Source organism: Octodon degus, unplaced genomic scaffold, assembly GCF_000260255.1.
Source record: "Octodon degus isolate 3935 unplaced genomic scaffold, OctDeg1.0 scaffold00026, whole genome shotgun sequence".
Classification (NCBI taxonomy): domain Eukaryota; kingdom Metazoa; phylum Chordata; class Mammalia; order Rodentia; family Octodontidae; genus Octodon; species Octodon degus.
Window position 1 is genome coordinate 6,915,221 of NW_004524602.1, and position 69,423 is coordinate 6,984,643.

At 54.4% G+C, this 69,423-nt stretch overlaps 1 protein-coding gene across 13 annotated transcripts; it reads left to right on the forward strand.

Annotated features, from left to right (window-relative positions):
* The first annotated feature begins 3,711 nt into the window (after positions 1-3,711).
* Positions 3,712-43,186, forward strand: Tle3 (transducin like enhancer of split 3). 13 transcript variants are annotated; one of them, XM_004628772.2, is made up of 20 exons: positions 3,712-4,765; positions 5,236-5,336; positions 5,844-5,907; positions 6,840-6,884; positions 21,356-21,418; positions 22,936-23,040; positions 29,381-29,585; positions 31,082-31,098; positions 34,264-34,383; positions 35,125-35,175; positions 35,616-35,768; positions 36,081-36,222; positions 36,454-36,653; positions 37,189-37,265; positions 38,006-38,255; positions 38,525-38,772; positions 39,441-39,588; positions 40,268-40,418; positions 40,699-40,775; positions 41,398-43,186. In XM_004628772.2, the coding sequence occupies exons 1-20, from the start codon at positions 4,742-4,744 to the stop codon at positions 41,503-41,505; spliced, it is 2,349 nt and encodes a 782-aa protein (XP_004628829.1). In that variant the 5' UTR covers positions 3,712-4,741; the 3' UTR covers positions 41,506-43,186. The 13 variants fall into 13 exon arrangements, with proteins under 13 accessions (XP_004628829.1, XP_012369610.1, XP_023568185.1 ...); XM_012514156.2 differs by having other exon boundaries at positions 36,454-36,638; XM_023712417.1 differs by having other exon boundaries at positions 36,081-36,213.
* The last annotated feature ends 26,237 nt before the right edge of the window (positions 43,187-69,423 follow it).

The following is a 69,423-nucleotide window of genomic DNA, read 5'->3' on the forward strand; positions in this document are numbered from 1 at the left end:
AGGCAATGCCCAAGAATTAGAGAAACCTTGTAGAATCAACCAAGAGAGAGTGGTGGTTAGGGAGGCTGCTCTCTTCCCTGGGCAGTTCCAAAGAGGGTGAATGAATGAATGAATGAATGAATGATGAAGGCCAGAGGAGACTCTAGGGGAAGGAATGGCAGGAGGTCACAGTCTGGTGGCCTCTAATTCCCAAGAAAAGGATGGGAATATATTTATCTAAAATCCTTGGCATTTATTTTTAAAGAACCAGAGGCATGGCTTTTGGGGTTGGCAGAAAATACCCATCAATAATCCTGAACCCCCAAATGAGGGTCTGGGGGAGCCTACACTCTTAATCCAGGCCGGGCTTTCAATCTCACCGGGTGACTTGTGTGTGTGTGTGTGTGTGTGTGTGTGTGTGTGTGTGTGTGCCAGGAATTCCTGTCCCACGTGGGGCGGACTCCGAGGTACTCAATTAAGCAGCCAATGAAAAGTCAGCTCTCCGGTAGCAAACGTCCCTGACACTTCTTGTAACATAAACAGTTGAAACGTTTCCAATTAGAACTGGAGACGTTTGAACTCTCTCTCTCCACCACTCCCCTCCTTCTTTAAAATAATTGTCAGGCGTTTTGGACAGGGTGTTGTATATATACTTTTTGAGTTTTTAATTTTCTTTCTCGAGCAAAAAAGATAATACTTTTTCCTCCTCGTTTATTCCTAATGTTGTGGGGGTGGCTGGGAAGTGGGGGGTGGAGCGGCGGCAAGGTTAAAGGGGTGCTGCGGGGTTCATTGCTTCCCTGCACTCTTCCTGCTCGGATTTGGTGGCCTGGGGAGCCAAACCCCCAGGAAGGGTTAGGGGTGAATGAATGAACATACAGGAATAAACGTTTTTTCTCAATCAAATATTCACACAGACCCTGTCTGCTACAGGCAAAAGAGAGTCCAGAGGTTGGCTGTGGAGGCAGATGCCCAAGATTCCAATTCTGCCCCTCTGCCCTGCTTGGGGCAAATTAGTAAGCTTCCTCGGCCGCTCTTTTCTTCTCTGAAAAATGGGCCACCAGCCAGGCAGCCCCCTGTGGGAGTGAGGGGAGAATGGCTTGCGTAGTGCCTTGGCACCGGTGACCTCCCTCGGGATTGCCCTCGCTGGAGTGCTCTGGTTCCTAGGGTCTCCCGAAGCGCTGCAAGCTCGAGACAGAGCACAGCCCGCTTGGACCCGACCTGGGGGCGCCTTGGGAGTCGGCGGAGAGAGACCAAGAGCGCGGCGCGCATCCTGGGCATCTTGAGGCATTGCATTTAATAAATCTGGGCGGCACGCACACCGCTCTTTCCCCCCATGGCTCTCAAATCGAGACCTGCTGCAGGACCCCCAGTTTACGGGGTCTTAAAACCCCCTGCACTTTGATTAACAGCTTCAAAGAGCTCCCTTCAAAGTTCGCCCCGCTCCGTCCCCCTCTCCAGAGGCCTCCCCTCCCCCACCGCTCCCGGCCTGCTGGCGCACCACCTTAGCAAAACACTAAATGCAAGTTGAAGGGGTGGGGGTGGGGAATTTCAGGCTTCCTCCCGAAAGTGGGCCGCAGAAATTACCTATTGGAGACGTGCATAGGAGTTGGAATACCTTGGCGTTAGGGTTTTTTCTTTTCTTTTCCTTTCTTTCCTTTCTTTCTTTTTTTTTGTGTGGGGGTTTGTGTGTGTGTGTTTTTACCTTTTATTATTTAAATTGATACGTTTCATTACTAGGGAGAAAAATAAAATATTCCTTTGATACACAAAATCAAATTGATATTTAGCCTCTGCTTACTTTTTTATGCATGGCTCCTTTATACCACATGGTAGTGACAGATTGTTTGAGCTGGAAGGAAAAGCCATTCAAAGCTAATTAAGCAGCCATTCCAAGCACTATTTGCAAGCGGGAGGCTCAGAAGCCTCGGCATTTGTCAGCGCTCCCCCACCCCGCGTGGTTTTGACTGACAGCTCTGGCCTCCGACTGACAGCGCCGGGCAGCTTCACCAATCAAAAGTGGAAAATCCTTCTGGCTGTCTGTGATTGGTGCTTCTGGGGTTGCTCAGGGGCGTGGTCGACGTCCCCCACGTGGGGACCGGAGAGAAAGGGGCGGGGTGGGTAGGATGCGGGTGCGCCCACCCATGACGTCAGGGGGAGGGCAGAGAAGGAGGTGGGGAAAAGGAAGCTCTAAAGAGGAGCCATTTTGTGTCTAATGAATGCTGCGGCCAGATGCTCGCATCTGTCGACCCGGGCTTCTCCCTGCCCCCCTTCCGTGCGCAGCGCACACGATTTATGTTTTTATTTAGGAGAATAAATAAATGAAGAGAGGAGTGTGGTTCGGGACCGGCGGCCGGAGCGGGCGCTCACGTGTAGAACCCTACATTGGCCTCCGAGCGCCTCTTGCGCTCAGCTCCTCATTAAGATGCAAAAGCGAACCTGGAGCTCCTAATGAGGGGAAAATATAGATCCGGGGACGCGCACTCGCGGAGCGGCCGGGGGAGGGGGAGCCCGGGGGCCGCCCGGCGGTGCCCTCGCCGAGGCCTGCTGGCCCCGATCGCGTCCTCTAATGTGACTCCGAGCGCTGGGCGGCCAGACAATCGGGGTGCGGAGAAAGTGGCCCCGGAGTGGAGTGGTCTGCTTGGCCGCGCAAGGTCCATGACGCCCGCGGGAGGCCGCCCGGGGAGCGTCTGCCCGCTGGGGCGTCAAGGCTGGCGACTGAGACGCCAAAGGCTACTGTCGCGAGTAGGCTGAGTAGAACGGGTAGGAGCTCAGAGCTCAGAACGACCTGAAGGGCCCTGATAGCATTCCCTACTCCATCCGTTCCGTAGGACTCCGGCCCTGCAAGACTGTGGCCCGGACGTAGCTGTCCCTACGGGTAAGGAGCCTCCTGGGGGACCAGCTGCGAGGTGAGCCCACTGCCCGCGGAGCCAGAGTGGCCCAGGTTTCTCGCAGGCAGCCGCCGCACATCAGAGGCGCTGTTTATTTGGCTTTCTGAAAAGAAGGGCGAATGAACAATGCAGCAAAGCTGGGGGCTTATGGGGAGGAGGCAGGAAAAGGGACAAAAAAGGAAAGAAAAAATTTAAAAAGGGACATCTTCACTTGGGAGCAAAAATTTTAAAGGTTAGAGGCAACTTTAGGAGCCACCATTTTATGGGTCCTAAATCTTGTGAAGTGAAAACATTAAAGTGACAAAGTGATTCTGTTTGTTTTATAGTATCTAATTGGGCTGCTTTGCAGGCCTAATGAGATTAGAGGGAGGAATCGTTTGCTGCCACTGCAGAATAAACTGATACATTACTATAAGCCACAGGTTTGGAGGATTGTATAGCTTGTCTTTTTTTCTTTTGTTGTTATTCCTCTGTCTTCTCACTTTCCCCTCCCCGCCAAACAATTATTTGCAAGTAGATCTTGGGGAAAAAAAGAGAGGAGGGGAAAAAATCCTAGCAGCCCAGGACTATAATATATATCTATTTATTATATGTCTTTCGGTTAATTCTTGATCTGAGGAGCGCTGTTTTTCACTCCCATGCGAAAGTCACCAGCGGGTAGGGCCTGATTGCTACTTTTCATGCATAGTTTTAGACACAAGAGGGCATTGTGACGTCGCGCCGGGCGGCGCCCAATCACAGTCCGAGTTCCATTGCCCCACGTGGGGGTCTTGTTCTCCCATTGGCCAGCTCTGGGCGAAGCTGCCACATTATTTTGTTACTTTTCAGTCCCTATTTGGAACTGCTCTCGCGGCAGTTCAGACCTCGTGCTCGTACCCCTCGCCTGTCTGTGTGTGGTATCCGCAGGTCCGAGGCACTTTTTGGGGTGTATTTGCCTCTGTGTGTGTGTGTGTGTGTGTGTGTGTGTGTGTGTGTGTGTGTGTGTGTGTTGGGGCACGGAGTGGAGAGCTGGGCCGAGGGAAGGAAGGAAGCTGCAGAGCTCTCCGGACTTGGGCTACGTCTCCTCACCAGTAGTCTTCTGCCTGTGAGCTCGGATCACTCTTGCTGGGAACGCAGCGCTGGAGCTAGGAGCAACGAGGACCCTTGGCTGAAGCTTCCCGTGCCCGCTGGAGTTAGGATGCTGCTTTGCACCTACTGAACCTGGAGTTCCTCCCGGCCCCGGGAAGGGCTTGTAGCGGCGGCAATAGCAGACGGAACAGCAGGCTCCTCTCCGAGGGGGGGCGTCGAAGCGCCCGCGCCGGGCTCCAACCCGCACCCGCCGGCGCTCCTGCGGCCCAGAGCCGTCACCTCCTGCCAGCCTCCTTTTTCTCCTCGTGAGCCGCTGGCCCCGCTGCCTCTGGAATCTGACCTTCCAGCCCCGGATGCTTGGGGCTGCCCCGGCGCGCCCCCCACCAAGCTCGACGCACTGAGCGATCCACTGGGGCTCGGCGCACGCCCCTGGAGGGGCCCCCGGCCTTGGGACCCCGCGCCGGACACGACGATGTCCTCGAAGCCCCCGGCTCTGACGCTCTGCACACAGCCGGGGGAAGGCGGCCGGCCGCAGCCCGCCGAGCCCTAGGAACACAAAGCCCGCGCCCGCTGCCCGGCCTCGGTACCGGCCGACTACTTTGCCGCCTGCTCCGCGGCTCTTTGTCTCCGCTTGGGGCGGGCGCCCGACTCTGGGATTCCGCTGCGAAAGCGGAGTGGGGGGGCCGGGGGCGAGCTCTCGGTTCCCCGGCCGCCCCCCGCTCGGGCTCGGCTCCCCCCTCCCCCGCACCTCCCCGGCTCGGGCTCTCGGTGCTTCCACGCTCCCCGAATCACGACCCCTCCCTGCCATGTATCCGCAAGGCAGACATCCGGTGAGTAATTGCAACTCGGTTTATTTAAGCATCTATCATGGCAGGGTAAACGAGGCAGTTTATCTGGCACCACCATTTTGCTTGTTGCTACCTTTCTGGTGTGTGTGCGTGTGTGTGCGCGTGTGCATACAAAGGGGCCGGGACTGGGGGGTGTCGTGGAGAGGTGAGAGTGATTAGCCTAGCGGCGTGGGGGGTTGCGTGCGGCCTAGGGGGAGCTATTCTCGCTCCCCGCCCCCTCTCCCAAGTCCCCCCAACTCGTCGGGCGGGTCTCCCCCGCCCCTGCTTACTTGGGAACGGGGCCCTTCAGTGGAAGTGATGAGACCCCCCCACCAGCCCCTAGTCTAGGAGCTGGGAAACTTGGGATGGCCTGGGCGGGGAGGGTGGCTGCCTACCGTGGGGAGGGGCCTGGGGTCGCCGGAATCCCCGTCTGATGCCTCCACCCCCTCCCATCTTGTCCTCGCCGGCTCCAGGCTCCCCACCAGCCCGGGCAGCCGGGATTTAAATTCACGGTGGCTGAGTCTTGTGACCGGATCAAAGACGAATTCCAGTTCCTGCAAGCTCAGTATCACAGGTAAGGCCGGTGGGGGCGGCCGTGGGGGCTAGCGGGAGGGCCAGCGGGAGGGCCAGCCGGGAGCAGCTTTCGCCACCACCCCCCCCGCAGGGACAGAGGGCTGTCGACCCCGGGGCGGCGGGGCCTCCGCCTTTTGTTTCCCCTTCCGAGCGAGCGCGTCTCCTTAACCCCTGCCTGCCCACAGCCTGTAGCTCCCAGCGCTGCCTCCGGGTGGGGTCAGGTCTCCTGTGGGTTTGTTGTGGCTTCCGGGGGTCGGGATCCATCGACGGGAGCCTCCGTCTCCCCCCAACACCCCGCGGCCGGAACAAACTGTCCTTCCGGGCCTTGGAAAGTTTCGAGTTGTTCGAGTAACCCCCTCCCCAAGGCGGGGACCCAAAACGCCCAGTGCCCTGGAGGTAATGGGGTGCCCCCGGGATGTCCGGGAAGTGGTTCCCCGAGACCCATCGGTGAGGCCCCGGGAGGAGGCTCCGCAGGCGCTGGCCTGAGCAGCTCCTTCTGCCTTTGCAGCCTCAAAGTGGAGTACGACAAGCTGGCGAACGAGAAGACGGAGATGCAGCGCCATTACGTGATGGTGAGCGGCGCGGGAGGGGAGCGCAGGCAGGGCGCATAGGGCTCGCTGGAATCCGCCGAGGCGGGCGCTGGGGACCCCGCCGGGCCAGCAGCAGAAAGCAGGGACCAGTATCGTCCGAGTGTGCTATCCGCCCCACCAGCTTCCCCTGGTGCGGGCCTCTGGAGTAGGGGAGTTGAGAGGAGGGACAGAAAGAGAAACCCAGATTTCCAGCCGGGGCCCTCTTTACAGGCTTGGTGTGTTCTGAGGGCCTCCTAGAGTGCTGCTTGCCCTATCATGGTTAGAAAGATAGGATAGGACGAGCCCGTGGCAGGGCTGAATAAAGATCTCTCTCTCTCTCTCTCTCTCTCTCTCTCTCTCTCTCTCTCTCTTTCATTCTTTCCCCCCCCCCCCCTCTCTTTTCCTCTCTCCCTCTCCCTCTCCCCCCTCTCTCGGAGACCTCCCGGGAGCCTTTGGAAACTTTCTGCCTGGCAGCCCTGGGATCTAGCCAGAGTAGGACAGAAAAGCCCTCTGGGTTTTCGGAGGAGTGGGGCAACCTCTGAAAATTCTCTGCCTCCGCTTCCCTCCTGGGCGGGGGTCCCCAGCTGAGTCTTTTCTGCCCTTGTGCCCTAAGTTAGACCATCCTGGCTTTAGCCAGGGTCTGTTCCAGCCGGTTTACATTTTCTGTTTCCCAGAGGGCAAAGGCAGCTAAGCACACCTCTTTCCACATAAGAGGGCTTCCACACCCTGCTAAGTAACTCTCCAGGACAAGAGGGACCCAGAGTGAACACCATTCCCTGTGGAGCTGCACCTTGTCTAAACAGGAAAAATGACAGCGACTGTGCCAGTGGGAGGACATGGCTGGTGCTTGTCACTACTGTGTCTGTGACTTAGGTTGAAGTTGAAAAATGAGGCTTTCTAGGTTGTCTGTTAATGGAAATTCTTTTTACCTTTAGTACTATGAGATGTCCTATGGCTTGAACATTGAGATGCACAAGCAGGTAAGAGCTTCTCTTGTTATGAAAGCCACTTAATTCAGTATCTTTGCAAACTTAAAACACATACACCTCTCTGTCTCTTCTGGTTTGCAAATTAGTTTGGTTCCTCAGTTGCTCCCATTTCTCCTAGAGTGGGGGTGGATGGAGTTAGCCCTTGGCTCACCGGCAAGGTGCTAAGGCTTTGCTGGCTTCTTGGACACCTTCAGCTCTTAGTATTTGAGCTTATGAAATTAGTGCTGGGCTTGGATCTTGGTAGAGAATAAAAGACCAAAGGAAAAGTTGTACCTCCAGGAGCTGCTTTACAAACTCGTGAGAACCTGGAGAAGGCTGACTGCTTTTATCTGTTTCAGTGTAAGATTCTCAAGAGGAAATGTCAGAGGGTTTTTCTACCCCCTTTTTTCTTTTTTTCTTCTTGCAAAAATGTGATGTTCTGCCTTGATAAGATTAAACCTTAAGAGCCTTAAAAGCCAGGCTTAGCTATTGAAACTTAAGGAAACGAAGCCACTGGTGGTTTAGGAATGAAACACGACTTTCATGCCTTCACATTTAGGAGGCAGTTTCTCATCTGTAACTTCATTTGAAGGTGGCCAAGTTCCCATTTTACAGAGAAGGAAGCTGGGCTTGTGATGGACAGAGTCAACCTCCCAGAGGCAGCCAGGCCTGGCCTTTGTGATGGCTGGGAGTTGAGTTCAGCTTTGAAATCCTGAAGTCAAACCAGTTTAACTAGTGTGCTTTGATGGATATGTAAACTACTTGGTATTGTCAATTTTCTAATAACAGTATACCTCAAACCAAGCAAATACAAACACTTTATCTCACGGCATATCAGTAACTAGCCCCAGTGTGAGGCTGGGCTGTGGGAGAGGCCTGTTTGTGTAGGTTTGTACCCAGGAAAGACTGCCTATAATTTGGCTTGGCCCTCGATTGGCCTTGACTTGGCGTGTATAAATGGCGCAGGCCATTCTTTGTAACAATTGGTTGTGTTCTTGAAATCTCAGAAGGCTGTTGACTCATTCTAGCCTTTGGTGTCCGTGACTTGAATGGATTCTGCGCTCTAAATTAACAGTCGTTTACAAGGTTTTAAGTTCTGCACTTTAAAGGGGCAGGACCCAGGGCAGGTGAGGAGGACAAGTGACCCCGGAAAGCAGGCTGATTCCTGCCCGCTTGAGTGGCTTCGTATAGAGGCTTTTACATGCAGTTCTTCCCCCTCCTGGAGGGAGCTCCAGCGTTGGGTGAAGGACAGCCAGGAAAAGGCCTGGGTTTACTGAGCACTGTGGGAAATCCAGCCTGTGGCTTCCTAAGGGATTAGTTCCCCAGGATGACACATGAGGACTACCACATTGAAACTCCTCAGACTGCAGAAATAATAAACAGACGCTGCTCTGTGTGTAAGAAAGGTTTTTCTGCAGAGGACAGAGCACAGGTAGGTTCTATCTCACTCCAGGCAGAACTGACCTGGTCTCACTGGCCCAGAAAGGAGACAAAATAAACTGAGCCAGGGGTCTAGAGTGTTTCAGGACCTTTGCATATTATGCAAGGTGTCACTTCCTCTCTTTTTCCACCCCCTTTTTTTTCTCTCTCTCTCCTAGGTGCTTAGTATCTTGGGTGTGTTTAAAGAGGGTAATTGTGCCCAGGTTTAAAATTTATAGCAGCAGTTATCCAAAGAGCTTTGTAATTAAGGTGTAATATGTCGCTGCATGTTGAGGTCTGCATGGGTGGTGTCCCCCCTTGGAATGTGTGGATTCCTGTGGCAGAACGAAGCCACCTTGGCAAGAGCAGCCGGCGATGCTCTGAGCCCACAAGAGTTAAAACATCGTAACGCATTTGGTAGAAGAGCAGCTGTGTGCATCTGGGATTTCTGGCCATTCCCCAAGCAGGATTCTTGGGAGGGGTGTCTGAGGTTTGTGGCTTCGTGGTCTCTACTAATCCCTTCAGCTGCCAGTGGCGTGATAGTGCGGATTCTTTGCCCTTTTTTTTTTTTGGTGGGGAAACTGAGGCTTTGGGGAGCCCCAAAAGGCAAGCCTTGGGCTCAAATTAGAATCTCTGTTGCATTTGCCTTGAAGTGTGTTTGCCCTGGATGCTGGGCCACCCGGCTCTGGCAGTCTGAGCTGGGTGAAATCACCCTGTGGTTGTGTAGGAACAAAGGGGCACAGAGAGGGTGAAGAAACCTTGCTGAGAAACGCAACTCTGACCTAATGGCGCCGGCCACTCCCTCCCTTCGTTTGGTTTGTGAGGGTTCTGCAGAAGAAAGCCCTGCCACTAATTGCAGCGTGGGTCTTGGGTGTATTTGGCGGATGGTGGTTAGGCCTGAGCAAACAAGTTTATCAGCTGACCTGTTTAGCGGTTGACTGGTGTTTTATCTGCACACACAATCAAGTGAGTGGAGTACTTGAATTATTCATGCAGTGTCCTGCCCTCTAGACTTGACTGTTCGTGTGATTACATCGGGCCTGGAACAAACAGGCTGGATTCTTCATCTTCGAGCTGGGGTGGGGGTGGGGACTGTCTGTACTTTTATATAATAGATGATATACACAGCTAGCACCTTGGGAAGTGTGGCGGGGCTGGGCCTGGACACAAACACACACACACACACACACACACACACACACACGTTTCTCCACTACCACCAAATTATTATTATTTTTTTTTTAACACGTTGCTTTGCTGACTTTCTGGGAAATGGCAGTTAGTTGGGAACCTCAAGTTCTGCCAGATGGGCCCAGGAATTGACAGAGGGCAGCCGATAAGGTGCATGCAGGCCTTTTGATTTTCCTGAGAGGTTAAACTCACTGTGGCGGGCTCCTTCCCCTGCGGTTTTTCCTCCCCCCACCCTCCAACTCTCTTTGCAAGCTGTCAGATCCCAGAGAAGTAATAAATGGTTTCTCCTCCTACTCCTCTGCCTCCCTCCCTAATTATGGTAAAGCAAAGATTACAGAATCACAGGCCTGGCCCAGGACTTCAAGGGGTCGCCCACCTCCTCCAAGCTCCTGCTTCCAGGCAGAATGGAAGGGGTGATTCAGAGAGGCCAGGGAGGGGACAGTGTCTGACTAGCTCTTCAGAGTAGCTTTGAGTGCCCCCTCCCTCAACAGCAAAACCAGCTTACAGGATGGGCACCTGAGCGCTTACCTGTCTTGGTTTGAGGCACCGATGCTATAAGAGGTTGGGTCACACCGGTTCTTCACCCTCTGTTGGTAAGGGTGGATGTTTGGCAACTGGACTTGAGGCATGTTGATTTGGAAATAGCCTCATGCCCACACTAAACAGTCACCTTTTTCTGTGAACTAAACAACCCTGCCTTTGGGAGTCCTGGAACTGCAAGAGCCCTTTGGCTTCTCATCCAGATGGGTCAAGTTCCTGAAAGGGAAACCGAGGCCCGGAATGAGGAGCTGGCTTTCCCTCTCCCAACCAGCCTCAAACAGGCTTCTATCCCAATTCCAGATCTTTTTAGCAAGATACAAGAAATGAGGAGGGTTCCTTTACTAACTGCTAGCACCTCGTGTCTTTAATGACCATTGCTCCTCTGTGCTATTATCTGAAGGGCTTAGGCTACAAATTCACCTCCACCAAAGTCCAAAGTACCCCATGTGGGTTGTATAACCGTATCAGCTGAACCCTCTGTCCACAGTCCTCTTCTGAATTGCCAGCTATTTACACAACTAATGATTTTTGATGTGTGTAGTAATAACATAGAATGCCTGCCTAGCAATCCCAGAGGGAACTTTCACAGCCCAGGGATAGGTGGTAAAACCTGTGAACTTTTTATCCTCGCCACGTGGTGGCCATAAACCCAAGGCTGAAGTAGGACATGGGACATCTCCATTTGTCACTCCCTTTGCCTCTCAGAGGCTGGTCACTTGGGTTAAATAATATGGGGCGCAGCCTGGAAGGCCTCCAAACAGCTTAAAGATCTGTCATCACAGTGAGGCCAGCAGGCAGCAGGGCTAAAAGGATTGTAGTTGGTGGTGAGCAGGTGCCACCGCCCCTCCTAGGAGGAAAGGGACACAGGGGTCTTAGACTGGGGTGGAGCCTGTTGATGGGCACTTGGGCTGAGCTGTGAAATTTTTGTTTTGCAAGAGTACAAGAACCCAACTGCCCCCTGGTTGCCAACTGCCTCTTTGGGGTCTAGCTGTCTCACCTCCTGAGCCTTGCTCACTTTGGGGATCCACTGAGCCCAAAGCCTGTCTTATCCTGGCTGCCTTGGGTCTTTTTCTTCTCGGACACTTGATAGAGATGATTGTGGGAGCTGGGTCCATGGTTCCCATCCTCACCAAGACCCGGCCCTGAACTCTTCACTGGTGAGCAAACTCACTCTCCTCCTCTCTTGGACTCCACCCACCAGGCTCCCAAAGTTTACTCAGGCCCTTCATTTCCATTTTGTTGCAGCCCCCAGTAAATAAGGGATAAATTCCCTTTTCCTTTTTTTGCATAGGACTGTTTTTTCTGTCTCATTGTTTGTACAAAACACTGGGACACAAGGGCCAAAGGGCAGCAGAGGCCGGTCTCAGCCGGCCTTCCCACTTGCCTTCTTCAGGCCTCACCATCTCCTGGCCCCTGCTGGTCCCCCTGTCCCCTTCTGTGCAGCACCTGGTATGTAGTAGGTGTGCTGGAAAAGCGCTGGGCTCTCTCCTCTCAGTATCTGCTGGCTGAGGGAGTTGTGTCTCCGCTCGGTTTGCCCTAGGAATCGCAAGGCGGGGGTTTTAATTATGAGCTGGCTGCATCCACTTTCTTCATCAGTAAAATGAGGGAGTTGGATTCATTCCCAAAAGGGTTATTAGGGGCCAGGGATGTGCCGGGTGCGGGCTGGGGTTGGTTACATAGAGGAATAAGACACCACTCCACTCCCCCCCGCCCCAGGAGCCAGGCAGCTAAATAAGTAATCGGAGCACAGTGAGGTAAGTGCTAATGTGGCAGCGGCGGCACGGCCTGTGCGCTCTTCCCGGGAAAGTGGACCCCGCCAGGAGCCCAGCTGGTGCGGGAGGCTCCTTAGGGTGGCAACAACTCCCAGAAAAGCCCTAACCAGAGACCCGTTCTGCTTCCGGAAGCTCAGGCTTCCTCGGATTGCTGTGGGGCGGAGACCGTACTTGGGAATCGGGAAGTGAGAGGAGGTGGTGACATCTCGCAGCCCAGCGGCCTCCCAGCCCTGGCAGTCACCACCCATGAGGCTCGGCCCCATATGGCTCCCCCGGGGCTGGCCCGGGGCCATCTGGTGCAGCGGCTGGGGGCGGGACCGCGGTGGCCTCCCCGGCCTGCTCCCCGCCCATCCTGTGCTCCCCGAAGTGGCAGTCTCCTTCCTCCCATTGGTAATTCCGTAATGACTGGTTGTGACCCGCCCCCTCCCCCATATTTAATTCTCATCAGCCTGACTCTCCACTTTGCTATTAGTGATAGCAGCCAACAAAATAGCTTTCAACACGCCATTGACAGTCTGGTTTAAGAGCGCACTTGAAGCGGTGCTAGACAGCTGAAAGCACCCGTAATTGTGTGCCCGAGTGAGGGCTGCGTGCTCAAGGGCCTTGTTTTTATATGCTTAAAGGGACAATATCTTGTTTTCCACCAATGCTCCGGAGACACATCGGAGCTCGGCCTTTTCTCCTCTTTTTCTCTCCGGTCCCTTTTGTTCTCGGGTCTTTCAGGATAAACACTCCCCTCCTGGGGGTGGGGGAACGCAGTAAGAGAACCCTGGGGGAGGGAGGATGCCCTGCCTCTAAAGACCTGAGGAGTGATGGTGGAATTGTTGCTTTGAAACCTTGCCGTCCTCGACCGGCTGTCCTCGACCGGCTCCGCTGAGGAGGCTTTTGAATTCTTTTGTTTGCTAAAGGCTCTTGCTGGAATAGGAAGGATCCGGGCCCACCCATTTCTCACTGTGAATGCTGAGGCAGAGGCTGCCTTTACAGGGATTCGGGAGACAAGTTCTCCCTGTTGGAGAGACCCAAGGCCAGGCGTGGTGGCCCACACTTGTGATCTCCACCCTCAGGAAGCTGAGGCAGGAGGATTGCTGTGAGTTCAAGGGCAGCCAGGGTTACATAGTGAATTTGATGCCAGCATGAATTACATAGTAGGACTGACTGTCTCAAAAAAAAAAAAAAAATCAAAGCGAGAGACAGGTGGACAGTCCCTGGACATCAACTTCTTCCTGATGAGGTGCCAAGAGGTTCTGATGCTCTTTCCTTTGGGCCTGTGTGGAAACAAGGGTAAGGCAGGGCGGTCCCCCAGCACAGGTTCCTGAAGGGTGACACAAGACCTGGGGCCAGGGATATCTGGGCTTCTGCAGTTTGTGGTTGTGGCTGGTGCCTGAACCTCCAGGCTGGCTTGGGTGGACTGTAAGGTCAGTGAGTGTCACAGACACAGTCCAGTCTCCTGGGGAGGCGGCCAGATAATCCCAGGGAAGGCCTTGATTGAAGATCAAGTGGTTGGAAATGTCATTCTCCAAGTAGAGAGCTGATAGCCAAAAGAGCGCCTTCATGTTCTGTGGCGCTTGGTTGCAAAGCCCAGCAGCAGGCCTTGTCATCCAGAATGGAGGGCGTTTGGGTCCACGCTGAACAGCCACGGGGACAGAAGGCCATAGAACACAATGGGCTAGGGAGGAGGAGATGACCCCGGTACATCCCGGCCCTGGAGGTCTTTGGTCTCAGTTGGGACCAGAAGGAGTGTGGAATGAGGAGACTTTTTGTCTTGGGGGACAGGACCATTTAATATTGAGGGGCCCTGAGCCTGATGTGACACTAGGCTCAAATGGGGTGACAGGTTTTTTTTTGGGGGGGGTACTTGGGACCTTGCACTTGCCAGGCCGGTGCTTATGCCGCTGAACTATCTCCCTGGCCCCTTTGGCTGGGGCCTCAAGGATGGGGATGATGTTCGCATAGGGTTCTCTCCCTGACCCTGTGTGCACCACGGACTTTCTAGAAAGGACAGCGGCTTCCTGGCTCTCTGAGAGGCCCACAGGCTACAGAGGCTGTGACTGCAGAAAGCGTTGTTGAGTCGCACTCTGTAAAGGGTCTTTAGTGTATCTTGAAATGTTTTCCTTTTTGTCTCAACATTGGACAGTTTTATTTGGCAGGGACACGGTTGGGAGGGAGCAATGATTCAAAGCCAGGGACCACACCGCAGATGCACACGAGGGATGAGGTAGGTGAGTGGCATTAGAGATCTGGCAGTGGGTTGAGTGAACCGAGCTTTGGCCTGCTTTGGCCATCTGACCTCTATCTCCTCCACCTTTGAAATCCTTGATGACGTGTTTTCAGCTTTTCCACTGTTTGGGGATTGTTGTTATTTTTTGATTCATAGCAAAAACTACACTAGCTGGCTTGGAGGGGATCCTTTTTCATTTGCACCCAGGACCTCAAAGGTTGAGAGAATTCTTCCCACTGGTCCTGTGGAGTGGGGAGTCCAGTATGGTTGGGCAGAACCCCAAAAGCTTTGGGTGTTTTTTATTTGTTTCTTTTTGGTGTGGAAAATCAAACTCAGGACCTTGCACTTGCCAGGCAGGCGGTGTACCACTGAGCTATATCCCCAGCGCAGGGGCCAGGCCGGCCTCTGTGTTTGAATGCTGCTCTGCCAGCTATTGATTGAAGGGCTGGAGGAGGTGGCCCTCCACACATCCGGAAGGGCTTCCCCAGGAAGAGCCTTCTGAGCTTCTCCACACCTGGTCTGAAACTTAAAGAGTGGCAGGGGCCCCACTGGGGAAGGGGTAGCTCAGCAGATGAGGGGGTAGGGTCAGCCTTCTCTCTCTGCTGAGTGTGGTGCCGGAATTTTCTACCACACGGGCTCTGTGAGGAGCTCCAGGGGTACAGCAGGTGACCCAGTGGCCTTGAGTGAGTTAGAGGACAAGGTGAGGGTTCTGATGGTGGAGGCAGGAGATAACGTGGCAGAACAGTGGTGGGTAGGTGTGCCACCCCTCCTGAAGCCCTCACTCCTTTCCTAGAGGCCCCACCCCTCCTTCTGACCCCTCTCCAGGCAGAGACCCAGTTGCCTGAGCAGACCATCCTGTGGATGGGCTAGGAATTGAGGCACCCACTCCTCTATCTTCAGGATGTCTTATTTTCCATCGAGGAGGAGAGAGAAGCTCTAGGAACCTGGGTTCCATCCGGGCTCCTCACTTTGTAGCATGGGTCTCTGCCCCCCCCCCCAGCCTCTTTGGTGGCAGTTGGTGACGGTGATGCTGGTGACGCCGGCCCATAGCTTTCTGTACTGACAGGAGTGTCCCTGCGCTGTCTCTGGCTCACATTGTTTTGGGGCTTTTTGAGATAGTTTTGCTATGTATTTCAGGCTGGTTTCTGAACTCACTATGTAGTTGAGACTGCTAGGCCGGTCTTGAATTTGAGGTGATCCCTGCCTCAGCCTCCCAAGTGCTGGGATTCCAGGTCCCTTACACTGGCACTTTCAGCAGGCCCCTTTGAGGGTGGGACAGAATCTCCAAATCGCTAAGAGAGAGGACAGGTTCTTTGACGTTCACTCATACGTTAGACTGCCCAGAGCCAGGTCTCCTGTGCTACCTGCCCTTCAGGCAGGAGGGCCACAGACCTCACAGAGGAGCAGGACTTGCCCTTAGTCCCCTTGGGGATGCAGCTGTGGAGTCAGAACTGGTTCCCTGGGAGACCAGTGCAGAAACACCACTGCTGAAGGAGGATCTTGGACGGAGAGGGAAGAGGCCTGCTTCCGGATGACCTGGAAGACAGGTCACTGCCCTTTTGCTGTGTGTTTTGGGGCCACTGCCTTCTTCTCTGGGCCATGTCCACTCCCTCTGTAAAGTGAGGGGTTGAATGTGGCAGTGGTGTTTGGCAGGAGGCTGACTTGAAGGAGAGCAGATGGTTTGATACAAATTTCTAAAGAACTATCAGAAGCTGTAAAATACCACCACTCCTGGTAATCCTTGTTTGGGGAAATTCGCACTTCCGGACCCTTGTGATTGATAAGGAAGGGCTAGGAACTTGGAGTGGGTCTGGGCTTAGGCTCTTCCCGCAGTCTGCCCTCCCCCCAATCTCACTTTCCCTTTGTGCCCCCTAGGTTTCCCAAGTGTCCTCAAATGTCCCTAGCCTACATTTCATTTGTAGCCCTGACCCAGTGGGGGGAGACCCCCAAGATTTAATGAGCTGCCCCTGCAAGGGTAATGTGACTTTTAACAGCCTGTTGAGAGCCGAGGAGAGATTTGCATAATGTTCTGAGGGGGGATTAGGTGGCCAGGGGTTGTCATGGCAACCCCACTGGGTTGAATTGAGAGTTTGGCCTCCTCTCCGGAGGCCCTGGCCGCCTTGGAGTCTGGGAAGGTGGGGGAGGGGAGGGGGTTATCCGAGGGGAGGGAGGGGGAGGGGTGGCACGCGGGATGAATGGGCAGTGTTGGGGGAAGGTGTAATCTGCGGAGGCTCTTCCTGTTTTGTCTCTGCCAGCGAGTGAGGGTGGGAGGCCTACAGAGTGTAATGTGTTTGGGAACCAAGAAATTAAAGTGAACAAATATTTAAAGATTATTGGATCTTGTTAACAGGAAGCCTGATGGGTGGAAGCTGAGAGTTGGAGAAATGAAAGTCCTAAGAGTCTTAGGAACCGGGAGGGACTTAGGCTGTCATCTAGATCCACTGCCCTCCCACGCAGTGCTGTCTGCCTTTTTTTCTTGAGCTGGGATCTCACAGTGGAAGCTGGTTTTGAACTTACTCTGTTCCTCAGGCTGGCCTTGAAGGACAGTCCTCCTGCCTCAGCCTCCCATGTGCTGAGATTATAGACATGTGCCACCACAACCCGGTATATTTCACTTGAGTGCCTTCAGCATTATATGGCATCCTGGTCCCATCCTACATAGCCTCATAGTTGAGGGCAGTCCAGAGACAGGCAGTGCATGTCCTAGATCACGTGGCCTGTGGCCACCTTCTCTTAGTGGCCCAGATATGTCCTTTCTTTGCACCCCCATTCACAGTTCCCTTAAACCATGGACTGACTTCTTGAAAGAAAAGGGAAGGTGAATTCTTCCAGGAAGTGTACAGAAAGGTCGCAGTGTCCCCAGAAACCCCAGCTGTCTTCTGGACCTAGCTGTGGAGGGGTGTGTGTTTTTCTCTGCCCACTGCCTCCCTATTCCCTCTCTCCCAGGAAAAGGCCTTGGGAACTGTCTAGGGTGTCTTGGGTCATGGCTGGAGGAGACAGATCTGCAGGGTCAATCCGGGGACTGGATCTTTCTAGTACCAATCCTCCCGGCATCGGGAATTCTCCTGGCGTCCTCACCAGCATAAATACTTAATGGGGCTGTAGGTATATATAATTTGATCAATATGTCAGTGTTAAGAGGGCCTTTAAGGAAGCTCACCTATCATCGAGTGATGGGGTGGAAACCGACCCTTCCTGGAGCAGGGGCACTGCCTCCCCTGGCTGCTGCGGGGCGGGTGGGAGCCTTGCTTTATCCCAGGGTGGAGGGGAGTCTAGGGGTGAGGTCCTCCCCATCCTGTTCCCCAGATTTCTCTTCCTCTGTTGTTAAACGCCAGAGGAGTAGCCTGTGGTAATCGTAATTGAGGGTCTGTATTTAGAATTGTTTAGGAAATGTGATGGGATATTCTGGAATGATCCAGTATCTGATGACTGGGCAATTGTGGTACCTGGCTGTTAGAGCTGGTGCTGCCTCATCTTCCTGGGCTACATGGTCAGTGAGACAGCATGTGACAGGAGTCGTGTGAGAACCAGATAAAACTGGCTCAAATCTGTAAACTCCAGAGCTGCCTGAGACCCCCCAACACACAAGGATCTAGGGGACTGACCTGAAGCCCCTAGACCAGGACCTGGCCTTTTAGAGGCCATGCAGGCAGCGTGCTGGCCTCGGAGCTGGGGAAAGCCTTCATTTCCGCATGGCTTCAAGGTGTTGATCGCTTCAGATCAGCGGGTGTCTGTCCCTTCATTTCACCTTTCTCACATACATCCACAGGCGTCTTCTCTTTCTAAGCCACTGCTCTGATTCTCTGAGCAGGAAGTCCTGATTTTAGAGATGTGACCAGGACCTTGGAAGCATTGGATGTGCTTTTCCTGCCTTAACAGACATGAAATGACTTCCCACTAAAGGGAACCTCGCCCACCTCTTGGGGTGACCAGCGCTTCAGCTCTTGCTGCTGTTTCGTGTCACCCAGTGCCCTGTTTCGTGGAGCTGTGCTTCTGGAGGAAGTGACGGGTCTCAGAACAGTTCACAGAGGTGTGGCACTCGAAAGCTCTGGTGTGCGGACCTCGCAGGCTCTGTAGATGTCTTTGCATCTTGCAGACAACAGCAGCAAAGCCCAGAGGAGGAAAATGATTTGCCTAAAGCCACGCAGCGGGAAGCAGATCTGACTTGAGGGTAGGAACCAGGTCCTTTCTGTGTGGCCGTGGAGCGTAACCTGCACTTCGAAGCAAGTGCTGCGGCTATCTGGCCTTGTTTTCCTTTGGTTGGGGTTAAAATGAAGTGTGTACACACAGGCAGGCAGCTGGGCAGTTTGAACCTAATTAGCAGAGAGACTGTCTGGAGTGGCCTCTGGGGTGGCTGTCCGAGTGTGTGTGTAGTGTGTGTGTGTAGCGTGCGTGTGTGTAGCGTGCTTGGTTACAGGAAGCATAAAGAATCAACAAGTGAGGGGGAGCAGCAGCAGGAACCCTTCCCCAACTTCAGCGCTGTGCTCAGGGGTCAGGAATGGTCTCAGGGGTCTCACGTCTTGACGTGAGGAGATCGGAGACCGTAGTGGGAGAAACACTTTGAAGATGCTCAAGCGCCCTTGGTTTACAGTCGCAAGACGTTCAGACAGCCCACGTTAATGGGCGCGCCAACGAGGGCTGCTAGAGTGCAAGGAACAGATTGCACTTTGGGAAATTACACCTGCTCCCTCCCTCTCCCATCTCGTTTACTGCCATTTATTTGCTTAATGATCTCAGTGGAGATTTGGGGCAGATGTTACTCCCAGCGCCCAGTTGGGAGTGCAGATTCGGAGTGGAGCAGAACCTCTGTGCCCGCCTCCATGAACCGCCTCTGTCTGTGTCGAGTCGATTAGTTACTTCTAAGGAGCTGTGCTCTGCCGCCAAAGCTGCCCGCTTTGAACCGCACTTGAAAAGCAGCTTTCAGAGTCTGCACCTGCCTTGCCAAACACCTATTTCCAGAGTGTTCCAAAGGAAGCCAAGTCCCACTCCTGCCCCCTCTCAGATGCTTCTGCACGTCTGACTCAAAGGCTGGAGCTCAGTGTCCCCAAGGCAGAGGGCGGGGCAGGGGAGGTGGAGGCCAAGGCTGCCCTGTTGATAATAGATTACACCTAGTTGGCAAAAGGAGTTGCCCAGCATAAGATCTAGTTCCAGTTTGTGATCTGTGACCTGTCCTGGTGGTTGAAGTCCCACGTCTGGATGCTTTTTCCAGAGCTGATGTTTTAGAGGCATGAGTGGATCAAATGCTCTTTGGACAGCTGTTGGCATCAGTGGCGCAGTCAGGCATGAACCCTGATGGTCACTTTTTCCTTCCAACATTTCTCTGAGCTCCATTAAAAGGCTCCGTTTCGGTTCCTGGCAGGAAAGCATTTTGCGAAGTTGCTTAATAGCAAAGTATCACTTTCCTCATCTCAAAAATGGGCATTTTAGTAAGGGTGATGCTGCTGACTACTGTCAGGAGTGATCCTGCCCCCCGCCCCCAGCCTCCCGCTTCCAGGAGTAAACAGTGTTTGCCTATAGAGTCTCTGGCTCCCTAGAGCATGCAGAGCTCATTCCCAGGGCTGGGCAGCCAACACCCAGGACCCAAGGACAGGCAAGCCCTGGCTTATCGTTGGCCTAAGTCTTTCTTGCCTGGGGGTGGTGGTTGGGCCCCAGGGGAAGCTAGGCTGAAACCACACAGCCTGGGCTTCGGGAGCACCCGAATCTCAGTGGCCTTGCTCTAATGAGTGAATGGGTGTGGGTGGTGGTGCAGAAACTTAATCAGACCCTCCTTCCCCCATCCAGCCATGGTCACATGGCATGAGCCCCCAGCCTGGACATGGGGATAGCCATGTCAAATCTGAGGATTCCCTTTCCTCATAGGTAGAAGGTGCTAGGCTGCGAGTCAGGGGAAGATGTATCGATGCTGAGAACCTTGTTGTACAGTGTCCTTTCTAGAATGCTCCACCAGCCTACACGCACCAGGCCCCACTGAGTCTGAGAGTGGATGACACTTTCCTTACCCCTGGGAGCGTTTGGAAGTAGGGAGATGACTGACACCTTTGGGTCACTGGGGCATGAGGGGCAGTCCTTGACAGCGAAGAACTGTTTGCACCCCACGTGTCAGAGTAGTGTCTACTGGGAAACACTGACCCTGGGTCTAAAGATCAGGGTGTCCAGCCAGAGAGCTGACACCAAGGACCCGGTCCCCACCCAGCAGCCCCGCCGTCATGGGCAAGAGATGGTGTGGCAAGCCTGACCCCAGCCAGCAACCCCAGGACACAGGGCTGCACGAGCCGGTGAGGCTGTTTAGTAGAGGGTCTATTCAGTCCCAGTGGCCGGGGTAGGGGAGGGCACTGGCCCAGGAAAGCCAGGGCCTGTTGATCAGGCTTTGGTGGCGTTTTTTATGTGTGCATAGATCTCTCATCCAGAGTCATTTGACATGCAGATGATCACAGATTTTTAAAAGCTGTTGTCATGGTTTTGTCTCTGAAAGATCTGCTCTGTGCTCATGAAAGCTTTGAAGCCAGCTCTGGGACTGCAGTCCTGGCTGCTGAGGATTCAGAATGAGATGAGAGAAGCAGCTGGGGGGGGGGGGGTTGCCTGTCAGGGGTTCTAGGCCTTCCTGACTGGACTCTGTTAGTCATTCAGCCCCACTGGAGCTGAGATCGGCAGAGGACCCAGGTGGACACAGATTGTTTTTCTGCAGCCTTCTCCGGGGTGGGGGTGAGGCAGAGAAGTCTTATGTGCTTGTCTATGAAGAACCTCCATGAGGCCCTAGGGAGGGAAAGGGTTATCTCCACAGACAAGGCCAAGCTGCGCCCTCAAAACTGAAGACTTGATTGTGGGGCTTCTAGCTGGTGGCGTGTATGGGGGAGGGGCAGTAGAGAACAGTTGGCTGTGCTGGGAGGGACCTAGTAAGAAGCATGCCCCTGCATGTGAGGCTGGGGAACCCTTGGCTGCATGCTGCCCAGGATGGTTAATGGTGCTCACCTATTTGTGGGCATCATTAACAGACTAGTACTCTTCTCGCCAAACTGTTAGGTTCTTGTCATGGGTCTTCCTGGACTGTGAAGGTGGTTTGGGTTTTGCTTTGATTTAATTAGGGATTCCATCCTGAGGGCATGGGCTTTGGTTTGTACCACAGCTATGGGCCACCTCTGTAGGAGAGGGGGGTCCCCCAGGACATAGGGAGGCCGAGGGAAGGAATGCTTCATGCAGGGGAGTCCCTGGGGATAGAAAGGAGGGCGCCCCCTGGGGGGGAGGGGCTGTGGTTTGGAGGGAGTTGGCGCTTTCACTTGTCTGTGTGCCATTTCAGCGACCTGATTTATTCGTGGGAGCTTCATGTGGGCTGTTTTCCTTTGCAGACAGAGATTGCGAAGAGACTGAACACAATTTTAGCCCAGATCATGCCTTTCCTGTCCCAGGAGGTAAGGCTTTCTCCTATGTTGCTTCCTTTGCTTTCCAGTGCAGCTGATCCCAGCCCTGTTCATTCAGATTGACCCAGCTGCGGGTCAGGAGCATCCAGCCTTCTCTGCCTGATGGGGGTGGGGCCTCGGATAGAAATGGTCCTCTACCAACATCCGGGTCCGTCCCCAGCCTCCACCCCAGGCCGGCCAGTCTGTGCCAAGAGCTAGGGCAGGGTGTGACTCATAGGTGACATCACCTTCTAAAGGTGCCTTCCAAGAGTCCAGCTGGGGTGCTGGAGGAAACACAGAGGTGGGCTGGCCTTAAGGGGCCTGTGCCTTCCAAGGTCACTCCAGGGGAACAGCCCGCCTCCACTGGCCCTCATGTAGGAGCCACATAAGCTCCCTTATGGAGTCCTGGGTCTCTCAGGTAGTGGCGACCAATCTGCAATGGGATTCATCTAAGACTGGGCAATGGCGTTGCCCCGGGCACTTGCCACCCACTAGCGGAGGTGGCTGTGTGTGTGGCTGGTGCTTTCCTCAAGGCTTAAGGAATGGACACAACGAGAATTTTAAATACTGGATTCTGTTTTGCTAAGAGTGGTTTTAGGTTCAGCAGAACTGCGTGGAAAGTACAGAGATTTCCTGTAGCCTCCCCCACACCATTCGTTCATCTCAGTCGGGGAACCCACTTTGACACTCAGGCACCTGTAGTTTATATATTAGGGCTCATTTTGCTGCTCTTTCTTTCTTATCCCAGCTAGCTACATCCCATTCTGTTTTCTGTCCTTTCTGATGGATATAAATTAGGTACACAGACGCGTACCTGTTGCTTCTGCGTTCCTCTAATGTAAATTGGGGACAGTGACAGCTCACCACCAACTGCTATAGCTGACACATGGAGATGCCCTACTAACACGATTGTGGTGTGTTGTCCTGTGTTTAGACACTGAACTGCTCTGTAGTATTGCCTGATATCCAGCTCTTAGTCAGATTGTATGCAACAGATTCATTCGGATATAGGTGGAGAGAGTTTTGACTCTCACTGTCTCTGGACACTCCTCTCTGTAGAGGACTTAATATAATTGGAAGTTGTGATTATGTTTGTGATACATGCCCCTCTGAACGGTGTAAAGAAGAAAGTAAAGGGGCCGGGGAGATAGCTTGGTGCACTTGCCTGGCAAGCACAAGGACCCAGGTTCGATCCCCAGTACTGCATGCCGTGCCTGCCCAGGGTGTACCATAGAGGCCACCAAAACCAGGCATGGTGACAGATCTCTGTAATCCCAGCACTGGGGAGGCTGAAACGGAAGGATCACTACGAGTCCAAGCTGCATAGTGAGACCCTGTTCCAAATTCATGAATAAATAATTTTTAAGAAAATGTAAAAACAACCTGACACCCCCCCCATCACTGTCTCAGGCCTGTTGTGGGGGTTTCCTTCTGTCTTCTCTGGGGCCGCGTTCCAAGGTCCCCTGTCCCACCCGTACCCTCTCTGCTGGGGATGGTGGCTGTATCTAACCATGCCTTGTTCTCTCCAGCACCAGCAGCAGGTGGCCCAGGCGGTGGAACGTGCTAAGCAGGTCACCATGACGGAGCTGAACGCCATCATTGGGGTACGTGGACTCCCCAATCTGCCTCTCACCGTGTGTATAGCCCTTTTATTCCTCTCATTTAATGTAACCAGAGGTGGACCCTGAGCTTAGCTGGCCTCAAAGAATGGCGGCCCCAGGGCTTCAGCTTCACCTAACATCCCACGGGGTTGGGTCTCATCTGTCCCCCGAGACTCCCCCATTGCCTCCTAGTCCCCCAAACTAACTGGATACCAGACACACCTGAAGTTTACCTCTAAATCCAGGAGCCTTGTTGTTCCCTGGCTCTGGGGGCCTGGACCCAGGGCTGAAACCCGACCGCCCCGACCACCGGGTCCCTCCCTGGGCCTGGCTGCCCCACCTGGCAGGGCCTGCCCTTCTTTGGCCGTCTGAGGTCAGAACCGTCTCTGGGGGGATGTCGATGTGCACTGTGCGGGGGCATTGGGGTTCGGGTCGTACTGAGCTTCGTGGCTGAGCATTTGTCATGGGCCCTTAGGAGCTGAGTTCCAGCTGGGCCCGCTGGACGGGTCAGCCTGGTATTCTAAGAGTCCTCATCCCACCAGGACACGGCCAGGGTGGGGGGCAGCATGCCTTGGAAAGGGGAAGCCCTTCTCCCCCTACGATACCCCTTCCCTGGCTGGCAGCTTGAATGCATCTCTTGGATTCCTATCACATCTTTTTCCTGCTTGCTACTTTTTTGGGAGGCCAAGGATGTTTAATACCACTGTGACAGTGGGTGCGCCTCTTTCTTCCCCTGAAAGGAAGGAACTAGGTGGGATTGCTGCAGAGTTCAGGGTGCTTGCCCAGACATAGTCCTTTAATGTAGGTCTGGGACCCGTTCACCTCAACATTTTCGGGGACACTGGCTGGTCTCCATTATTCCTCTTTTTGTTCTTATGTGGCTTCGTTATTTCAAGATAAAACCAGAAGTGCACCCCACTCTGTGTCTTATGCTTTAGGGGGGTTAATAAATGATGACTCCCGGATTGTCAGTGTGGGGCAGATAGCCAGAGGCTTGGGTTTCTGTCATGGATCTTCCCCGTGTGACATGGGCATGTCCTGTTGGTGTCCTGGGGGCTCAAAGGCTGTGGCCCGAGCAGGCAAATCGTGAGATTTTCCAATTGGCAGTGTCTTCAGCCTCCACGCTGGCCGGTGTGGTGTAGGATACTCAGCTGGGGGTCAGGAGCGGTGTCCACACACTTGTGACACCCAAAACAGTACCCACTCAGGGCCAGTGGCCATGGGGCACAAGGACCCAGGCTGAGGACCACACCTAGTGCCCTTATTTGACAGGGATACCCAGAGGCCAAGCAGTGATGGGGCACTTCCTGCCTGTGTTCTCTGTCCTCTTGGGGGTGCTAGAGGGGCGTGGGGAGGGCCCTGTGTGCACTGGCAGCCGTGCACCCCTCCTCTTGTGGCTCCCATGTCTGTCAGGTCTAGGGCCCAGTTCTGCCCTCTGCCTCCTCTTTTGGGTTTGAAATCCTCTTAAAGAAAAAAATAAAATAAAATTTTTTTCCTAAGTTTTAAGAAAGCAGTAAAGATTGAAGAAGCAGCGCTGCTTAGATTAGCTCCACTTCTTTAAGTAGCGTTTAGGAAGCCGCAAGTTAGGTCAAGGCAGATATTGGAATTCAATTAAAGCCGACGAGTGGGGCCTGTGACCCCCATTTTCAAGGTAATTGCTTCTCAGGCTCTGAGTGAATGCAGTCATCCCCCTGTCATTAAGCACGCAGCCCTCTAATCGCTTCGCCTGACAGAGCCTCCTCGGGAGGCAGGAATTACGGACAGCTGAGGCTGCCGTGCACAAGCTTGTGCTCAGGAGCCGGCTCGTGCTTGGGAGCCCTGCTCGACTGCAGCGCCCAAGGAGGTGGCTGATCTAGTCAGGGTGAGGAGAGGCGAGAGGGGGCAGAGCGGAGAGCCTGAAAGCTCCAGAGCAGAGGTCAGGGATCTAGAGCAGAGGTCAAAGGTCATGGGTCAGTTCTAGAGCAGAAAGCAAAGGTCAGAGATGAGAGACCAAAGGCCAGAAGTCTAGCGCAGACATCAAAGGTCAGATCAGAGATTAAGAGCAGAGACCAGAGGGGAGAGGGGACAGAGCCCTGGAGGTACCAGGCAGCAACTAGTGGCGATCCTCAGGCCCTGCAGGATTCAGCCTAGCATCCTGGGCTGCAGGATAGCAAGGCTCTAGTGGAGTCTGTGTCTCCCCAGGCCTCATTTTCCCCACTGGGTAAAGATGGTGGAGAGCTAGGCACTCTCCATACGACATGCCTGTCCTGGTCAGTTGTTCATGGCCCGCTTAGGCTTGGAGTTGAAGAGCCCTGGGTCATGCCTGTAGTTAGAGCTGCCAGGGACCTATTGGCGTGAATGTCAGTGTCTTTCTGTGGTCTTTTTATCGAAAAAAGGCAGAGAGCAGAAGTTATGGTGGGCCCAGAGCTTGTCCCTTTTGTATTTGGGGCCTGGCAAAACCAAGAGTCATCCCGGCAGAGCTGCTGCTGGTATATACAGCCCTTACTTCCAGAATTGACGTTTCTGTGAGGTCCTCATTTATGAACAAGATTCCTGAGCATGGGGAGGGAAGCATGACCCTTGGCCAGCCACTTAGGGACGGGGTTGACCTAAGACCCTGATGGATCAGCTATTTCCAGAACCTTCTTTTACAGTTTTCTGTGGTAAACGTTGGACTGGGGGGTGGAATGGCTGTTGCTCAGTGACAGTGTGGCATGCGATTCCCTGGGGGATCGGAATGAAGAGATGTTGTGAAGCATTAATTTTCAGTGTTTTAGTAGAAGGCTCCAGAGGAAAAGAGAGGTTGTAGCTTGTCACAAACTACAAAGGTAACAGGAAGCCATGCCAGGGGTCCTGGCGTTCACTCCAATACGGCAAAGAGCTGGATTCCCTGCTGGTGACAAGACTGCCCCTTAGACTATTCGTGACAGCCATGAATCGTGGTGGTGACAGGTGGCACTGGTACTTGGCTCTGGCTGCTGCTGGCTTCAGGGTGGGGGTGGGGTGGGGGTCTCTCAGCTCTTGGAGCCTGCATCCTGCCTGGTTGTGAGCTCTGAGCTGTTACCAAGCCCCCAAACTGTTATCTCTGTCAGGCCCGTGGAGCCCTGTGACAGGAACGAGGCTCGGCGCTGCACTGTCTTTGGGGACTGGAGCTGTTGGCTTTCTGTGTGAAGGCCCTCTCTTTGCATCCTTTTACGGGGCCATGAAAATGAGGCAGTGAGGTGCCAGTAAGTCGAACCCACATCTGAAGCTCCAGAGTGAAGCAGAGAGGTGTAGGGTGTGCAAGATGCCCGTCAGCAGATAGTACATGGGTTGGTGATACCGTGCTTGGCCCGTGCGGGGAGAGGTGGCCTCCCAGGGGCACACGGTGACGTGTTTTGTTTGGGTGAGACACGCCCAAGTATCTGTTCTTTGGGGGCTGGGAGGAGAAGAGGGAGTCTCCCCAACTTCTTGTTCCAACTGCTGTTGTAGAGTGGGCCACAGAGGAGGCCCCAGATTTGGGAGGTGGTGATCACTCTCTGCTGGCTCCTGTGTACCTCATTTCACCCAGAGAAATGGCCCGGGAACCAAGCCAGGCCCTGTAGGATGAGCAGGGATGCCTTCCTTAGACAAGGGCCTTGCTCCCCCGAGACTCCTAACTTGCCGCACATGAGTAAGACGAGCTAGACAGTTGTACCTGAGAGTGTTCCGTAGCATTTGTGGGTGTTGCCTGAGCCTCACGTTGTTTTTTCACGTGTGAGCCCTGCATAGCCCAAAGGGATTGATGTTCGTTGGCCCAGGGAGACTAGCCAGCCTGTTCCAGAACTCATCTTTCTGAAGGATAGAGCTGGATTCCCCTTTGGGCTGTATTGCTCCAGATTCTGAGCTATGAGAACACTCAGAAGTGAGATCCACTGTGACCAGGGAGGGGTGTCCAGGGAGAAGGTTTAGACAGAGTCGAGGCTAAAAGGCTGGGTAGGAGAGGAGACCCTGTCTGTCTCTGCACTATGAAAAGGGGTGAAGTTCCTCCAACCTTGCTTTCAGGGCTTGTATCAGGAGTTTTGAGCCAGCAGAACTAAAGGGTCTCCCGGCAACAGGTTTAAGCCAAGAGGGCCCCTCTGGAGACCCCTTGGTATCTAGACAGCCCAGCCATAGAATGCTAAGCAGCCATTGAAAAACAGGGTAAGATTTCTTCAGCGTCCTAAATCAAAATCAGGTTGTAAAGCAGTATGGCCGAGAAGAGCCTGTTGTGTAGTAATACATTTAAAATGTACAGAGACAGAGCCAAAAAGTAGAATCTTCTGGAGGATGGGAATGAACAGTAATTCTTAAAAAAAAAATGAAAAAAACTTTTAAATCTATACTTACCTTCAGTGTTCTTACACATATTATTTTCATAATAGGAACTAAAAACATCTTTAAAAGAGAAGACAAGGGTGAGATAGCTCAGCTAAGTGCCTGCTTAGGCAAGTACACGGACCAGGGTTTGATCCCCAGGACCACATGCCTGCAAGGACTACTTGCTGAAGAACCCCTCCCCCCCCACCGCCCATCCTTGGGTGCACTGAGCCTGCCACCAAGATTGGGCATGGTGGCATGCACCTGTAAGCCCAGTGCTGGGAAGGCTGAACACAGGAGGATCACTATGAATCCAAGCTGTGTAGTGAGATCCTGTACTAAATACATAAAATTTAAAAAAATAAACAAAAATAAAAAACAGACAAATAAAAGAGAAAGTACATGTGCTCTGGGTGAGCTCCCTTCCCTGTGGAGTCTGAGTTGCTTAGCTGGGAGCCATGGTTGTGTTTGAGGGACACTTAGCTTTGCATCTGCTGTGGTGCCTCCGGCAGACATGGAGTCACCTCCTTAGGACAGAGCCACCCATGCCTTCCATAAGTGCCCAACAAGGGAGATGCTAGAGGTATGAGCCGCTAGTTTTGAGTGGCGGTGGCCCTGCCAGCCCTTCAGCCAGGGCTGAGAACTGGAGCCCTGAGAGGCCAGGTGCTGGACAGCTACCACGGCCACCATTAACTTGGGGTGGGACTAGGTTGGCCATTGGCACCTTGGTTGGGAGGGCCCTGGGCTTCTTGATTCTTGGAACAAACACTTGTGGGCCTTCCTGTTCACCTGTTGACTGGTAGTAGTTGGCAGAAGGATGTTTCTTATTGACAAATGGGCTCCCCTGGACCCCAGTTTTCTTAGAAACACTGTGAGGTTGGTGGTTGACAGATTGAAGTCTGAATCTCACGTAGCAGGGGCAAGACTTGTGCCAGTTCCTGGCTGTCCGTTCCAGCCCTCAAAGCTTCCATTTGCCATGTAAAAAACAGGCACAGGCCCCCTTGCCAGGTGGTGGGAAGGGCTGGAGGGAGTATTTGAAAGTGCCCAGGCGTTCATGTGGTAGATTGGTTCTCTTTCTCTTGCACTGGTTGAAAGCAAAGATCTGTGTAGGGGTAGCGTGGCATGTGTGAGGCCCCGCTGTTTCCAAGAAGTACTCCACCATGGGAACTGTTTGGCAAATCTTTGGGTAAATGCTGGAGGGTGTGGAGCCGCCAGAGGTGGAGGTCACTTGGGGTGGGGAAGAAATGCGAGGCTGAGTGAGACTGATGGTGGGAAGGGCTATTTGGGGCCTGGGTGCAGTCCTGGGTTGGGTTCGGGAGGCAAGTGCAGAACTGTTGATGCTGCTGCTGTTGATGAGAATGCCCAGCGATGGAGGGGATGGATGGGCATAAGGCCACTGGGACAGCCAGGGCTGTGGTAACTCGGTCAGTGCTAGCTGCTGTCCCGCTGCCTGATGAACAGTGTCTGTGTGCCCCGTGCCCTCTGCTAGGTGCTCCTTTCCTGCTTTTGACATGAGGGATTGTGAGACTCAGGGAGTTGGAGCAGCCTGCCTAAGGCCATAGGGCTTATGCTCACAGTTCGCCTGGTTCCCAAGCCTTCCCGATGCCTGCTGTCTGCACTGATGCCTGAAGGTGTCAGCTCTTATTCCAGTGGCCCCTGGCTCCTCAGTTGCTGACCCTTTGCTGCTAGCCTGCCTTGCCCTGGCTCTGTAAACTGGGCTCCCGAGTCCTGTGGAATTAGGGGGGTCTTCCTAGTGTAAGGGTGGGAGACTCTGGCTGCTGATGTTGAAGGCATGGATGCATGCACTGCGAGTGCAGGCCAGTTCTCAGCTGAGAGGGAGCCCTGCCGACTGTGGGTGTTAATGCATGCACTATTTTATCTTCCTGGCCCGAAGCAGGTGCAGGGGCAGATGGGGCGTGTGAAGATATAAATCTTGTATCTCCATTGCAGTCCATTAACAGACTTTCTTCAGCAAGATGAGCATGTGGCCTGAGCTGGGGCTCAGGTTTCAGGGGTGTCATCCCCTGCTGGCTCCCCGCCTGTCCTGCTCAGCTCGCTCACACCACCTTCATTGCAGCAGCAACAACTCCAGGCGCAGCATCTCTCCCACGCCACGCACGGGCCCCCGGTCCAGCTGCCGCCTCACCCGTCAGGCCTCCAGCCGCCTGGAATCCCCCCGGTGACCGGGAGCAGCTCCGGGCTGCTGGCGCTTGGTGCTCTGGGCAGCCAGGCCCACTTGGCGGTAAAGGACGAGAAGAACCACCATGAGCTGGACCACAGAGGTGCGGCTCAAACTGGGGCCAGGGTTGGGGTGGGTGCTGGCCCCCCTTGGGGAGTGAGTACAGCAAATGCCGCCACCTCAAGGCCACGTGTGAGCTGGAGATGTAGAACTGTCTCCTTGTATTGTTTTGCTGGTTCTGGGGATGGAACCCAGGGCCTCGGATGTGCTAGGCAAGAGCCCCACCACTTAGCTCTACCCCAGCCCTGAAGCTATCTGTTGGCTCCCTGGTGCATAAAACCAGAGCCCGGGCTGGTGAGATGGCTCAGTGGTCTAAAGCACCTACTTAGAACAAGCTAAGCTAAGCAAAACACAGGGACCGCGGTTCAATCCCCCAGCACCACATGCCAGCCAGCCCCGCCCCCTGGTGGGCTGAGCTGGCCACACACACAAAATGAATGAATGAATGAATAAATAAATAATTCTAAAAAAAAAAAAAAAAAAACCAGAGCCCATTCCTGTGTTCCATGGCTCGTCCTGTCTGTCCACAGGGCCTGTGCCCTGGCACACATGCGCCCACTCATCTAGTGCCTCCCTGCTCCTTCACAGTACCCTTCAAGGGCCAGCCCTGCCCACATTCAGGGCACCTCACAGATCGTACTTGGGGCCTTTTCCGAATTCATGCACAGGCCTTTGTTGCTGTCGTCTTCTGTCCCATCTCCAGGAAAAGTCTGTCTTCACCAGGCTTATTACCCGTTCCTCTGAGAACCAGGGCCAAGTTCTGAGCAGGGGCATTGGAAGGAGCTTTCTCTGGCCCTTAGCTCGGCCCCTGGCACACCCTTTGCAGCTGTTGCCAGCTGTGAGCTCTGCCTTACAAGTTTCTCAGGCCCCATGGCCAGTGGCCTGTGAGCCTCTTGGCACAGGGGCTTGAATATGTCACCCTCCTGCCTTGGCCTGGTCACGGTCTTGGGAACGAAGAGGTCTAGTTTCGTGTCCCCTAGGAGGGTGGTCCTCTTGGCAGAGGAAGAGAGAGTGGGGAGCAGACAGGAGCTGCAGCTTAGCCGCGAACCCTCAGCTCCCGGGGCTGCTTGGCAGAGAAACGGAGAACAGTGGGGCGAATTTAAAAAGCAAAAACAAAAGCAAAAAAACCTCCTAGATTCTTTTCATCAATAATGTTCATGCACACATGCACGCACACACACACGCGCGCGCACACACACACACACATCCCACCCCATCCTTTGGGTCCTCCTTCCCAAGGTTACAACTTTAAGAACCAGTCTTGTTGCAGGTGAACTGGTGCCTCCGGCACAATGAAGCAAACAGGGGATTTGGAGTGGGGAGCACTGGCATTGGGGTGCTTGACTTCCAAACTGAGAAATAACACTGAATGTCCCTGTGGTGGCCAGCCCGCAGAGCCAGAGCCAGGCCTCTGCCCACTTTAAAACTGGGAAGCCCTTTTTAGCCAATCCCTACTGCCAACAAGATTGAGGGAACTGACTCTCCTCTCTTTTTTGTCTCTCCCTGGGCATCCTGACTCCTGGCCTTCCCTCCCCAAAGAGAGAGAATCTGGCACGGTAAGTGGACACCCTGGGGTGTGTGGAGGTCCAAGGCTTGTTTCCAGGACTGTGGCCTTGGGACCTGTGGGTGACCGAAGCTGGCCTGGTGGTCCACTCTGCTGCTCTGGGCTGCAATTAAGGCTGTGTTTGTGCATGTGTGCCCCAAGCTGGGAGGCATGCTGGGGACACATCCCTTCCAGACCCAGGAAAAGAGGGGAGGTATTGTCACAGGGCAGGAAGTGCTGTCACCTGTTGAGTGACCTTCTGCTAGGGAAGCCCTTTGTGTGGCTCCCCCAGCTTTCACTCCATGGCTTTTGCTGTTAAATGAGCTCCAGCACCTTTTGCAGAGGAAATAATTACCCAGAAAGGTCAACTGATCAGGCCCGGGCCTGGCATGGTCCCACACCAGTGTCCTTACCTACCCTGCAGCTGGACACCTCCTGCAGGATCCCGAGTTTTGGGTTCCTTCAAATGCCTGGGTTTTTCTCCCTGTTCTGAGCTTTTGCTTGGTTTAAGAAAGTGCTAGCAAGCAGGCATTAAGGGCCAGCCGCCTGCTTGTCTGCCAGCTCTGAGATTTGTTGTAAATCTTTCTGATCACACCGAGGCTCCGAGGTTCTGTTTCAAGTGAGTAAGCCTTCTGAATAAGCTCAGTGGAGTCTGGCTTAAAAAAAAAAAAAACCCTCTGGTGATTAGCATCGCTGTTTTACTGCTCATCACCCCGCTTGTATCTGGGGCCATCTAATCTGTTAGGATGGCTTTGGTTATTACCTCGTATTAAGCAGGACTTGGAAGGTCAGGTAGTTAACTAACCATCCAGGAGGCAGCCCCTTGGGCAGCCCTGCCTCGCCTTCCCTTCCGGGCCTTCCTCCGCCTGGCTGCATCTTCCAACCTCTCGAAAGCATTGATGCTGCTGTCTCTTCGTGCCCTGCCTACGTGCTCAGAAATCCAGATCCCTGCTTGGGCCCAGAAATGGCGATGTACAGAAGAAAGGAGTAATTGAAGCTGAAAATCAACTTTGATTGCTTTAGTGTCGAACCTCCGACAGCAGCATTTGGGGAGAAGCAGTTCACTTAGACAAGAATAAGCCCAGATTGGTCACTGGAAGGGCTCAGCTTCAGTCACAGCTCTGTGAGATGCTGGGGAGCGCTTGGCCTCTGCCTCGGTGTCCTACGAATACATCCTGTCCAACTGGCTCTCAGCTGTGTTCAGAAGACCCCTGGGTCCCAAGCCCTGGTGCAGGGATCTCCTCCTTGGAAATGGTGTTCAAAGCCCAGCCCTGTGTTCATCCTGCTCCTCCTTGCCTCTTTCTGCCTTTGGCTTTGTGTCTCTGTCATGCAGCCTTTCTGCTAGAACCCACGGGCTGCCCCAGCACCCACTGACATCCTTGCAGGGTGACCCAGGCCCTGGAGAACTGAATGAGCATGAGTCAGACGCCGCCAGGCTGGGAGGTGGGGACGGGCAGGGCCCCCGGGCCAGGCAGTTCGGGGTGGGGTCGCCAGGCCCGCGCGCATGTGCTGATGGCATTGGAGGCTGCAGACTGGGGTGATGAGCTTTCGGAAACCAGGTTGTCAACAGATGATCCCCACGGCAGGAAGGACAGGGCTGTGTTGCAGCAGGAGGGGGCCGGATGGGCTGGACGCTGTCCCAGAGGGGTTAGTCTGGAGTCCAATTAGAGGTAGCCTCATTCATATTTCCTTGCCTAGCTGAAGCAATAAAAAATACTTAGTTTTTTGGCTGCCTGCCAGCCAGAGGCGGGCTGGATCGATGCCGCTAAATGCCTGACATGACTCTCCGGTAGCGGCCAGGGTTTTCAGCCTGACTGCAGGAGAAGAAAGAGCTCACTGTTCTCCAAGCCGCGCACCGGGTCGCAGGGAGAAACACGGGCAGCCGCGTGTCCCCCTCCTGGCCCGCACGCCTGCGAGGGGGCAGCCAGCCCGAGGGGCTGGAAGCGTTTCTGCTTCGCACGGGGTGGCCACCGCCACCGCTGTCGGAGGAAATGAAATGACGGCGATTTTTTTTTTCCCTGCCGGTGCTTGCAGCAGCTAATTGAATTGCGGCTGCGTGCGCTCGGCGATCGCCCGGCTGCGGGGAGGTTGAGCTGTGGTTCCATTATAACCTCCAGTTTTTTCTTCCAGCCTTGATAACTCTTCCTTTTTAATTTGCTTCAGGCAGAAACTTGGCAGGGAAGGGCTGCCCAGAAACCTATTTTGGAAAGGAAGTGAGGTTCTGCAGGCGGCCAGTGCTGTGACCCTCCCGGTGACCCCTGCTTCCAGGGCAGCCCTGGTCAGCCCTGGTCTCCCATAAACAGGGGAGATGAGACAGGAAATAGGAGAAGGTCGCTTTTGACACCCTTCTCTTGGGTGCAGACGATGCTCTGTGTCCCCTTGTGACCTCCTCACGCATCTCTGCGCTGCCTGCGGCTCAGATCAGCTGGCGCTGCTCTTCCCTGTGGCTGGCCTGGCAGCTGGGACAAGCAAGGCTGTCTGCTCGCTCCTTCTATTGCCCCTGGTGACCTGAGCCAGGGCAGATGCTCAGAAGATAGAAGTGGGGAGGGATGAGGGAGAAGAAGGTGGGCAGGTGCATACAGCTCTAAGGACAGTTCTCCCAGTTCTCTGGTCCTCACAGCCCCTACCTGCTGGTGCTTCTCCACCGCAACTCTTGGCCTACCTCTTTTCTCAGGCCGGCGTCTGCACGGGTTCTGTCCCCACTTGCTCTGTAGTTGAGGGAAAACTACTATAGCCTGAAATCCTTGCGTTTCTTCTTTGGGGAGGGGGTGTGCCTGGACATGGCCCCCAACTTCGTAGCGCCCCCAGGAGGGACTGCTTCCTCACGTTTATTTATATGCGTCCTGATTTTCAGAGACATCAGCTTTGTGACCTTGTGGTTCTTGTTTGCTTGTGGTCCTGGGGTTTTGGGTTGTGGGGCAGCCTCTGGGGCCAGGAGGCAGGTGGCTTGCTGCAAGGCTAATTATTTAATTGTGGTACCTTGGGACAGAGGGCTAGCTTCTGGGACCAGGCTGGGAGTTGGGGAAGAGCTCCCGGATACGGGTTGGGCCCACAGACATGGTGCAGAAGACCTCCCCCTCCCCTGGCCTTCCGTGTCCAGTACCCTTAGTCACAGTTCCTGACTGTTGAGAGGTTGCATCAGCACAGGCTTTGACCTGAGTTGTTTTCTTGCTTCCAGAATAATTCAGTGTCACCCTCAGAAAGCCTCCGGGCCAGTGAGAAGCACCGGAGCTCTGCAGACTACAGCATGGAAGCTAAGAAGCGGAAAGCAGAGGAGAAGGACAGCCTGAGCCGATACGTACGTCTGTGGGTCATCCATCAGCTGGGACAGGCCTGGGACCTGGGACAGAGCTGTGGCCTGGGAAGTCTGGGGCAGACACTGAGCTGGAGGGGCGCACACAGTGGGATGGGTGTTGGGGGTGTTCACAGGCAGTGAGTGCAGGGGCCATGGGGGCAGGACTAGGTGTGTGTCAGCTGTCCTTGCCTCCATGAGGCCTAGGGGAGCCACGGGCTCATCCATAGGTGGCCATCAGTATGTCCTAGATTCCCTGGCCAGGGGACTCCGGGGGCCCCCATCCCCGATGTTGGCCCTGAAGTCCCCACCATCTGTCCACATAGTATGATAGGTCCAGGCATGAGACCCCCCAGTGGACATGGGGCTGTTGGGCCTCAGGCCCTCTCTATCCACCGGGTTTGGCCACATTGCACGCGCGGGGCTCCACTGTGTTCTGTGAGCTGTGGCGGTCACCTTCAGCAGAGCTGTGGGCATGCAGACAAGAGAGAAGATTGGTGCCTTGTGAAGGATGGGAGAGACAAGTGGGCATGGTGGGCAGAGGCACCCCTGGGAGGCAGCGGGACTGGCACCCAATCCATCCCAGAGAAAGGCCAGCTCCTGCCTTGAGAGGGCTCTTGGCATGTTGGGCACTGCCCAGATGGGGACATTTGGCTTGGTTCAGGTCCAGGCGGGTGGAGCAGGGTGTGGGTCTGGGTTGGAGAGCATGGCCTTTTACCATCCTGCTTTCTTCCGTCGCTGCTATAGGACAGTGATGGGGACAAGAGTGACGATCTGGTGGTGGATGTTTCCAACGAGGTAAGGGCCAGCCCAGGGTGCAGTGAGGTTGGTGTATTGGAGCCATCCTGCCCTGGGGCGGGTCTGCATTCCGGCCTAAACAGGGCATCAGAAGGAGCAGGGCGGAGCTTGGCTGCACAGCAACTGGGCGTTCATACGTGCTGATGGTGCCTGGTGACGGTGCCCAGAGAGGTCCTTGAAAGACCAGCAGGGGCCTTCTGTTTGCCTAGGTGCTGCTGCGGCAGGTCACCGCTCCCCGTGTCCCAGCCATAGTCTCCCAGCCATGGGCTTGAAGGGGGTCAAGTTTGTCAAATGTGGATTGCCACCCGAGGGGGACCTTCGGGCTCAGCCAGGCTGTCCTCCCATCCCTCACCTGTGCCTTCTCTGTGCTGTTCTCTGGGCTGGGGTGCTCTAGCCTGGCTGTGGCCTTCACAGCATCTCTGCACCCCTTGTCCCTTTAGGACCCCACAACGCCCCGAGTCAGCCCGGCACACTCCCCTCCTGAGAATGGGCTGGACAAGGCCCGAGGCCTGAAAAAGGATGCCCCCACCAGCCCTGCCTCTGTGGCTTCCTCCAGCAGCACGCCCTCCTCCAAGACCAAAGACCTTGGTCATGTATGTGGGGTCCACCCGGGCACCTTCTGAGGAGTGGGGGAAGGGGGCAGGGGGAAGGGTGCCTGAGCGGGACTAGGGTAGCCAGAGGGTGGGAATAGAGGGACTAAGGCTGGGGGACCTGACCTAGCCACCTGCTGCTTGGGCCCTGGGCTCCTCAGGACCTGAAGCTTGGTAGCTGAGCCTGTGACATGAGAGCCATCACCATGGTCCCTGCTGTGGGGCTGAGTGGGGACCCTTGCCAGGCGCTGGGCCCCACTGTCAGGATACAGGGATCTTCATGCCTTCCTCAGTCTGTACACCTTCCCTCTGTAGAATGACAAATCCTCCACCCCGGGGCTCAAGTCCAACACTCCAACTCCAAGGAATGACGCCCCGACTCCAGGCACCAGCACAACTCCCGGGCTTCGGTCCATGCCGGGCAAACCTCCAGGAATGGACCCGATAGGTATAATGGGTAGGCGCAATGGGTACTCCGATGGCCAGGGAGGGATGACTGGGCTAGGACAGAAGCCACCTGGGGGGAGCAGGAGCACAAGGGCTGTCCCAGGGCTTGCACTTGGAGGCTTCCCAGGTCAGGTTTGTTGTAGGGGCAACAGGCCCTGCTGGTTCGAGACTGTCCAGGGAGCAACCCCAGGCCAGGATACCCCTGGGCCGGCCCTCCCCACTGACTCCCCATCCCCCACAGCCTCGGCCCTGCGCACGCCCATCTCCATCACCAGCTCCTATGCGGCACCCTTCGCCATGATGGGCCACCACGAGATGAACGGGTCCCTCACGAGCCCGGGTGCCTATGCCAGTCTGCACAACATCCCGCCACAGATGAGTGCAGCCGCCGCCGCCGCCGCCGCCGCCTATGGCCGATCGCCAATGGTGAGCTTTGGAGCTGTACGTAGACCTTTTGGCTCCTTTCTGGGGGGTGCTGGGCAGGGGGTAGGGACTTGGTAGAGGCTGGGGTGTGGAGGCGAGCAGCTGCCAGGGAGAGTGAATTGACGTGTGGCCTGCCTGTGGGCAGACTGGGGGCTGATTCTTGCTCCTGGCCTGGGAAGTCTCACCCAGCAGGGGTTTGCTAAGCCAGCCTGGCTGTGGGGATGAGCCTTTAGGAGTCAGGTTGGTGAAGAGGGACCCTGTTCTGACCCTGCCTGCTGTGCCTGGGCAGCCCCTTTATGGGATGGGCCTGCTGGAACACGGAGGAAGGAAAGGGTCGGAGCAGGGCAGGTACTGCTGCAGAGTGAGGGTTTGCTACTTACTCCCATGGACTTGGGCAAAGCCCATGGCCTTCCTGGGACCTCAGGGCCGCCCAGCTGATGGTGCATGGTATGTGAGGAGCCAGTGGGACAGTAATGCAGTGGGGCAGAGAAGGAAGAGGGAAGTGGGAGGCGACCGCGTCCCTAACTCAGGATTGCCGCACCTTTCTTGACAGGTTGGATTTGACCCTCACCCCCCAATGCGGGCCACAGGTCTGCCCTCAAGTCTTGCCTCCATCCCAGGAGGGAAACCGTAAGTTTGGGCTGTGGGTCTCGAGAGTATTTGGCAGGTGGCGGGCAAGAGTGGATCCCCCCCCATCCCTAGGCAGGGACTCTCCCCCAGAAGCTACACAGGCCAGGGCTGACCTCAGGGTAACTCCTGCCCAAGCCCAGAGGTTCCCCGTAACTAGGGAACCAAGGGGCACTGAGCACAGTCACTGGGCACCAGGAAGGATACGGCATCCCTCACCCAAGCACACAGAGCTGCCACAGACCTTGGGGATGCCGCTGGGTCCTGCCTGCTGGTCATTGCCCTTCAGCTTTGCGGGTGGTTGAGGTTGAGCATCCCTGTACTGTGGCATCCACAGAGCCCCCCGGGCTGCTCATAGCGCAGATGTGTCCTCCGCAGCTTGCTTTCTGGGGCACAGGCCGATTCCCCCCGCTAACATCCCTGGCTTTGAAAACAGCAGTGTCCATTTAGCTGGGTCCTTTCCAGGGCTGGAATGTCAGGGTACGTTACAGATGGTGGCAGAGGGCATCCCGAGGTGCCTGTGAGGTTCCCCATCTGATTTGGAACAAGGATTTTAAGTGGGAGAAAAATTCAAAGCTGGCCTGTGCAGTCCTTCCCCCGCTGCAAGAGGCATCCCCGGAATGCGGAATTACTGGACACAGGAGATTTAGAGAGGGGCCAAGGTTTCAGGGTAGGCTGCTAAGGCCTTGGGGGTACATGGACACTGGGCACGGCTCTGGGTGACACTGCCCCTGCCCTGGCAGTGCGTACTCCTTCCACGTGAGCGCAGATGGGCAGATGCAGCCTGTGCCCTTCCCACATGACGCCCTGGCCGGCCCTGGCATCCCGAGGCATGCCCGGCAGATCAACACCCTCAGCCACGGGGAGGTGGTATGCGCCGTGACCATCAGCAACCCCACCCGGCACGTCTACACGGGGGGCAAGGGCTGCGTGAAGATTTGGGACATCAGCCAGCCGGGCAGCAAGAGCCCTATCTCCCAGCTGGACTGCCTGGTGAGCATCGTGGGCCTCAGCATCTCCTGTAGCTGCTGGGGGAGGTGTGGGAGAGCTCTGTGAATGAGTGGAGCGGCTCCGGACCAGCTGGCTAGCCTCTCTGAGCCCTAGTTTTCCCACCTGCACTTGGGGGTGGTCTTAATCTCCTGGAGTTTGTGAAGGTGGAAAGAGAAAGGGGCTCTGCCATGCAAGGCATCATGAGGTACAGACTTCCCTGGTCCCCTGGAGGGAACACGTGGGCACCACTCAGCCGCCCCTTCTCACTTCAGAACAGGGACAACTACATCCGCTCCTGCAAGCTGCTCCCTGACGGGCGCACGCTCATCGTGGGCGGCGAGGCCAGCACGCTTACCATCTGGGACCTGGCCTCGCCCACGCCCCGCATCAAGGCCGAGCTCACATCCTCGGCGCCTGCCTGTTATGCCCTGGCCATCAGCCCTGATGCCAAAGTCTGCTTCTCCTGCTGCAGCGATGGGAACATTGCCGTCTGGGACCTACACAACCAGACCCTGGTCAGGTAAGGCTGGCAGGACAGCATGTTTCTGTCTCAGACAGTGAGGGTGCACCCCTCTGGCCTGGCAACCTCGGCAGGGGGTTCAGATGAGGGAGGCCGGGAAGAGAGAGGCAGGCCTGCTTCTGTGAGGGCGGCAGAGGGACGGGGCGGCAGTGTGGGGAGGTCAAGCCCCGACTTCTACCATAGCACCTCAGCACAGTAGCAGCCGGCAGTGCTCCCTAGAGTGGGCTCTCAGTACTCCCAGCTGTCTGTGGCTCTTGTCGCTGCAGGCATGTTTGTGGTCTCAGTCCGGTAGTCCATGCAGGGGAGGAGGGTGAGGTGATGGAGAAATTGGGCAGCCTGGCAGGCTGCTGCGCAGGAGCTGCTTTTTCTGTGAACAGCCTCATGGGATTTTCCAGAGTCTTCCTCACCCCTAGTTTACTCACATCCAGAGCTAGGTGGGTACCCTAGGAGTAACTAGGTCTCAGAAACATGTACCCGGGGGCCTGCTGCTGCATAAGGCCACCCCAGTAGAGTGGGAGGGGGCCAGTCCAATTGTGCTTCAAGCTTACTAGGTGCTTACGGCATATGGTGAACCACTCTGGGCCTCAGTGTTCCCCTCCGCTCACCTCTCCCCAGCATGGTTGGGGGCTTCCTGAGGCTCATCCTTCTCCCCTGGGTGGCTTCTATAGGCAGTTTCAGGGCCACACGGATGGGGCCAGCTGCATAGACATTTCCCACGATGGCACAAAGCTGTGGACTGGGGGCCTGGACAACACTGTACGTTCCTGGGACCTGCGGGAGGGCCGCCAGCTGCAGCAGCATGACTTCACCTCTCAGGTGTGTGCCCAGGACCCCTCCCCACCCTCCCTTCCAGGACCCCAGTGCAGGGGAAGCCTGTGAGACAGAGGGTCCCACAGGTGGGCACTGCCTGAGTCTTGTGTCCTGGTTCGTCGAGGTAACAGCTGGGATGAGATGGGCTGGGTGAGGCTTAGGGTTGGGCACACTAGACCTGCCTGTGGGGTTCCTCCCACGCTGTTCCACTGCTGTGTCCAGTTTCCCCACTGAGATGTAGAAGTGTCCCCAGCTGCCTCCAGGCTCTGGTGGGGGCACCTGGCATGCTCCTCTAAAGGTTTCGGCCGTTAGTCTTAGTCTTAAACAGTAGTCAGTAATTAATGCCAGGCCGTACTATTTTGCATTATTTTCATGACTCTGCTGTTTTAGTCTTAAATGTGTAATAACTTAGTGTTTTATCACTTAGCATTTTTCCAAAGGAGGGACCAGAGCCACAGAGGCAGAGGGTGCCCTTGGAAGGGACTCCTCTGTACTCCCGAGTGTGAGCCCTCTCTGTACCTGGCTTTCACTCCTGGAGGGAGGGCCGGAAATGCCATCTATCTGGGCTCTGGGCAGGGTGGGCTCCAGGGCTTGGTCTGCAGGTGGCAGAGATGAGGCAGGGAGGTCTTGGGGAGCTGCCCAGCGCAAGAGTCGAGGCTACCGAGCTGTGTGTGCCCTCCCGCAGATCTTCTCCCTGGGCTACTGCCCCACGGGGGAGTGGCTGGCCGTGGGCATGGAGAGCAGCAACGTGGAGGTGCTGCACCACACCAAGCCGGACAAGTACCAGCTGCACCTGCACGAGAGCTGCGTGCTGTCCCTCAAGTTCGCCTACTGCGGTGAGCAGCCGACCTCAGCTTCGGGAACCCTTCCAGGGAGCATGGGCCCTGTGTTTAACCTCAAATCCCGCATTTGCCCAACCCCACCTGGGTGAGAGGCAGACAGCCATTCTCTGGGTGCCCATGGGTCCTGCAAGTGGACAGTCACACTGAGCACCGACGGGCAGCTGTCACCATGTCGCCATAGTGGCTGACCGTATCCAGGGAGGGTCCTGCTGACCACATCTGGGATGGGTCCTGCTGGGGCCGCCACTGAACATGCTTCCATCTTCTCCCGCAGGCAAGTGGTTTGTGAGCACAGGGAAAGATAACCTTCTCAATGCCTGGAGGACGCCCTACGGAGCCAGCATATTCCAGGTACTGCCAGTGTCCCCCAGTGATAGGGGCAGGGATGGCAGGAGGCATGACAGACAGGAGGAGCCTGGAGCTAGGATTGCACCTGCCTGCCCCCTTTCCTGCCCCTGGGGACAGGATGGCTTCTGCAGAGGGAATGCAGCAACATGCTAGCTGCCGGTGGCTTCCCCTGGAGGGCTCTAGAGAGAGCCAGGAGAATACCTTTGGGCCAGGTCCAGGCAGCCCTTACAGCCAGCGGTCCCTGTCTGGGGGCACCTGGACACTGTGCCTTGTGGACACGTGCTCACCTTCACACGCTTGAGCCCCTCATCCCCTTTCTGGCCTCCTACTGAAGTGTCCAATGAGCCATGTGCCCTACACACGCCTCTTGAGTCTCTAGTTAGGCAGGGTGTCCCAGCTCAGGATGTTTCCGGCTGTAATGCAAAAGAGAGGCGCACATTTCCCGTGTCCACCCGCGCTTGACGCGTTGTGCTCATAAGCTGCTCTTTACAGAGAGGCGGGAAGGTAGGGGTGCTGTGCAGAGGGCTGGGGCTGCTAGGCAGGCGGGCAGAGGGGGCACGGCTGCAGGGGGGCTCAGAGAACCAATTTCTTTCTCTTTTCTCCCCATGCCTTCCTGCTTCTCCAGTCAAAAGAATCTTCGTCTGTCTTGAGTTGCGACATTTCAGCGGATGACAAATATATTGTAACAGGCTCTGGTGACAAGAAGGCCACGGTTTATGAGGTCATCTACTAAACAAGGATTCTAACAGGGCTGTCAGGCTCTGAGAGAAGCTGCCTCAGTGCTGAAAAGGAGACTAGCGAGCCCCCTGAGGTCGCAGAGGACAGGCCCCCAGAAGCGGGGATCTGGGCTGCACTTTGGCTGTGCAGGGGCGCGGCCCGGCGTGGCCTGCACCTCTGTGGGCATGGATTGATCTGTCTCTTGAACTCGGATGGATTTGCTCCTACTCCCCTATAACCACGCTGGCAGATGCTACCAATAGATTTATATGGAGGCTTATGGCTCCGGACCCCCACAGACACTGATGAATCTTGTCTCTTCTTCCTCTTTCTCTTGCCCTGTCCCCTCCCTGCCTTGGGTTGGGGACACTGGAGTGGACCACATTGTTGTTCCTATTGTGCAGTGCACAAGGTTTGTGAAAAATGTAAATAACAGACTCCTCTCTGGGGCTGGTCAGTGGGGGAGGTGGCCCCTTCCCACCAGAACCTTGCCGTGTATTTTGCCTGCTGTATTTGCAAACCACGCGTGGTGGTGGCTTGTTTTTTTGTTCTGTTTTTCCTTTTTCTTTTTAAACAAGTTCCCGTGGGGAAAGAGGGCAGGGAGGGAGCAATAGGAAGAGGGGTGGAATGGGAGAACTTCCGGGGCGCAGTGGGGAGCTGCAGGGTGTAACCAGACATCCCAGGGTGCCCCCTGTAGAGGTTGGGCAGCGTCAAGTTTGTCCGGATGGCGCACCGGACAGACAGGCGGACAGGACTGGGCTGACATCTGCAGGAACAGCTGGGTTTTTCTGTGGGTCCCTTCGCCTGTGTTGCATCTTCCCCGTCTGTGTGTCCCCCGAGCCCTGCTTGGGGCACGCTCTTCATCCGCGTGGTGATCAGAGGTTCTGAGGGACTCCCTCCCCAGCTTTCCTTAACCTTCGGCGACAGCCTGCAGAGGACTCTGTTAGAGGGAAGTGTAGCCACTCAGCTCAGGGAGCCACCAGAGACAAACAGCAACCGATGTGGGTGCATTTTTTTTTTTTTTAATTTGAATAAAAAGAATTAGAAGTGATGTCCTTTTATAAAACGCCTTCGCCCTTTCCTGCCTTCAGCCACTTCCGGTCCTGCTTCCTGCACCCCAGTCTGGGCAGGGCAGCAGGCTGTGGACTGCACACGGGTGACCCTGGCAGCGTTCCTGCCCTGTCATGGGCAGCCAGGTTGCAGGGACGGCGGCGCTGTCTCCTGCGGGTCCCAAATGTTCTGAGGTGTTAAGGATTTTGTTTTTGTTTTCCTCTTTTTCTTTTAAAAGAAAAGCTAAGGGCCATGTGGTTCCTGGTGGTGGGCTATCTGTGGATGTAGCATATGGAAGATAATTTTTATATGCATTTTTATGGATTATTTTATAATGTGACGTGCTCTGGCGCAAAGGAAGGAAGGAGCAGCTCCCCGGGGAAATTGCCTGTCTCCTGGGCTCCCTGGCTGTGCTGCTGCCCGGAGGGATGTGGCGCTGTAGCCAGGAGCCAGCGGGCACCCAGACTAGAGGTGTGGCATGTCGGATTCCTGTCGCACTGGGTCCCAGAGCACCACTTGCCACTTCTCATTAAGGTTCTGGCCAGAAGGGAGGGCAAGGGCAGGAGAAAGTTATTCCTGGAGAAAAAAAATGCAACGTCATTGTAATGAGCTGTTTTTATATTTTTAAAAGTTATTATTTAAAGGTTGGTTTGTTGTGTTTTAATTGCTTTTCCCCCAGGAGGTCATTCACCCCTAAGAGGATCAGGGTACCAGCATCCCACATCCATGCCTCTCCCAAGCCGCCTCCCCCCTGAGCCGGCCAATTGTGCAGGGCAGCCATGGGAAGTGCTGTCCACCGGCCCAAGCCCGTGTCCCCTCCCCAGTGGTGGGTAGGAGCTGGGCTTTGATTTTTTACAGATGACAGGAAAGACTGGCCAGGCCAGCACCCAGGGACTCTTACAACTGGTCAGGCAAAAAATATTTTGGGGATGAGAAACCTTCAAGAAAGGCCACACTTTGTTGTTCTGTTTCTGGGTTTTTGTTTTTTGTTTTTTGTTTTTTTTTTTTTTTCTTTTAAGCTTAAGTGTAAAGAGACTTCAGAATCTGGGTCACAAAGATGGGTGGTGTTTTGAATAATTGAGAAAGGAGGGTTTGCAGAAGGGGCAGCTGGGAAAGGCAAAAAAAAATTTAACTTTTGCTGGGACAAAAATGCCTGACACCCAACTTCAAGTTTTATTTTGACTCCTGGTTCTAGAAGGTTCAGTACATGGTTAAGCCTCCAGGGCAGAGATACAGTAGAAGGGTGTGTTGGAGTAAGTAGAGAAAGGGCCTGGGGACAGGGGACACGTGTGTGTACCCTCCCACACATCCCCAGTGAGCCGCCATCCCCAACAGGGCCACACTACGTGACAGCCCATTTAGCTTGATAACCATCAATAGATGGGTCTGCTGAGAAGTTTCATACCCGTGTGATCCAGCTACCCGCTGAAAACCATCTCTGAACACCCGGAAGTGGGGGCGGCCCTTTGGACCTAAACCCTATCAGCGGATCAGCAAGAGCGCTGGTGTCAGGGAAGCCCTGGGATCTGTTACCAGCCACCTTTCTTTAGTAGAAGTGGGGGTCTCCATGGACACCAGCTTCTCATTTTGCCAGTCCTTATAAATCAGTACCAATAACCCAGGCTAATAACCAGCACTAATACCTGTTGTCACTGCACATGAGGAAGAAGGTGACGAAAGAGCAGTGGTGTCACGAAGTGCTGCCTTTCCACCTAGAAAGAGATGGGAGTCCTCCCCACTCGGGGGTCTCCGAGGCCTCAGGTTTCCAGAGGAGAAGCCCCCACAGGAGAGTGTCTAGTCTGAGCCCCAAGGCATCGGTTTCAGCTGTGGTTTTGACAGGTCCTGGGGTCTTGAATGTGACCTCCCAGCTGGACTGTGTCCCTTTTCTTTTTCTGGTCAGTGGTTTGTAGTGGAGGGCTAGATGACTGTGGCAGCCTCTGGCCAGGATAAAATCCTGTGTGCCCTGGACTGGAAGTTGTGCTTCAGTGCCAAACAGGGATGGTGCACAAGCCCCAGGTGGGTAGAAGAGGAATGTCTTACCTCGGCATAACCGGCTAGGAGAGAGGGCCCATGTCACGCCCACCTCCAGGAAAGGAAGACAATGTGAAAAGATTTTCTATCTGGACTTTCTGGGCCAAGTCAAGGGTGGAGACAGGAGGCAGGCCACAGCCTCCAGCAGGCACTCATGGTGTCCTTGTTGCCCCTAGCAAGGCCTCCTGTTTCTGCCTCTTCTCCCCACCATGCTCCTCTGCATCTGGGAAGCTTATCAGAAACCCGGAATCTCAGCCTCGCCCCTCCCATAGGTCTTAGTGAAGTTCAACCTGCATTTCCATGCTCTGTATTTCCACGCGTGTGAAAGTTCTAGTCCCTGTAGGTTGTCCAACCTATCAGTAGGGCTGTAGGAGGCCTAGCTTGTAGCCTCAAAGGTCACCCCTAACTATTGTGCTGTAAGGCAGAAGTGCAGGCTTCTCACCAACAGTACTTGCAGGACTCCCCTACACCTGCCAGCCTGTCTACTCAGTGAGGCCAGTTTCTGAGGGGCAGCACACATGGCATCTGCTCAGGGCAGCACTACTGACCAATGACCCTTCACTAGCTCTAGAATTAGCCTTGTAATTTATAGTGCCTTGGGTAGTGCCAGCTGGAGTTGTTTGGACTCTTGTGTTGCTTGAAACAAGATCTGTTGGCAGGGGGAATGACAGTGACGCAGCCGTAAAGGTCTAAGTTCCCATTGAGTTACAGTGTGCGGGTCACTCACCCCAGCCAACAGCTGATCTGGCCCACCCTTCCAGCCTCTCACCTTCCTTGCCCCAGGAATTCTGACCCAGGCATGGGCAGAGTTATCCCCTTCCCTAAACACCCAGCTCATGTCTCAGGAAGGACAAGAAACAAAGAGGTAGCTGTCCAATGGCAAGATTCAATGGCCTTGTTAGAGGATCAGTATCCAGGAAGGGAGACCTGTCCTTCCATAGGACAGGTGAGGCAATTCCTCTTGGAAGGAAGGCAGCCCAGAACAGGCATGGAAACCAGGGGCCTGCCTTGGGAACATACACTCTCCCACCTATCTTGCTCACTCTTGCATCCATCCATCTACCTACCACCCACCCTCTCATTTACCCATCCATCCGTCTATCCATCTAGCTATCCTACCAATCCATCCATTGATCCATCTTTCTGCTGATCCAGCTATCCTGTACATCCATCCATCTGTCCATCTCTCCTGACTAGCCATCCACCTAGCTATCCTGCCTATCCATTCATCCATCACCCACCTTCTCATTTACCCATCCATGCATCTATACATCCATCCATCCATCCATCCATCCATCCATCCATCCATCCATCCATTTAGCTATCCTGCCAATCCATCCATCCTTCTGCCAATCCAGCTATCCTTCCCATCCATCCATCCATCCTTTTGCCCACCCATCCAATGTTCATGTCATGAGAGTCCAGTTTACACCAGGCATGATTCTAGCTGCTAGATGCCAAGATCAATAACAATGTCTATCCTCACACAGCTCTGGGCCAAAGGGGAAAAGCAGCCACTGTAACAATGACCACTCTGTGGGTTCTGTGAAAATGCAAACCAGGAGATGTCACAGCACTGCACTGTGACACTCACCTGGCAACACCGAGGCAGAGTAGGGGACTCCACAATCCTCGCAGTGTGCCCTGGCTCGTCCTTACCCAGGTCTCACTCCAGTGCTCTCAACTCCAATTCTTGCTGCCTGCCCCATCAGTCTCCGGGTTCCAGGCTGAGCAGGCCCAGGAGACAAGACGTGGGACCTCGGCAGAGACCAGAGTTGAGGAGGGAGGGGGGTAGAGAGGAGAGCACTGCAAGCCTAGCGAGTCTCCAGAGAGCTGGGTGCAGGGTATTTATTGGCTCTTTGTTTGAAGGTCGTGAGAGCCCACTTGTCCATTCAAGGGAGAATGGACGTGGACAAAACTATGCACCTTTCCATATAATGAAAGTGTTCTTAGGTATTAAAATGCAGAAGCCAGATTTTTATATTTCAACTTGGATAAGTCTCAAAAACAGTGTTGTGTGAAAAGAGCAAGTTGCAAAGAGAAATATATGACATGATTCTATTTATGTAAAATATAAATCGATACAAAGCAATGCTATATTTGAGTATGTATACACATGCATCCACAAGTGGCGAACACCCCCTCCGCCGCCCCATCAGGAAAATCGTGGTTTTCTGTGGGGAAGAAGGAAAGGAAATGAGAGTTGGCTAGAGTTCAGCTCCACCTATCACATTTTGTTACTTTAAAAAAAATCTGAAGATGTTAAAATATGCACATTTTAGAAGTTTATGTGATGACTTTGCTGGGAGTCTGTTCTTTTTGTTCCCCGCATGTCTGAACTATTTCATAATTTAAGATTCTTTTCAAAGCAAAACAAAACAAAAAAAAAAAAAAGCCAGCAGGATCAGGACTCAGTCTGGACATAGAAAAGGGACTGGGTGGGAGGCAGGAGGGCCTGCAGAAGTCCAGGGTTGAGTGGCAGCCCCTGTGACGAGAGCCGAAGCCGCCGGCTCGCTCACCGGGCCCCACTCCTCACCAGACCTCACCAGACCTCACCAGGGCTCACCTTCTGGTCCGGGCTGTGCTGCTAAGGCTGGGTGATAGTCCCTGGTGCTTGTGAGGCAGTGGCTGGGCGCAGGGACAGCTGGCCCTTGCAGGGACTACCTGAGGGACACTTGTGTAGCTCTCCATTGTGAAAAACGCCAAGCAGATACGAAAGGACAAAAAAGAGAGGATGAAAGCCCCAGAGGATGAAAGCCCCAGGTGCCTTTCCCTCGGGCAGGTCACCTCGGGGACCTGTGATCCGTCCTCCCAAGCCTACCCAGCCTCTACCTGGAATGCCATCCAAGAAATGCCACACGCTTACTTCTTCGCTGGATTAGGCAACGTTGTACCACATCCAGAAGGTTAGTCTCATTTTTTAAAAACAGAACCTTCACAACACTAAACCAGCGAATAAATGAACAACAAATTCTAATACAATAAATTCTAAGATTCAGTTTACTTGGCCAGGGATACAGTTTAGTGATACAGCACTGCCTGGCAAAGCACCAGGTCCTGAGTTCAAGTCCCGTTACTCATCCCCCCCAACACAAGACACAATTTACAGTTCCCTTATTGTCATATTTAAAATCAAAATTTGAAACAGAATCAAAGTCTATATAGAGCAAAGAGTAATAGATTTTCTAAGGTCCTACCCTTGCCTACTCTTCCTCCTGTTCTTCCTCTTTCTCTCTCTCTTACTTATTGAAGACACTAAATTTTTTGGCCTTAGAGCTCCACACAGCCCAAGTTCTGCTGATTGCTAAATTGTACTTAGATCTTGGAGCTTGATTAGATCCAGGCATGATTTGGGGGGCTAACGAGATGGCTTCATCGATTCATCAGGAAAGGCGAAGGATCTGGATGTTTTTCCTTCCGAGTTCACGAGGAACACAAGGGTAAGATTCACACTGCACATTCCCTTCCATTTTCTCACTGCAGAGAACGCTTTGGGCATGTCGAAGCGAAGTTTATAGAAAATGCTGGATGATTTTTTTTTTTTTGGGGGGCTACATTTTCCACTTTTCAAAATAGTACATTCATTCCTTAGTAGTCTCAAAAGTTGCCCCGTGAGAGCTTTCTTTTTAAAAATATCATTAGGAATGTGTGGATTTCAGCAGATTTGATGTGGTTTGAGGGAGTCCTGTCTCCTCATCCTACTCGGGTTCCTTGTGGTGTCACTGAATTTTTTTTCCGGGAAATATCCACAGGAGCCTTTGATAACTTTGGTGCTGGGGGGTGAAAGACCATGCTATTGTCCCACCCTGTTTATCTCTGTCCCCAGTGTGGACTCAGCAGCTTGCCTGATAAATCCTGGATCCTTTTACTGGAAGGTGTCATTGGAGACCCTAATCCGGATGGGTGCTTAAGACTAACCAAATGCCCATTGCTTGGGGGCCTTTCTAGTAGTGTTTATGTATTTTTAACAGCTCAAGGGCTGCCGGTGCCTCAAGCATAAGTGGAAAGTTTTGGGGCCAGGGAGATGGCTCAGTGGAATAAATGCTTGCCTGGCAAGCACAGGGACCTGAGTTCAATTCCCGGTTCTGAAAAAAAAAAAAGTTTTGAAAAAAATCTAATCTCTTTTCCAAGTGGTTTCACGTCTGAGTGCTTGGCTGGATCTTATCCCTAGTAGCCACATTCAGCTGGGAGTTTCTTCAACCCAGAGACCAAACTGGACTGTCTATTTTTGGTTCCTACCAGACTAAGAATCACAAGTAAACAATAAATACGAAAGCTGGGTCCTAGCCACCCACCTGCCCATGCATGAATTCAATCACAGAACCAGAGCAGGCTGGGGGTGGGACACACCTCCTGCAATGCACTTGTTAAGACAGGAAACGAACCACAACAATTGTAACCCAGTGTTACCAATAATCAGGGACCTGCTCAGAATGCCATGGGGTGCTCAGCAGGGGACCGGGCAATTCCTAGAAGGGGATATTTGTTTCCATTAATGTTTTGCAGAGCAGGTGCTCTGAATTCGATATTGAAGGTTAAGTAGAAGTCCTCTGTTGATTTCTCCCTGTGGGGCTGAGCTAGCCTGTTCTCAGAAGAGCCTGAAAGGTTTGTTGATCCCTCGTGCCTGGGCGGAGCTGGGGCTACAGGGGTTTGCAAAGCACTGTTCACAAAGTGCCAACTATTGTGCAGGCTCTGTGACCTCGGTTTAATTTGTCAACGAAAGTCATTTGCATTTGAGCTTGTTCGGGGACATACTCTCTGGCCCCTGGGAAGCCCCAGGACAGATGGTACTCCTTGACTCACCCGCACCTTGTTCTCAGGGTGATCCACCCTCCTCCAGCCCTGCTGGTCGGGTTCCAGAGCCTTGGAGTTTTCTGCCACCAACCTGGGCAGAACCAGCTGTGTCCACGGAATCCAGGACGTATGGAATCCATCCATATGACCATCGAAGGACCCGTGGTCTGGTCAGCTCACGAAGGACTGAGTATTTCTTTAAATAACTTTTTTTTTTTTAAATTTTAGGGAAGGGTCTACAGGGTGTTCAGGGTCTCACTACTAAATCCGACTCATAGTTAATTCTCCTGTTTACAGCCTCCCAAGAGTTGGGATTACAGGCGCCTGCCACCACGCAGGCTCAATCGCTGTCTCAGTGTGTCCCCCCGGGCAGGGCAGGAACAGTAATTTTACTTTTGAAAGCCAATTTAAATATTTAAAAGGGAAATTTTATCTCATGATCTTTTTTTTTTTGCGGAACCGGGAATTGAACACAGGCCCTTAAGCTTGCCAGGGAAGCGCTTAGTCCACTGAACTATCTCCCCAGTCCCTATCTCATGATCTTAAATAAAAAGCCAGGATCATTTAGGGTCAGCACTCTGTACCCTATCTTTTTGTTATTGTGGCTGTTATTGTTTGAGACAGGATCTCGCTGTGTAGTTCAGACTGGCTTGTCAACCCGCTAGGTAGTCTGTATAGGCAGGCCTGTGACTCCAGGAGATGTTCCTGCCTCAGCCTCCCAAGTGCTGGGATTACAGGTGTGTGCCACCAAGCCCAGATGAGAATCTGAATTCTAGTAAATGCACTGAGAACAAGTCTAACTGGCTGTGTCTCCAGCCTTTTTCCTTACTTAGTGAAAAAGAAAGAGCTGGGCCAGCATTTAGAGCGGGGACACCAGTCAGTACCTGTGCCAGACCTGCTCAAGGACCAGATCCAAGTGACCGGATAAGAACAGGAAGGGCAATAATTGCTTTTGGGGTCCTCATCTTACAGACCCCCCCCCACCGTTTCCCAGGTTGGGAAACCCGAATCTACTCCAACGTCTTCATTTCACATGGGAAAGTGGAGCCCGGAGAGCGAGTGTAAGTGTCCGGAAGAGAAAAGCACAGCGCTGGGCCCCCCAAGATGCTAGCAGAGAGAGGCATGGGAGCCCTATGTGCGCCTCTGGGAGCTGCAGCCACCAGGGCTGGGCTGGGGTTCGCACCCTGAGCAGTTTTGCATCTCAGGCCTCCTTGCTCCCTCAGCTTCCTCTTTCACTGTTCTGGGGAATTCCGGGGCCTGGGTTTCTTGGGCAGGGAGGTGCGCCCGGCCAGGGTCTTACACCTTGTGCAGTGTCTCGTTTCGGGGTGCACTGCATAAACTGTGACTGGCAGGTGGGAAGGCAGCGACGCCCTCTGGCCTCCAGCTCTCTGTCCCACCTGCCCACAAGGGGGCTCCGTGGGGTTCATGGGCGTGGAGCGGGTGCCCCAGGAGAGTCAGGAGCCAGGGGTTGCACCTGTCTGTCCCACACCTCGGTCCTCTTCCAGCCAGCTCCACCACTCCAGTTTTAGCATTTGTGCACTCAGCCACATTTCCCAGGTCACTCTGGCTGGGCCGCAGAATTCGGAAGGAAGAGGACCCAGCCCAAAGCTGCTGCTGGGGGTGAGGGTAGGGAGCACTCCTGTTCCTCCGATGAGCCCAACAGTCAGGGCTCCTGGGTCACAGGCACAGACAGGGGTGTGGGAGCCCAAAGAAAGGACAGCCATGGTTTGGGGGCACAGATGGCTTCCTGGAGGGGGCTAGGTCTAAGCTGGCTCTGGAGAGGAAGTGGGAGGAGGGAGGCCCCCGAGGAGGGCACAGGGCCAGCACTGTGCAGATGGGGCTCCAGGAAAACTTCTGAGGGTGAAGAGGAGCCCTGGGGCCCAGAAAGCCTCAGGCCTGTGTGGTGGGGGCTTGCAGGGCAGGGGTGGTGGCCCTGGCTCCACTGCCCCATCCTGTTTCCTCCTGGCGGGGGCCATTGCATCCCTCCTTGCTTGGGTCCAGTGACCCCTGACTGCCCCTGTGGCACTGCCCCTGTGGCCAGCGGGGTCTCCTAAGTCTCGCATCATCCTGGTCCCAAGCAGGTCTGCGCCAGGGCTGTGCCCCAGGCTCTTACTGGGTTGATCCTGTGTTCAACTCTGCCTCACTTTCTTCACTTGGAATATGAAGGGGGAACGGAGATCTCAGGACAGCGGCTTCTGCCCTGTGTACACAATTCCGGTGCGGCTTCCCACACCCCCATTCCAGATGCCTGGCGTGGGGCTGCCAGGTGTTAGGGGAGGGGTCCAGGTGTGGTCCCACCCCTCCGCGGTGCTCCCATCTCAGCAGCTCCCACACGTGCCACCGTTACAGCCGAGGCAGCCCTCGCCCCTCAGGCTGCCCGCGCGAGCAGATGGCAGGGGAGGCAGCCGCGCGTCAGCTGCTGTTATCTCTCGCCGATGACACAGAGTGTAAATTCTGTTGGCAACTCTCTCCCCTGCCTCTGCATGCCACCAGCTTTAATCACTGTAATTGAGTTATAATGAATGATTGTGCCTTCGCATTGTCTGAGTCGGGCACCGTGGAGCCCGCCAGCGAGCCGGGCCCGCCCAGGTGGGGGCCTCTCTGCTCGGGCAGGGGACACGGACCCCCTGCCACCTCGCCGCAGGCTCAGGTCCCCAGCTCTGCCCATGCCTGGGCACCTGCCCCCAGCACAGAGGCGGCTGCGCGGCGCAGCGGGTGACAGACTTGTTTTTCACTCTATTATCCTTTTCATGATACAGAGAATCCAGGAACACGGAGGAATATTTGGGAAATTCAGATAGGCGAGAATAAAAGAGCCACTGAAATCCCGCCCCTCGGCGACAACCTCCTCTGCTGTCCCCTGTGCGCTTTGGTGAGCTCCTTTCAGGCCCTTTTCTCTGCCTATAGAGTCCCGGAGGCCACCAGCTGCGTAGCACGGCCAGAGTGCAGCGTCTGCCACGTGCTCAGCGCGGGCCTCACGCCGCCTGGCCTGTCCACGCAGTGCCAGAAGGTGGCTTCTGACCGCTCCGTGCCATTGAGGCGGTGCCGGAGGCTCAGACAGGCTCCAGGCCTCCGAGCTCACACAGCGGCCAGGCGGCGCCCGGCGAGTGGGAGGTGGGAGGAGGCGATGTTAAAGGCCCCTCTCTGCTCTTGTCCCAGAAAAGCAAGCAACACCTGGCTCTAAAAGCCCTTCTTTAAGCCCACGAGGCAGCGTACAGAGTTCTCCCTCAGGCTGCAGGCTGGAGCCTTCCGCGGGTCGCTGTCCCACCTGCCAGCGGAGGCAGAGGAGCCTTCTGGGGTGACAGGGACAGATCCTGCCACTCCCCCTTTCCCTCTGAGCCTGGGGTCTCTGGTCTAGAACAGCCAACTCCTGGGCACCTGGTTGCTTCCCCACCCACCCCAGGAAGCAGCATTCATTTTTGTCAAGTGATGATAATGTTATTAGGAATCCAGTATTTATATTTACTTAAATATACATAATGTTTATAATACATAATTATTATGAGCAATGTGTATTAAGTCCTCTGTAGTATGTACGGGGCATTTCTCTTTACATTTCTCTTTGCTTTTGTGGCATGATACAACACTTTTCTCCACCAACAGCCATTCATACATAGGTGTTTAACCTTTGTTTGGTTCCAGGTATCAGGAGCTTGTGCTTGCCAGCCAGGTGCTTGTGCTGCTAAGCAGTATCCCAGGTCCTTTTATTGATTGATTGATTGATTGATTTTTTTAAGACAGGGTCTTGCTATGTTATTCAGGCTGGCCTGCAACTCCCTATGTAGTCCAGGCTGGCCCTGAACTTGCAGCAATCCTCCTGCCTCAGCCTCTCGAGTGTTAGAATTGCAGGTGGGCATCACCGTGTTCGGCTTATGTTTGGCCCCCCTTTTTTTCTTTCCCTGTGCTTGGGGTGGACTGCAGGGCCTCATGCGTGGGAGGCAAGTTCTCTCTCTCTGAGGAACAGCCAGTGCAGCCCTTGAACTCATGGCAGTCCTCCCTCCTCAGCGTCCCAAGTGCTGGGATTATAGGTGTTGACACCATGCCCAGCTTCACATCTTTATTTCTAAAGCCAGACTCCGCGAGAGGAGTTGGTTGTCTCTGACCCTTCACCTCTTGCATCTGGACAGAGAGGTTTGTGGGTGACCTGAATTGAATGCTCTTCCTGGAGAGTTATCTGGGGAGGCCTTTCAGGAGCCCTGTAATGGCACTTGGCAGGGAAAACAATGAGTCCTGGGGTGAAGGGTTTGCAGCAAACAGCTCCCCCACCCCAGGCCTGCAGATCCCCCAGAGCCTTTACGCCGGTTATGCGGCTCAGCAACAGTGTTTGCCTAGTGCCACAACATAGGCCACACTGAAAAATGTCCCTTCTGCTGCTGGCCAGGGAGCCAGGGGACCACAGTGCTGTGTGGGCACAAGGGACTGCCGCAAGGGAATCACACCCACTCCTTTCAGGGCCTCAGCAAATCTCCCAGCCCCTGCACCAGCTCTTTTGCAGGAAGGAATCTTAAGCACAGAGAGGCTAAGTTACCTGCCTGAGTCCCACAGCGAGGCTGTAGTACTAGGCACTGTCGTGGGCACTGCGGGAGGAGCGGGACACACACAGCTGCAGTCTGATGGCCATGGCCCAGAGCTTGCTGTCAGCTGACCTCTCCCACGAATTACCTCTGCAAGCACACACCTGCACACACCCACGATGCCACTGTTGGCTGCAGCTGGTGGCTTCCTTCCACATTGTGCTCTGCCCAGGGCCAGAGCTGTCCTTCTGGACCTCTGGCAGCTAAAGGGAGAAGTCCGCTTCCTCTCTGAAGCCCCCAAGAACTTTGACCCTGTAGTGTGCCCCTGAGGTCAACCCACTTCCCAGTCTCCCCCTTCTGCCCCCAGCACAGCCCAGCTTTGGAGGCTTGGCTGCTTTCCCCGGATGTGGGCTCTACTCCATGCTGGGGAGGCCATGCCCTTCTGGGCCCCTGCCCCTACCCACAGCCCCTGCTTGCCAGCCTTTGCTGCACTTGTGTGGGTGTTATCAGGAAGGGACGCAGCCAGCATAAGCAGGGGAGCAGGGAGCATCCATGGGAGCCTGCACTATGGTGTGCCCTCTCAGTGTCTTACCTGACTTCATGTTGGGTCCTTCTTTGAAACCAGGACCCGTGCTGGGAACTGCATCTGGGGGACCCTATCTGTTCGTGACTCGGAGACTGGACTCCCTCAGTTTACCTCATTGGAGGCTACACAGGTGTTGGAGTTAGGTGGCTGCACCGGGAACAGAGCTCCCAGCTGGGTCCGAGGCCTGATCTACCCACCTGACTAGCACACAGGGGAGGCCGATCTCTGGCTCGCAGTTCCTGCCCCTGGGCTCTGAGGCTAGCCCAGCAAAGGCAAACCTGTGGCACGTGTGCCACGCTGCCGGCTATTTATATCACTGAAAGCCCTGAAAGGTTCACAATCACTGCTCTAGCTGAGATGTGAGGGGATCAGAGGTAAAGGCATGCTTTGGGGATAGGCACAGGCTGCCCTTGGTTACTCACTGAGGAATATGACCTCCCGGGCTAGACTGCAGCCCCCAGGCTGACACCAGCCCTCACCTCTGCCTGTCCTGATCCTGTCATGCCTTGTGCCTACCTTTAGGAGCCAGGGTGCTCAGCTAGGCATGTGTTCTCTCCAAGAAGTTGCTGGGGTGGGCAAAGGTGTACCCAGGGGGTCCCTGTGGGGAAACCATGACTCCTGCTCAGGAAGTGCTTCTGAGATGAGGCTCGAAGACGTGTTTTCTTTTCTCCCCTCGTATTGAGGATTGAACTCAGGACATCTGCCCTGAGCTCCATCTCCAACCTTTTTTATTTAGCTTTTTAAATTTTGAGGTAGGATCTTGTTAGTTTGCCCAGGCTGGGTTTAACTTTTGGTCTTTCTGCCTTAGCCTTCTAAGGGGTTGGGATTATTGGTCTGTGCCACCATGCCCAGTTCAGACTGCTTCTTAAAAAGTGCCTAAAATGGTAACTACTAAGTGGCCACCTTCCCTCCCTAGTAGGATCTAACAGGTCTCCCATTTCTTACCAGGCGGAGCTGGGACACAGATGGGGGTCAGCAGCCCAAGGTCTCAGTCAGATCTGGCCCCACCGCTGTCTTTAGAGCATCCTGGGAAGCCCCTCTCCCATGTCCTATGACCCACAAAGATGTCCCTTGCTGGCATGTTCCTTGGGAGTCCCAACACAATACTCGGGTCAAGTTGGGCCAACCTCGGCCCAGCTGTTCAGGATGAGGAAGCCCAGGACACAGCTGCAACAGCTGTGGCCATCAACAGCCCTCTCCTGGAAGGGATGTGTGTGTGTTGGGGGTGTTGAGTGCCACCAGGAGCTTTAGAGAGGATAGTGGAGAGTGGCCAGGGCACAATGGTCTCACTGTTTGGGTGGCATTCGGGAGAAATGGTGGGTGGAGGATGCAGAGTGGGGCTTGGGAAAAATAGCCAGGAAGCTTTAGGAGAGAGGGAGAAGTGTGGGGTTAGGGAGGGGGAACAGAGATGAGAGAAAAAGACACCACCATCCCTGGGCTCAAGCCTGACAAAGGCAGCATGCTCCCAGAAGGCGAAGACAATGGGATGCTACTCAGATTCATTCTGACCTGGAACAGGCACTACAGCTGGCTGATGGGGTCAGGGGGAGGATGAAGTGAATCCACAGGCGAAAGACCCCTGGCCAACTCTGTGGTGCGTCATGGGTGCCCAGTAAATAACGATGCAGAGGAGAATGTGTTTGGAGGTTGATTTCTCTGAGGCCCAGTCTTCAGGACTCCAAGCAGCCTCCACAGGGCCCTCTAGGACCTATAAAGCCCAGAGTACTTTGGAGACTGGGGCCGCCAGCCTCCCTCAGTTATCCATCCCTCCTACATCCTGCATCCCCTCCTCTCTCCAGCCACCGGTGCTCACATGCTGTCTTCGAGCAGGACGCCAGTCTTGGAGGCAGAGGCGGTGTCTCCATCACCTCGAGTCCTCAGTGCCCAGGGCAAGGTCTGGGACTCAGGCTGGAAGCCTCCTGAACTCTCTCATCAGGACGGGGAGTGCTGCCAGGCTAGAACTTGGCTCATGTGTGTTGGATACCCCTCTCTGAGCCCAGCTGTCCCTGCAGGTAGCCGCTGCCTCCAGGAGAGGCTTGTTGAGCTGCGCTGAAGATAAGGCGCAGCTGGGAAGGTTAGGATGGAGACGGGGTGAAAGATGCCGGGCCTTGAGTCCCCAGGCAGAACTGGCCCCATACAGTAACTCATTCACCAGCAAAGCACTGTGTTGTTTTTTGGAGGATGGGGGAGGAATACATTTTTAGGTCTACAGAATAATCCCAATTGTGTACATTAGTAACGCCATCAGTCACGCTCTTCCTGTTTACTGCTTATTTGACTACAGACTTGCTTTTTTTTTTTGGTTCCCAAGTTTTACTTAAGAACTCATAAAAAATATTCCAGACAAAGGATCTTTAATCCTCCTCCTCCTCGTCATCCTGATTAATTTGCGGAACCGGGGATTGAACGCAGGCTCTTGCACTTGCCAGGGAAGCGCTTATTCCACTGAGCCATTTTCCTGGCCCATCCTGATTAATTTGGCAGTAACATAATTCGTAACTTTGCTGTTAGCAACTATGCGCAACCAGTCAGTCGTGCAGATGATTCTTCAAATGGTTTTTGATGAGATATTTCAAATACCTTTTGGAAAAAGGCACCTCGGAAGTCACGGCGATTCTGCTCTTGCTTCTTTTGATGGTGGCCGCCCCTCCACCAAGGTCCCCGGCTGTGCCGTTCACCTTGATTCTTTGCTGGAGAAACTGCTCAAAATTGGCATCATTCATGATTACATCTTCTACAAGATATGTGCAGTCAGGGCTGAATTTCAGGACCTGCTTTTTTTTACCCGCCCCCCTTTTGCCACAAGCTTTTTCACGGGTGCCAAGAATCAGAAAGGGATAGTCTTACATTTTTAAGATCCTGAAGATCTTGAAAATGATAGTCATGTCATTACAAAGTTGATTTGACTGAAAGATGGGCAGAGAGAGAGAGAGAGAGAGAGAGAGAGAGAGAGAGAACTGTAAGCCAAGTTTGATGGGAGACCCTAGTCAGAGCTCAGACCAGAATACTAATGGAAATGCAGACAGTAAAGGCAATGGCTCAGGAGGTTTCACCTGGAAACGACGACTCCACCAGCAGGTGAACTTCAGGCCATTTGGGTTACACTCTGGCAGAACATTTGTCTACATTTTGTTCCTGTCCTGGGACTTTGCAAGAGACTGAGATTAAAGGTGGTTGGCTACTTAATCTTTGGAAGAAAATTTCAAGGCAATCCAGTGTTCAGGCTATGGCACTGGTACTGCTGGTAGCTTTTTAGTCAGATCTCCAGTGAGAAACAGGGATAAAGAGGATGGGAAATTCTGCAGTTTCATCTGAAAGAGAGCAGGTGCAAAGTGAAGGCCTTAAAGAGCATGTTTGCTAAAAAGGTTTGTGCTATAAAGAAGTTAAGTGCTTTGCATCAAGACAATAAGGGAATTGGAGGGAATTTCAGGAATCAGCAAGCCCCAAGCCTCTCTCAAGGGCTCCAGGGTGCAAATTTCTAGAGTTTCCATTTGAAAAGAGAACGTCTGGGACTTCTGCTTAAGGAGGGACATGCAGCACATCGGTTCCCCAGGGTTGGTTTCGTAGGGCTTGGCTATCCAGGCACTCAGAGGGCTCTGTGGCCATGGCCTCATGGGGCCCAACTACCACTCCGAGCTAGCGGCAGACCTTGGCATCATCCACATGGTACTGGTTTTTCAGGCATACAGAATGCAAGAGCTGTGGAGTCAGCCAGGCTTCCAGGCAAATTTCAAAGGAAGGCCTGGGAGGACAGCGCATGGAGTTGTGACAGTGAAGCCAAAAGTGTAACGGGGATCCCAGGAAGCCGGAGGTTCCAGGAATGTGGAACAGCTGCCAAGGAAAGCCACAGGTGGTGAGCAGAGCTGCCCCCCCCCCCAGAGGCCACACAGGTTGCAATAAGCACTGCCATCAGGGCAGGCTATCCACACTCTTTGGACCTCCTACATTGCCGCAGCCTGCACCAGGTGCGGGATATGGAGCTGAAGGGTTCAATACTTGCTTTGTTGGGCTTAAGTCACACATCGGTCTCATTGCTTCCTAGTCCCTTATTCCTGTATTTTTGAGTGAGAATGTTTGCCTTGTGTCATTGTATGTTGGAAGTGTTTCATTTTCATTTTGATTTTTAAAGGGGCTCACAGCTGAGAATTTGCCTTTAGTCTCAAAGGAGATTCTGGAATTAGATTTTGCAGCACTGCTGGGACTCTCAAAACCCTGGTGGCTCTTAGGGAATGTGTGACAAGATGGACATGGGTCTTCTGGGGGGTTGGGGCAGACTATTATACTTTAGATCTAACATGTCGCCCTAGATTATCCTGCGTGTGGAAGGTGGTTGGGTCATGAGCGCTCTAGCTGGCTCCAGCTGACTTTCTGTTAGGAGGAGGGGCTTAGCTGGAAGAAACAGGTTGCTGGGGTCTGTGCCCCTCTCTGTGTCCTCTCTTCACTCCTTCTTCTTCCTAGCCACCAGGACATGGGCAGCTGTCCTCCAACAGGCTCCTCCATTGTATTCTACCTGCCTTGGGTGACCATGGCCGGAATCTCCTAGAAATCATGACCCAAAACAAATCTCTCTTCCTTTAAATTGTGGATGGCCAGGTATTTTGTCCTAGTGACCAGAAAGTGACTAAGGACAGATCCCTCTGAACCTAATCCCCTCTTAAAGGTCCCATCCCTCAATGCTGCCATTGATTTCAACATGTTTAGGAGGGGACAAGATTTCAAGCCAAAGCAGATGTCAGTGTGACTTGTCTCTAATATGAGAGCTTGGTGGAGGAAAGGTAAGGGACCTGGGGGACAACATCTGGGCAGGAACAACAGCTGGACAGAGATCCCTGTGTCTTCACCATGTAGACACGGTCTGCCCACTCAGCAGCTCTCACCTCGTCCCACCCCTGGGCCTGGGTCCTCAGACCTCCCATCACCCAAGGGGTCTGCTCCTCCACTCTGCCACCCACTCTGCAGAAAGAGCTTGGGGTGTCCGAGGCTCTGAGCTGCACCTTCTCCCAGCTCCCAAACACCTGAGCACCAGCTGGCTTGACAGCCATCCTGAGGCCAAACCCTGCCTCAGTGGCACCTGGTGGCTGTCAGCAAGTTCCTGAACCTCTCTGAGCTTCCTTATCCATCCCTCGGATGAGAGAGGCAGGCTGGTGGGCAGGATTGTGTCACTGCTGTCCACACGCCAGCCACATGGTGGGTATTCACATAACATTAACTAGCTCCTTTCCAGAAATATTTGGCTATAAACTCTATAGAAGAGATGGGAGAGGAGGGAAAGAGAGAAAGCGAGAGAGGAGGAGAGGAAAGACTGAGGGAAGGAGGGAGAGAAGTGGCTGGCCAGGGGGTTAGAAGGGCAGTGTGTCATTTAACAACCCCCCATGGCTTAAAGCCAGTTCTGAACCTCAGCCCCAAGGCCAGCCAGGGCAAAACGGTCCCCTATAGAGGTCCGCGCCCCCCCCCGCCCCTTCCTGACCCACAGTCCTGGCCCCCTGTGTTGGAAGGCATCTCACTAGCCACCCGCTCTCCTGGTCTCTCATCTGGGCCTCCCGATCATGTGGGTGAGGACTCTGCTAGTGATAGTTGGGGTCACCTTGGCAACAGAAATCTACCTAGTGGTGAGAAGGAGGCTGTAGGAGTCCATCTTGGCCTGGACTTGGCACCAGAGCACCCGCTTCCTGGGGCCACTGGGGTTGGTCATGTGAAGTCCCCAGGATAACTCAAGGTGACATCTGTTAACTTCCCCATCTGATATATCGGTCTCCACAAGAAGAAGCATCTTGCTGCCTGCTGAGCCCTGAAAACATTTTTTGGGGGGCAGCATAGGCATTTCCCATCTGCACCCCACTGGAAGGGGGGTCTACATATGTCTGCGTCTCTGTCTTCCTGCATACAGTGAGTCTGTCACTTGTCTGAAGTGCTGTCCCCAATCAATGCATTTGTGTATTTATGGCTGTGTGTGTGTGTGAGAGAGAGAGACTTTGCTTTTAAAATCAACAAAGCCAAACACACATTTCTTCCTGCAGTCCCCTGCCCCACCTCGGAGCCCACGTACCTGGGCATGGGTCCTACAGAGCCTTTGGAAACCAAGGGCTGGCCTTCTTCTCTAAAGGTAAATTCCAGGGGGATAAACGCTACAGAGGAATTGTCCCGGAGATAGCTGGCTGGTGGCCAATTCGTCTTGTAAAAAAGATCCCCGGTGCCTGAGGAGCCAAGATGAAACAATTCTTCGGAATTAACCAAGCTAATTTTGACGAGCAAACATTTTGCTACAATGAAAGTTTTTATTGTAGCACATAAAAGTCAAAACAACACCCAGTCCCCTTGGGGGAGACAGGCAGGCGGGAAGAAGAGAAACAGCAGCTCACAAGCTCGAACTAATCATTGTGAAATCAAAAGTGCTCAGCGCTGCCAAATTAAATGCAGCTAAAAATACCCAGGGTGGGGAGCTGCTGCCCACAGCCCCCTGAAGCTGGGACTCTGGCTGCTTCAAGTATCCCACACCCCCGGCTCTGTAAGCAGTGACATTGTGTTCCAAGAAGAGGGAAGCTGGGGAAAGAGCTTCCCCTGCTGCAGGAACATCCCCTGGGCAGGAATGTGTCTACACTGCAGCAGAACCCAGACCAGGGTGCGCCCAGGGTCACAGCTGGGTGCTGTTAGAGGCAAGGATCTCAGCGACACCTGTCACCCCCACTGAGCAGCCGATCCACCAAGCATGTGAGACATTCACTTCTGCAGCAGAGCTGGAACAGGGACTGAGGTGCCAGCTCTGCGGCCTCCACCCTGCCGTGTGGCCCTCTGCAGGTTCCTTGTCCCCCACCCCAGGACCATATGGCTCTGTGGATGCCACAAAGCATCTGTCGAGTGCAGAAGGGCCTTTGAAATTACAGCGCGGGTCAAGGTGAGGGGGAGATGTGACTGGGGATGCAGTTGGGGATGCTGCCCTCAGGCTCCCGCGAGTTGACAAGTGGTCCGACCAGATGGTTCTGAGGGCAAGTTCTGCCTGTTAGGGGTGGTGCTGCTCGGCACTCCAAGAGCTGGGGCAGAAGGGTGGCTGTGAGTTCAAGGCCAACATGGGTAACATAGTGAATTCAGTGGCCCGACCTGCAGAGAGAGACCCTGTCTCAAAAAAAATTAAAGAGCAGGCTGCTACATTCTAGCTATGAGGGTGTGACCTTGGGCCATAGAGCTTAGCCTTGAGTAGCTTTGTGTTCCCATCCTCAGAGAGTAGGATCACTGTGAAGGGTGTGTTTGGTGGCCCTTGACAGAGCCCTTGAGAAACTGTAGAGAGGGCCGGTGCCCAGGTGCTGCTGGGCACACACATGCTCGCTCTCTTTTTATGTATTTAGTGCAGGGACTACAGGGTCTCACTACACAGATCAGACTCATAGTGATCTTCCTGTTTCAGTCTCCCAAGGGCTGGGATTATAGGTGCATGACTCCATGCCCAATCTCAGTTGCCATCTCAGTACGCCCCAAGGGCGGGGCTGGCACAGCTGGCTGGAGATTGAACCTGGTCCCTGCACTTTGCCTGAGCAGGTGCTTTAGTGTGCTGAGCTATCGGGCCAGCCCCACACAAGCTCTTACTGTTGAGTTGTTTGATATCATTTTCCCCCGCAACCTCCCAAACTAGAGATGGTCGCGGGGTCATTTTACAGGTGAGGCTCTGCATGAGGCGGGGACTTTGTGGCCCCTCAGCCACACAAGCAGTCTGCCTCCAAATTTCCTTCCCGCTTCTTAGACCTTGGGGCACGGGTGTAGCTCCAGGAAGATGCGGCGTCCACTATCTTCGGAGTCTATACAGATTATTTCTCCTCGCTGGGCTCTGTCTAAATGAGGAAAATGAGATCCCCAGAGGTCGCTTCTCACCACCTCCCGGCCCTGCTGCGTGCTGCCCTCTCCGTCTCCCTTGCTTACACAGGCACACAGGGCTGACACCTCTGGGTCGCAGCTGTGTCCCATTTCCTGCAGGCTCAGACACCTTAGAACTGACCTCTGAGTCCGGAGTCTGCAGTTTCCAAACCTGGCTAACATACAACATCTTCTGGGAGCTTTTAAACATCCCATAGGTGGGGCCAGGCACAGTGGCACGTGCCAGTAATCCCAGCACCCTGGGTCACTGAGGGGTGGGGTGGGGGCAGGTCAAAGCCTCCAGTCCAGCCCAGTAATTTATTGGCTTGTCAAAATCTGGTCTCCAATAGAAAAGGCTGGGGATGTAGCTCCGTGTGAGGGGCCTGGGCTCAATACCAGCATTGCCTCTGCCAGATCCCACTGGCCGACATTGCCAGAGTCTGCGGGTTGCAGTCTCTGAGAGTTGTCAAAGCCCCCTCGGTGGCTGTGGGGTAGCCAAGGTTGGGAACCAGGGGCTCTAATTCCCGTCCTCAGCTAGCCGAGAAGCCCAGCTCCTGCGCAGCACACACTCGGCCCGGCTTGTGTTGCCAGGCCTGGCTGCTGCCCTGCTGTCTCATGACCTCTTGATTGCATCTGTCCAGGCAGGGTGGATCTACAGCTTCCACCAGTATCCTGGAGAAGGCTGGTTCCCAGGCCCTCAGAGAACACTGCCGGGAATCCACAGAGCTCTCAGAAATGGACTGGTCAGGGCTGCCCAGGGTCTCCGCAGTGGGCCTGACAAGAGTGAGGAGACGAGAGCTGCAGGTCTGTGGGCGGCTTTCCTTACCTTTCAAGAGAGTCACACAGGCTGTTGGGGACGTGTCATCCCCAAGGTGGCTGGCTGCCTCCATGGAAATGGTGGTGAGAGGGCAGAGAAGGGAACCTCCATGAAGGGCCAAAGTGTAGTCTACCTTTCCCCTTGCTCCGGACTGGGGTTGGGCTTCAGCTGGGGAAGGTCTGTCCCTGGCCTATGCTGTGCCTGCTGTGCCCGTGGCCTGTGTGAGGAAGGAGGCTTCTGGGGGGGGGTGGTCTCAGCCTAAGGGACATTCATCCACACAGAGCCTGAAGCCCTGTGGGCGCTGCGTCCTGTGATTTCTAGGAGCCAAGCGTGACTGCTGATCCAGTGTCCTGGCCAAGGCGGAACATCTGAAGCCGATCATTCCCAATGACACAGGTTCAAAGGAAGATAAAGAACAAAGCCAGGAGGTCAGAGGAGCCAAAGCCAGAGCCCCCTCCCACCCCCTTAAAGCTGGGCAGCTGCACCTGTGCTGCAGTCTCCATCAGATTTGCCTCAGAGCACAGAGGTCCTGAGCTTGGATCCCGCAACTGTCAACTGCATGGTGACATCAGAGTGGGCCACAGATAGACACAGAGGGCTGGGCAGGGAACCCAGGCCAGCACTGGTAGCCCCAGTGTGTGGTGATACCTCTGTCCCAGCTGGCCCGGGCCTGATCTGCCCCTCCCCATCACATGCAGACCCAGGCCCATTCTCTGGCTACAAGGCGGTGCTGCAGGGCATCAGCTGGAACCTGCCCTCTACACACAGGCCAGGCCAGCTGCAGGTCCTGCTGGGCCCCACCTGGGCTGCCAGCCGCACCCCAGCCATCCTATCATCCTGAACATTCCTTTCCCCCTCCTGTGCCCCCGGCCTACAAAGCCAACCCAGGGCTCTCCCTGGGCTCCTTGTGCCCAGTGACATAGAATCTGTGTTGTAAACGCCACACATGCAACCCTCTTGCCAAGTAGACTGAAATCCTCTTTGTCTCCTCTCTCCCCAGTGTCCTACGAGAGGGTCTGAAGGGGGCCTTGATTTGTTCAGAGCCCCTGGTTCTGCCCACTGTGGGCCCAGGACAGCGTGGTGCCACAGGTCACTGTTTCTGGACACCACTCAGGCCCCCGCCTGCCACCTGTGTGGGAGGGGGGCTCGGGCTGTGACCCTGGCCCAGGCCTAGCCTGCCACCACCCCGGCACCTGCCCTCTTCTGATTCTCAGAGCAGCACCTGACCCCTCTGCTGGCCACTCCCTCTTCCTTCCCTCAGGGCCCTTTGGGGCTGGTCAAGCCGGGGCCACCAGTGGCCAGCAACCTACACAGGAGGGGACAGTAAAGAGCATGGCAGGACCACCCAGGGGTAGCCTCAGGGACCCCACGGTCATGGCAGTGTCCCCACAGCCTGGGTCTGGAGCCCCAAGCCTAGCATAGGGCAGTGGGCCAAAGCAGAGGACAGGCTCCCCCCCCCCCCCCACCTGGCACTCTTGGACAGCACAGGTGATGACAGTGATGGATGATAAATCCTCATCACTGGGCAAAGGTGCTGAGGTCACAGCTGATGCTACACAGGGGCTCAGAGACCTGCTCAAGGTCACACGGCTGGGGAGTGGCAGGGACATAGAGACTCCGAGTCTGACCCTTGAGGACTCTCTGGGCAGAAGAGTCCTTCCCTGTGTGGCCTTGAGTGGGTGAGTCACACTTGTCTTCTGAACCTGTGTAGAACAAAGACTTGACCTCAGCAGGTTCTTCCATCTTCCCTTTTCTCTGCTGACGTCATTTCCTGGTTCTAAGAGCATGACTCCGCCCCATCATGAAGGTTAAGAATCAAGCTGTGGCAGGTGTGGTGGTGTGCGCCTGTCCTCGCAGCACCAGGGAGGCTGGGACAGGAGGATCACCGTGAGTTTAAAGCCAGCCTGGACTACATGATGAATTCAGGGCTGGCCTGGGTGACAGAGAGAGAGATCCTGTCTCAAAACAAATGAACAAAAAGAATTGAGCCTTATGTGGAGGTAGGAGCCTTCCCCGCAAAGATCTTACAATCCAGCTGGGGCAAAAAGAGTCCAGAGGAGGCCAGGGTTGGGGCCCTGGGCAGGTGGCATTTGGCTACGTTTAGGGTAGGACAACAGGAAGTGTGGTGCAGCGGAGGGAGGTGTCAGGCAGCCTGCAGAGGACACTGGCCGGCAGGAAGGCAACTGTCTTTAATTTATGAAGGGACAGATTTTAAATCATCCTTGTGATCTCCCTCCCCACCCTCCATCCTCCACTGCCTATATTTCTCCCGACCATAAATTTTTTATTAATGACAGTTTAGAAAATGAGCAAATCTTTGGTGACACTTTTATCACCCTCAGAATACTTTTAATAAGAGGTTCCAGGAGATTGCATTCTGGGAGTAGAGAGGCAGGGGCGGCTCCAGCCACACAGGTGGAAGGGCCGTCCTGGTCCCAGCCCTGCCAGCTCAGGGCCTCCGTCTGTGTCCCACTGGGCAGAGGACCCCGCCCCAGGCCCCAGCTCTGGTGCACCCGCACCCCACAGCCCTCTCAGCTGTTGCTTGTCCCTCCCTGCCCCACCCCCATCTCTCATCTGTGAAATCTTGCCTCTGTGCAAGAGATAATTGGTCAGGCCTGTTAATAATAGCTACAAGCAATTGGCCACTGACACTGGTGCCACACCTAGTTACTCAGGCTGAAAAATCAGGCCCAGTGCCTCCCCCAGCCTGAAGATGCAGCTGGCCCCGGGGACTGAAAAGCCAGGGGCAGTGCCCGTGGGCAGCATGGGGGCCGGGCACACCCAAGGCACCTCACACCTGACATCACCCTCAAGAGTCCCCAGTGGCATTGGGGACAGGAGCCAGATGCTCTGGGTGACAGAAAGGTCCACAGAAGGACAAGGTCCCTTGATGGTGGAATCCACAAGGCAGGGTGACCCGGAGAAGGGAGATGATTACATGGGATTGATGGGATGGGGTGGGGGAGGCGAACTTGTCTCTGTCCAGGATCCCAGGGACAGCCTGGCAGGGCCCAGAGCAGGGCCTCGGAACAGAAAATGGGACCAAAAAAGAAACACACAGAAGTCAGCCCGGGAGATGCAGGTGGGGGGCACATAGAGTCTGAAGGTGGGGGTGATGACTTCATAGAAAGCAACCCCAGCCAGCAGTGAGTCAGTCCTAGGGTGACCTGTCCTGCAACTCTGTCCATTTTTAAATCCACAGAGGAAGATACAGGCTTTTTCCGGAAGAAACACGTTGTCGGATGTGGTAGCTCACTCCTATAAGCCCAGTGCTCGGGGAGGCTAAGGCAGGAGGATCACTGGGAGTTCGAGGCCAGCCTGACCTGCACAGCAAGACCTTGTCTCAAAAAAGCAAACCAAAACAAGAAATATGTTGTCAAGGGCAATCCATTCGGTGCATATCATTGAATTACGGTTTAAAAAGTAGCAAAGCAGGGCAGGCCAAATAATAGCTTAGGGGATTAAAGTGCCTGCAAGCAGGCGCAGGCAGGGTTTCATTCAAACAGACGGATCACTAAGAGTCCGATCTAGTAGTGAGACCCTGAATACCCTGTAGACCCTTGCCTAAAAAAATAAATAAATAAAAAGTAGCAAACCGGGGATGGGCTGTGTGTTGACTGAGTAAGAAATCTACTCAGTACCCCGAGGGTCCTGACACTTGCTGAGCACCTACTATGTGCGGCCGTCAGTCACCATGCTCAGCACTGTTAGATGCAGGGGCATCTAAGTAGTCGAGAGCTGTGTGTGAGTTCTCGTGCCTCTTGATTATCGGGAGGACCCATTACGGCTGTGGACGAAAAGTAAGCATTTAGGGCAGAGAAGGTAATCCTAGCGGCTGACTGGCCTGGAGACCTTGCCAGGCACCAGGTGCGGTTCTGGTTGCGTTCATCGCCTGTGTCCATTTGACACTAAGGCCATGGAGCCCCTAGGAAGTCGATGCCATGATGATCATCCCCACTTTATAGATGGGGGAGCAGAGAGGTTGAGGAACTGTCCTAAGGCCACACAGTCAGTGTCCAGTCAGGGCTTGAGGCCGCCAGCCTGGCTCTCGCGCCCATGAGCACACGATGCTCCACACTGTAGCCTCTTGTCTATTTCTCACCCAGAAGAATGCTCCGCAGGCTATCCTGGCCCCCAAGCAGAGCCCGCACCGGAAACAGAGGCTTAGCTGTGGAAGGCTAAGTTCCAACAGCAGGAATGGGAGGCACTGTGCTGGTGGGGAGGCGACTTGTTTATGTGCTGATGTTGTTTTGTGTATGGATTGGCCTGGCCATTGGGGTAAGAAGCCAGAAGAGCCCACCACCTGGCCCAAGTCCGACACCTGGCTTGCAAAGTGCCACAGTGCATCCTGTCCCTGAAGGCAGTGGCACCCTGGCCTTAGCGTCTGGCCCAGATTTGGCCTCCCGTATCGCATAATTGGGAGCTATTATGATTATTACAACAGCTATAGCTATATAGCTATAGATCATTAATTTATAGTTTAAAAATGCTTCACCTATTTCATTTTGCACTGCTATTTTATTGGAGAATTAAATTTTTATGGGAAATTCCCCTAATGGGCTGGATTCAATGTCGGCCCTGCTTCTTCTGAGTATGAAGCACAGCAGGTGACCATGGCCTCCGCTGGTCTGTGGTGACCCCCGACCCAGCCACCACCTTGTTCAGTGTCTAAGCTGAGCAGACACGGCTGCTACACAGACCCCCAAGGGCCCATCTTGGCTCCACCTTGGGCTCCTGTGTGGTCATGGGAAGTGAATTAACCTTCCCGGCTACCCAGTCTGGCTATGTCCCCAAACCCACTGAACACAGAAAGCTTTTTATTTTTTAAATTAAAAAAAACTGCATGTATGTATTTATTTGGTACAGGGTCTCACTACACAGCTCGGACTTAAAGTGATCCTCTTGTCTCAGCCTCCCTAGGGTTGGGATTATAGGCATGCGCCACCACACCTAGTTTTGGTGGCCAGCACCACGTACCCATCGTTTTGGGGCTGGCAGAGCATGTGGTGCTGGGGATCAAACCTCCGTCCTTGCACTTCCCAGGCAGCTACTTAGACCACAGAGCTATCGCCTCAGCCCCAGAAATGTTCTTAAGAATCAGTTTGGCAGCTGCAGTAAGTCTTTATCCTGTGGACTGCAAATTTGCATTCATTTGTCTGCACAAATCTTAACAAATTGTACCCTAAGGCTCCATCCCAGATCCTGGGGGTAAGGAGTCAGGGTGGGGAGGGATGGTAACAGAATAGTGGCCTGCCTTCTTTATTCTGTTTCTGAAAACCTAAAAAAAATACTTTGCATCTTTTCCCCTTTTTTGTCTTTTTGAGATAGGGTCTCGCTATGCAGCTTAGGCTGGCCTTAAACTCATTTTGTAACCAGTCGCCAACGCACACTGATCCTCTTGTCTCAGCCAGCTGAGTGCTTGGGTTACAGGGATGCACCACCACACCCAGCTTAATATTTGAATCTTCAAACACTTCCAGTCCCAGGGAATTTAAATAAGTTGTGACGGTCCTGCGATTTCTCTTTTCCTCCCAATTCTGTAGAGCAGTTGAACATTATTCCCACATGTAGAGAGAGCAACTTGGGCCTGGAGAACAAGAGGTCGTCCTGGGTGCCGTGGGCTGTGAACGTGGGGCCCAGGCTCCAGCCCTGGCCTTGCATGTCCGTCCACTCCTGCCCTCTGCAGCCGTCAGAGCTCAGGCCCCAAGGGCCCATGTCTGTTGGAACTGTTCCCCAGAGACTTGAAGACAGGGGTAGCACCCTATGAGCCAGCCCTCCATGCCCAAGGCTGAGTCAGGCAGGTACTGGTTGTCTTCTGATTCTGCATAGACCCTCTCCTGATAGGCCCTAGGCAGCAGCCTGAGCCCCTATTGTATCACTGGGCCGATTCGCCCTGCACAGCGCCATCCTGGGTCTAGAGAGTGGTTCACAGCCTGCTGGCAGCCCCGGGATGGCTGGAGCTGGCTGACCAGCTGTTGTCCCCAGGAGACTGGCAGCCAGCTCCTCCTGTGCCTGGAGAGAGAGGGCAGAGGTCCCAAACCTCTGGGGAGAGAGGGCTGTGGGGCGGGGCTGCAGCACAAGTGCCTGTGTCCCCCGCTCACTGCAGACCCCGCTGTTCTTTCTCCTGCTCTTTACCTCCAACAGAGGAAGGGCCCTGTGAGCCGGCTTCTCGGGGATGCAGAAGATGTTCCCCTCTGCCTACCGAAGGTGCTGGGAACAAGAAAACATCTAAGAGGTTTCTGGGTAAGAAAAGCAGATGGATCTATTGGCTGAGCCCACACTTTCGGCTGCTCACTCCCT

What these genes read in the sequence shown, in the direction of transcription:
- Tle3 (XM_004628772.2), top strand. Translation starts at nt 4,742, where the DNA reads ATGTATCCGCAAGGCAGACATCCG. An exon ending in AGACCAAAGACCTTGGTCAT is followed by an intron (nt 35,769 to 36,080) that starts GTATGTGGGGTC and finishes TTCCCTCTGTAG; the next exon opens with AATGACAAATCCTCCACCCC. An exon ending in GGACCCGATAGGTATAATGG is followed by an intron (nt 36,223 to 36,453) that starts GTAGGCGCAATG and finishes CATCCCCCACAG; the next exon opens with CCTCGGCCCTGCGCACGCCC.